Genomic DNA, 72,089 nt, shown 5'->3' on the forward strand with positions numbered 1-72,089 from the left:
AATTTGGGGGCCAAAAAAGGACTGGACTAGTAAAAAATCCATCTTGCTGAGCCCTGGGTTTCCAATGTGGATTTATTAGTCCGCCAAGCCTGTTAGATGGCCTCAGATTCCAGAGATATCATCGGTATGCAGAGGCGAAACTTGAAATCCTTGGCCGCAATGCAAAATCTGTAATGGGGCCCTTACATACCATGTGCAATGTATAATACTGGTGTTTTCTTATACTGTAGACAAGCCATTGGGCTCCCTTAGGCTCCTGGGCCCGCTAGTGATTGCTACCTCTGCACCCCCTATAGCTACGCCCTTGTAAGTATGTGCTCCCAAATATCTAGTGCCTGTGAGCAGCTTTTGAGTTCCAGGAAAAACATATTGGCCCCTTGAGAGCCCTTCATCCATGTTGAGAAGCTGTAAACACGCTGAAGCCTTGGGCCAAGGTTCTTGGTGTACCCGGTCAGTCATGGTCGATCAAGTGAGTCTTCTCCATGGAACAATGTACCTCACATGAGTCACTTTCTCATTCATCGTCCACCACTGTGCAAAAAGTGATGTCATCCAGGGTGCGCCCAGCGTACCATCAAGGTGATTGAATGTGAGCCAGCAGCAATAATGCCATCCCTTTGTATTACAGTTTATATTGTCTAAGGATCTTGGGAAACCAGCTCTGTGCTATATAATAATCCCCAATGGCCATTTATGAAGTGTAACTATTTAAGGGGCCCCTCCAAAACACCAGCAGGGGCGTAGCTATAGGGGATGTGGGGGTAGCAGTTACTATTGGGCCCTGGACCATGAGCAGGCCCCACTGCTACGTAATATATACCACTATTCTAAATGGCACACGATAGGTAGGGGTCTTAATACAGATTTTGAATTGAGATCCAGGAGATCCAAGTTACACCTCTGAACACAGGGCCCGCTATATGTTGAATATACCTGGATCATATTATGTGTTGGCTCCCCTTCCATGATGTAGTGCTATAGAGAGTACAAATAACTACACCATACAGTGCCTAACTAGAAGCGGCATCCAGGAGAGTTCCCAAATAACTGTGCCATACAACGGCCGTTAAAGCGGTATCTGCATCATAGACATTCATTATACAGTATATACACAGGCTATAGAATCATATATTATATGTATACCAAAAACATGGATGGAATATACAGTGGTGGCCAAAAGTATTGGCACCCCTGTAATTCTGTCAGATAATACTGCAAGCACAAACTCTTTGGTATTAATATCTTCATTTATTCTGCTTGCTATGAAAAAACACACTAAAGAGAATGAAAAAAAAAGTCAAATCATTGATCATTTTACACAAAACTCCAAAAATGGTCCGGACAGAAGTATTGGCCCCCTCAGCCTAATACTTGGTAGCACAACCTTTAGACAAAATAACTGCGAACAACCGCTTCCGGTAACCAGCAATGAGTTTCTTACAAGGCTCTGCTGGAATTTTAGACCATTCTTCGAGGTTCTTTATCCACCATCCGCACAATCTTGTGCTGAAATCTCTCCTCAATTTTTCTTTTGCGTCCACATCTAGGGAGGTTAGCCACAGTGCCATGGGCTTTAAACTTCTTGATGACACTGTGCACGGTCGACACAGGAACATTCAGGTCTTTGGAGATGGACTTGTAGCCTTGAGATTGCTCATGCTTCCTCACAATTTTGCTTCTCAAGTCCTCAGACAGTTCTTTGGTCTTCTTTCTTTTCTCCATGCTCAATGTGGTACACACAAGGACACAGGACAGAGGTGGAGTCAACTTTAATACATTTCAACTGGCTGCAAGTGTGATTTAGTTATTGCCACCACCTGTTAGGTGCCTCAGGTAAGTAACAGGTGCTGTTAATTACACAAATTAGAGAAGCATCACATGATTTTTCAAACAATGCCAATACTTTTGTCCACCCCCTTTTTTATGTTTGCTGTGGAATTATATCCAATTTGGCTTTTTGACAATTCTTTTTGTGGTTTTCCATTGAAGACAAATTAAATGAAGATAATATTACCAAAGAATTTGTGATTGCAATCATTTTCTGGAAGAAACTGAGTATTATCTGACAGAATTGCTGGGGTGCCAATACTTTTGGCCAACATTGTACAGTATGCCCTGGCCGACCAAAGAGGTTGCTTGCTCTTAGTGTTAAGCTTGCTGCTCTGAGGATGAGATTTGCAAACCACCTGAATTATTATGGCAACCACTGATGGGCAGACATTTTGTCATAGACGGTATCACTCCATTATAAATCAGAATAATATACCGTTAAGGATCTGTGGAAAGCTGGGTAACAATCCAGGAATAGAATACTTAGAAGGAAGAGAATATAATATAAAGTTTGGTCCCCATGGAGTAGGGTGGGGTATATTTGGGTGGGTGTATGTGGGGAGGTATGAGAACAATGAAGTGTAGAGGACAGTGTGACTGGAACATACTGGGACCAGTGTGTAACCTGCTGCGTTCAGACTGGGCCATGCTGTAATAGACTGTTATCTGGATACAGACTGAGACCAGCTCACCGAAAGCTTCAGACTTTGTCTGTCTGTGACACAATGTTATCACACACAATGTCACATTAGGTCATGCCACTGTCTATACACTGCTGGCTTTCATGTAAGAGGGTTGTAGGGGGAAGATGTGTGGACTGTAGTCAGTGACTATGCTCTGTATGCATCCTCAGTCTGTAGACCAAGTTCTCAAGCATTTCATCTGAATTTGAGACATTTGGGTACTTAGAGGTCAATGGACAAGCGGGATCAAACGTGATATGTATAGGGGTGCAGGTCTGAGTGACTATAGAGGGAGGAGAACAAAAATATTGACTAATATAGAGAAAAGTGGCTGCAAAAAAATCTGATAGATCTGCCCAATCCTTCAGCTCGAGGTCAGCAAGAAGCAGTAGTGGAACCCAAAAAGGGAAGCCGAGAGGATAAAGCCAAACCACCATGAGGTCCAGTGGACACCGCCAAAAGTTGGCTGAAATGATAGAACAAAAACCATAATACAACCAATGAGGTCTATGAGTGGTTGGCTGAGATCACAGAGCCAGACCAGCATGAGGTCCAGCAGTGGACACCACCAAAGGTAGAACAAGATAATAGACCCAATGACCATAGGGTCCAAGAGGTCCAGCACTGGATGTTGCCAAGGGTAAGCTAAGATTATACAACCAAGCCATGGTACAACCCATGATGTCCAGCTGTGGACTCCACCAAAAGTAGGCTGAGATTATAGATCCAATGACCATAGGGTCCAAGAGGTCCAGCACTGGACATTGCCAAGGGTAAGCTAAGATGATAGAACCAAGCCATGGTACAAGCCATGATATCCAGCAGTGGACTCCACCAAAAGTAGGCTGAGATGATAGAGCCAAACCATCATCGGGTCCATGAAGCCCAGCAGTGGACACCACCAAACGTAAGCTAAGATGATAGAACAAAACCACAATACAACCCATGATATCCAGCAGTGGACACCCCATCTAAAAGCCCACCATAGAGAGGCTCACTTGCTGCTTGCTGATATTGCTTATCACGTTGAAATTTATGGAGCTGAGCTGCAATACCACACACAACCTATGGGCAGGTGTGGCACTGTTTTCATTAGAAAACAGCCATATTTTTCTTTATGATGAAATTAAAAGGGGGCATACCCACAGGTCAATGGTAAGTCCTCATAACCATGATGCTTCTGCCTGACACTACATGGTGGTACCTCACTATATAATAATGGCGGTACATAACTCCTCTGTCACCAGTCAGTATGACCTTCTGTAAAGGATCTTGCTGTCCTGGATCAGGCTGCTCTCAGGTATAGTAAGACTAATGATTTATAAATGGTCTATTGTTCGCCACTTCTCCCATCAATACTGGAGGTAACACTGTTCTCCACAGTAAGGTACATAATAGTGCATTGTATGGGCAGAGAAAATACAGAGTAACCGCCACTGGCAGCTCATAAATGCAGGGCTGTCTACCCGAAGTGCCTGCAACGCAACATGTGCTATGTACATCACAGCTCTGGGCAGAATTGGGATCCGGCTGTGGGATCAGTCCATAAGATCTGCTGCAAGTGTCTGGGAAGAACCTCACAAGGTAAGTGCAAAGACATGAGATATTTATCTGCAGATCATTGACTGATTCAACTAAATCTGCAACACCTGTCTGACCAAATATGGATCCTGACCATGCATTAGACCTCTCATAGAGCATACATGGGATTGCTGGCTTAGGCTAGGGCTACACGGGGATTTTGGCTGTGCAACCAAAGATTACCTGTGACTCTATTACCATGAATGGATAACCTGAGGGTACTGCAACTTCTACTTGCAAAATTATCACTTCTGGGTTTTTATAGACTAGAAATCACACTGGTGACGGACCTGCCGGGTAACACAGTGATGTTTGGTCACACAATGGGAATCGCGGTCAGAGTTGCCGGATGGTGTCCCTGGAAAGCTCTGTAGTCTTCCATAGACTCCTTCATTCTAGTGAAGAAACCCAGGGTCAACTTTGACCTTAATGTAACTCACGCAATTGCACAGGGCCCCAGAGATAAGGGTGGTCTGTCTAGTGGAGGGTTGCATGGAAGACCCTTTTTTTTTTTTTCAATTTTACATCCTGAAGGAACTTCTGGATGTAATTTGCTGTAATTCCTGCAGACAAATCAGGGGCGGGCCCGTGCAGGAGGGAATTGCCTATTGGAATAATCCAATAAGTAACAGCCTATAGTCACTGTGTGAGGACAATGAAGGGAGCATTATATTGTTTGTGGGCCACTAAAGGGGGCATTATACTGTGTGTGGCCAGTAAAGGGGGCATTATGCTGTGTAGGGGTGCTGAGAGAGCATTATATTGTGAGCGCACCAGTAAAGGGGGCATTGTGCTGTGGCACTGAGAGGGCATTATACTGTGTGGGTGTCAGTAAACGGGGCATTATGCTTAGTAGGGGCACTGGGAGAGCATTATACTGTGTGGGCACCAGTAAAGGGGGCATTATACTGTGTGTGTGGCCAGTAAAGGGGGCATTATGCTGTGTAGGGGTGCTGAGAGAGCATTATATTTTGTGGGCACCAGTAAAGGGGGCGTTATGTTGTGGCACTGAGAGGGAATTATACTGTGTGGGTGTCAGTAAAGGGGGCATTATGCTGAGTAGGGGCACTGGGAGAGCATTATGTTGTGGCACTGAGAGGGCATAATACTGTGTGGGCACCAGTAAAGGGGGCATTATGTTGCAGCACTGAGCGGGCATTATACTGTATGGGCAACAGTAAAGGGGGCATTATGTTGTGGCAATGAGAGGGCATTATACTGTGTGGGTGTCAGTAAAAGGGGCATTATGCTGACTAGGGGCACTGAGAGAACATTATATTGTGTGGGACAGTAAAGGGCATTAATAGGAGCAGAAATATAACTTTGTGGCCACAAAGCGATGAAGCCATGCAAAGATAACCATCTTTTTATTTGGACCTGACAGAGTCCCTTAAAGGAGGACACCTCACCACCTCCACCGACTCCACCTCATTGCATCCTTCAATAAATGCTGTTCACTGATCCTGGCACAGTTGGAATTTTTCCTCTAGCCCGCCCACCATTCCTCTAGCCCCCACCAGTCTCTCTACTGTCAGGTAGGCGGTCTCTGACTAACTGCTCCAGCTCAGGACCGCCCACCTAGCAGTTCTAATTAGTATATTGGGTGCTGAAACTAACCGAAATGATTGCTCGGAAACGGGTGGGGTTACAGAAAATCTTCTAACATGCCAGAATGAGTGGGTCAGCCCGTATTAAAGGATGCAAATAGTTAGAGTTGATGGAGTTGGTGATAGGGCCCCTTTAAGTGCGAACAATAAGACTAAACACTGAGATTTTTGGTGGATCCCCTCGAAATCCTCAGCGCTACTCCCATGAAAATTTCACGTCTATGGCCAAGTTTAGCCTTGCCAGATTTTCTTGGGCAACTTCCCTGCCATTCAGCTCTGTATAGGGGAGGGGAAGTGACGGCGGCGTTGGCGCCACTTGTCACTTGTTCAGACCCTGTTATTCATAACGTCTTGCCACGGGGTGTAAACTGTACTGTGAATTAGGGATGTATGTCTCTTTAACTCCGTCCCTTCCTTGCACGCACTCCTCTGCTTTATAGGGAACGACTCCAAGAGGCCCAAACCCCAGAAACCTCAGACAGACAACCCCGGCCAATGTAACTGTGACTGTAGTCCCAAGTCGCTGCTAAACGCAGGGGATGTCCTATAGAGAATCCAGATGCACATCTGCTCCTGACACTGCTTTCCTCTTTACCAGGAAAACGTTCCATAGAAATGATCGCACCGCTGGGATAGAGCGCATGTCTGAGACATCACATCTGAGACCTCACATCTGAGACATCCTGTACCTCCAGCCTCCACATTACAAGTTACAGCACAAAATAGGGGACCGTAAACCTGGGTGACACGACCTTTACATAGGACAGTTTTTAGGATTAGTCATCACATGTGATATTTCAGTGGTATAACCCACATGTATCCCACATTATCACGGTGGCTGGCAGGAGGACATGCTGAAGGAGGTCACTATGCTTTACAGTCAGAGGCAGTAATGATCTCAGACAATTGTATCTAGTCTAGACAATGCTCTGTGAGCTAAACACATCAGAGACACTAATCTGTTTGCTACAATGTATCAGTCTGGAGTCCGCAGAACATTGTCTAGACTGGATACAATGGTCTAGCTATGTACAGGGTGACTGCCCATTCACTGTCAGCAAGCAGAGATCTGGAAAATGGTGATGATCTGGAACAGAAATTATATAGAATGTTTCATTTACCTGTATATAATAATTTACAAGAATGAGGGTGTCTTATATCCCCACATGAATGGAGTAGCCGGTCATACACATGTGATAAAGAATAAAGTGGCAGCGATGTACCCAACCATTCAGGTAGGGGAAAAGGATAATAGATGCATGATAATTAGATAGATAGATAGATAGATAGATAGATAGATAGATAGGAGATAGATAGATAGAAAAATAGATACATGGTTAATAAATAGATAGATAGGTAGACAGATGAATGAATGAATGAATAGATTGATAGATAGATAAACACACTAGATGATAGATAGATAGATAGATAGATAGATAGATAGATAGATAGGAGATAGATAGATATATAGATAGATAGACAATGAAATAGAAAGGTAGATAAATTGACAATCAGATTGACGGATAGGTGATAGATAGATAGATAGATAGATAGATAGATAGATAGATAGATAGATAGGAGATAAATAGATAGATAGGAGATAGATAGATAGATAGATAGATAGATAGATAGATAGATAGATAGGAGATAAATAGATAGATAGGAGATGCATGGATAGATAGATAGATAGATAGATAGATAGATAGAAGATAAATAGATAGGAGATGCATGGATAGATAGATAGATAGATAGATAGATAGATAGATAGATAGATAGGAGATAGATAGATAGATAGATAGACAATGAAATAGAAAGGTAGATAAATTGACAATCAGATTGACGGATAGGTGATAGATAGATAGATAGATAGATAGATAGATAGATAGATAGATAGGAGATAAATAGATAGATAGGAGATAGATAGATAGATAGATAGATAGATAGATAGATAGGAGATAAATAGATAGATAGGAGATGCATGGATAGATAGATAGATAGATAGATAGATAGATAGATAGATAGATAGATAGATAGAAGATAAATAGATAGATAGGAGATGCATGGATAGATAGATAGATAGATAGATAGATAGATAGATAGATAGATAGGAGATAGATAGATAGATAGATAGACAATGAAATAGAAAGGTAGATAAATTGACAATCAGATTGACGGATAGGTGATAGATAGATAGATAGATAGATAGATAGGAGATAGATAGATAGATAGATAGATAGATAGATAGATAGATAGATAGGAGATAGATAGATAGATAGATAGATAGATAGATAGATGGATGGAGCTTTGACAGATAAAGTTATCCGTAGATGACATCATATCATGTGGGGTAATGTGGGAGCGGGGACAGAGGAGGGTTAAGGGTTTACGTTAGACATTGTGATAGGCTTGTCTGAAGAGATGCGTCTTTAGTTTGCGTTTGAAACTGTAGAAATTGGGAGTTAATCTGATTGTCTGGGGTAGAGCATTCCAGAGAAGTGGTGCAGCTCGGGAGAAGTCTTGTATACGAGCGTGGGAGGTTCTGATAATAGAGGATGTAAGTGTTAGGTCATTGAGTGAGCGGAGAGCACGGGTTGGGCGGTAGACAGAGATGAGGGAGGAAATGTATGGAGGTGCGGCATTATGGAGAGCCTTGTGGGGGAGGGGGATAACTTTATATTTTATTCTATAATGAATAGGCAGCCAATGTAGCGACTGGCACAGACCAGAGGCATTGCTGTAGCGTCTAGCCTGATAGATGAGCCTGGCCGCTGCATTCAGAATAGATTGTAGAGGGGAGAGTTTAGTGAGGGGAAGACCGATTAGTAAGGAGTTACAGTAGTCAAGGCGAGAATGAATCAGAGAGACAATAAGTGTCTTTAGTGTGTCTCTGGTAAGGAAAGGGCATATTCTGGAGATGTTTTTGAGGTGGAGGTGACATGAACGTGCGAGTGATTCAATATGAGGGGTGAAGGAAAGGTCTGCATCAAACATGACCCAGAGGCAGTGGGCCTGCTGCCTAGGAGTTATAGTAAGGCCTGAGACTGCAATGGATATATCAGGGACAGATCTATTAGATGGTGGAAACAGCAGTAGCTCAGTCTTGGAGAGATTTAGTTTCAGATAGAGTGAGGACATGATATTTGAGACAGCAGAGAGACAGTTGCTGGTGTTCTGTATGAGTACAGGGGTGATGTCACGGGAAGATGTGTATAATTGGGTGTCATCAGCATAAAGATGGTACCTGAAGCCAAATCTGGCGATGGTTTGTCCAATGGGGGCTGTGTAGAGAGAAAAGAGCAGGGGGCCTAGGACCGAGCCCTGAGGAACCCCAACAGCAAGGGAAAGAGGGGAGGAAACAGAGCCCGCAAATGATACACTGAAAGTGCGGTCTGAGAGATAAGAGGAGAACCAGGAGAGCGCAGTGTCATTGAGGCCAACTGAGCGGAGCATAGTGAGGAGGAGATGATGGTCAACAGTGAAGAATAGAAACCCAAGCGTAGATGTGAGCCTAGAGCTACCCTGTGCAGCACCGTTCCTCTGTTGTTCCTCCTAGAAGTATATGAATACATTGACCACAGGCCATTACATTCCCCTTGTCCTGTGCTGTGTCCTCACACCCTGTGCCCCTGTTAGTTCTGCCTGGACACTAGAGCACATAGGGGCACATGGCCGACTGCTAACACTCAATTGTCAATTTATTTAGAAATTTCTAGGAGGAATAACAGAGCCACGGCACATTGCAGAGTTCTGAGACGCAAGATCTGATAACACACTTGTATCTTACATAGAACTAAAACCTTCATTTTTCTAAATAGATTTTAATTGTCTTAAAGCTCTTTTAAAGGAGATGGTAAGATGACCCTGGGTCAGCATCTTATAGGCAGATCCTGACCCTTCAAGAACAAGGACACTTTTGTCTTCCTAGGACATTAGCTAGAGCGTATTTGATGTTCTCCTTGTTACTGATATCGCCCGGCCCGGGGGCACCGGCCCCTTATAGGTCATTTATTAAACGGGTCCTGGATTTTAGATCATTAACTCTGACTGTAATTGTGTTATGTGAATATATGAGTCTGAACACTTCCCTAACAAAATGAGTTTCCATTAGAGTATTTTGTGGCCATATATTAACACTGGTACACAACAATGGTGCAAGGACATAACAGGGTTTAAAGGGTGTGTAGACTTTTGCAACCCCTTTTCTATAGTCCCAGGGCATAGCAATTCAACTTTGCAAATAGTCTCCTATCATTTTGTGCAGTGTAGGCTACCATTATAGTAGGTAAGCCTTTAGCTGCCAGGGGCGGGGCTATATGTTTTATGCTAATGAGCGTATAAGTAATGAGTCCCATGTTGAAGCCACCCATGAGCAAGTTCACACTCAATGGACAAGAAGGTCACTGTGGTTCCCCCTTATCTTCCGGGCCCCTGTACATACACGATATCCACCCCCATTCTCCCCTTTTATCTCCACCGGATCCCATGCCGCAGCGACGTCTCCGTGCCCCGCACATAATGCGTCCTACCCACAAGCATTTGCATATTTAAACAAATAGTTTGGGGGAACAGTAAACAATTTCTTAGTTTGTACATTTTGTGGATTTCTGTGTGTTTTAAGAGTTATCCAACAAAATCTGGAAAGAAAACGCACCAAATAGAATTTTCTTTTTAATTGTTTGCAGGTTCCTATAATTATGGGCTCAACTGTAATTGAAATCAAATGCGGCCAACATTTCCAGAAGGGACACTTTTATAGTACAGTAAAGAGGCCTCAGAATGTTCTCCAGCCCTTGTTCTATACACATGAAATGTCAGCCGTGAGCGTCAGCCCAAAAACTAGGAGCCTCCAGAGGTTTCTGTTCTGAGATAGATAGATAGATAGATAGATAGGAGATAGATAGGAGATAGATAGATAAATAGATAGATAGATAGATAGATAGGAGATAGATAGATAGATAGATAGATAGATAGATAGATAGATAGATAGGAGATAGATAGATAGATAGATAGATAGATAGATAGATAGATAGGAGATAGATAGATAGATAGATAGATAGATAGATAGATGATAGATAGATAGATAGATAGATAGATAGATAGATAGATAGATAGGAGATAGATAGATAGGAGATAGATAGATAGATAGATAGATAGATAGATAGATAGATAGGAGATAGATAGATAGATGATAGATAGATAGATAGATAGATAGATAGATAGATAGATAGGAGATAGATAGATAGATAGATAGGAGATAGATAGATAGATAGATAGATAGATAGATAGATAGGAGATAGATAGATAGATAGATAGATAGATAGATAGATTGATAGGTAGGAGATAGAGAGATAGATAGATAGATAGATAGATAGATAGATGATAGATAGATAGATAGATAGATAGATAGGAGATAGATAGATAGATAGATAGATAGATAGATAGATAGATGGATAGATAGAAAGAAAGAAAGAAAGAAAGAAAGAAAGAAAGAAAGAAAGAAAGAAAGAAAGAAAGAAAGAAAGAAAGAAAGAATGAATTTAAAAATGTCCGAGTAGAGGGAAGAATACCACTGAACATTATTCCATGTGTGACATTTCAGCCCTCCATCAAGTGATCTTTCTCAACCAAGTTCCCTCGCTGGTACACTGAAACATCGCACATGGAGTAAAGTTCAAGTAGCTTTCTTCACACTAACTAGCACAGACATTATTTTCTGGAAAAAATGGGCTACATTCCAAAATTCTCAAAAAGAATTGATAGACTTTATTCCATGTCCAAAGTCCATCATTTCATGTAGAGAATTTTGGAGCGATGCCTGTTCATTCTTGTTTAGCTACAAAAGATTGTTTCTGCAGGCCCTTGGGATTTGTACCTGGGACTTCTACTTTCATTGATGTTAGATAGATAGATAGATAGATAGATAGATAGATAGATAGATAGATAGATATGGGATAGATAGATAGATAGATAGATAGATAGATAGATATGGGATAGATAGATAGATAGATAGATAGATAGATAGATAGATAGATAATAGATAGATAGATAGATAGATAATATATGATTGATTGATTGATTGATTGATAGATAGGTAGATAGATAGATAGGCAGATAGATAGATCGATAGGAGATAGATAGATAGATAGATAGATAGGAGATAGATAGATAGATAGATAGATTATAGATAGATAGATAGATAGATAGATAGATAGATTATAGATAGATAGATAGATAGATAGATAGACAGATAGGAGATAGATAGATAGATAGATAGATAGATAGATAGATAGATAGATAGATTATAGATAGATAGATAGATAGATAGATAGATAGATAGGAGATAGATAGATAGATAGATAGATAGATAGATAGGAGATAGATAGATAGATAGATAGATAGATAGATAGATAGATCTGCCAGCACTTCTGCTCTTTCTCATTGAGTATGTACTTTATGTATATTATTATGAGCGGTTTCTCATTACAGATTACCCCTCGATCCCTTACATAACAGACAGGTGTGACACTACGTAACCCTGGGTCCCATGGATAGTGACATTGGCTTTCCCGTAAATCGGGGATCTCCTCATTCCCACAATGGTGACGTGACACAGAGCAGGAGCGTGTGCTTTTCACAGGACTGATCTCCACAGGTGTCTCCTCCCTTCACAATGTTTAACCCGACTGCTCAATAAATACATGGCCTGTCCTCGTGACATGTCCCCTGCGATCAATAGATAGAGAGATGTGACATCTGCCTGGATCTATAACCGGTATTACCGGGCGGGAAAATCGATCTTTTTTACTTTTTGTTGGATTCATTTTGTACCAGTTACGGGGACATTCAGGAGGAGCAGGCAAGCACCTATAGAGTTAAATTCTGAAATTTTATATGCCTGTAGCTGCAACTAGAGGGTGCCAAGGAGTTTGCTGCAAACTGAATACTACTGTATGCAGTGAGCCCCTGAGCTCCCTCTAGTGGTGGCCGCAGGTAGGCAGAATGTTATATGTCGGTATAGGTCATAAAGGATTACAACCACTTAAAGTTGCAGTGCTCTTCTGGGGACGATCTTCACAAAGAAGATGGCCATATACATTTTATAGGCTGGAAATGAAAATCTATTTCAGGACAGCAGACAGGACAGGTCCACTATTGACCATCAGAAGCACCTGAACTTTTAGTGGATTGACACATTGCACTAAGGCCCTGATTACTGCATAAAGACGTCTTGTTTTGTTTGCGTTCCATTAATATTTAATAAGATGTAAGCAGCATATTTCTAATATTGATCTTGGCTGTAGATTCTGCTTCCTTACTGATAGGCTATCTCATAGTCGACTTCCCCGGGCTGACTTCAAGGTAGCAATATCTGGCACCATTTCTATCAGAGGGTGTAATACGCACATGTTTACGTAATATCAGGAAGTATTCTACACCTTCTGTAAGCTCATTACCCTTATAAGCATCTCAGATACCAGCGCAATACAGGGGCAGATATAGGAGCCCAAGGGAAACCGGTTATCGCTGGCCTTTAATGTGCATTACCTGCCGCCCAGTAACTGTGATAGGAAAGTACATGGGGAGAACATCGAACATGGAGATCACTAACATAATGCATCAGGGGGGAAATAACATTCAAATTCTTCTTATGGTGGGAGAGGCTTTCAACTGTGCTCAGTGTCACCCCCTAGTGTCTAATATACATGGTGTGACCTGTCACTAGGAATCGGGAAAGGGAACCGACATTTACTCTGCACCAGAGTATAACAATGAATGTATAATACTGCTCCTATGTACAAGAATATAACTACTATAATACTACTCCTATGTACAGGAATATAACTACTATAATACTGCTCCTATGTACAAGAATATAACTACTATAATACTGCCTCCTATGTACAAGAATATAACTACTATAATACTGCTCCTATGTACAAGAATATAACTACTATAATACTGCTCCTATGTACAAGAATATAACTACTATAATACTGCCCCTATGTACAAGAATATAACTACTATATTACTACTACTATGTACAAGAATATAACTACTATAATACTGCTCCTATGTACAAGAATATAACTAGTATAATACTGCTCCTATGTACAAGAATATAACTATAATACTGCTCCTATGTACAAGAATATAACTACTATAATACTACCTCCTATGTACAAGAATATAACTACTATAATACTGCCCCTATGTACAAGAATATAACTACTATAATACTACTCCTATGTACAAGAATATAACTACTATAATACTACTCCTATGTACAAGAATATAACTACTATAATACTACTCCTATGTACAAGAATATAACTACTATAATATTGCTCCTATGTACAAGAATATAACTACTATAATACTACTCCTATGTACAAGAATATAACTACTATAATACTGCTCCTATGTACAAGAATATAACTACTATAATACTACTCCTATGTACAAGAATATAATTACTATAATACTGCCCCTATGTACAAGAATATAACTAGTATAATACTGCTCCTATGTACAAGAATATAACTACTATAATACTACTCCTATGTACAAGAATATAACTACTATAATACTGCTCCTATGTACAAGAATATAACTACTATAATACTGCCCCTATGTACAAGAATATAACTACTATAATACTACCTCCTATGTACAAGAATATAACTACTATAATACCGCTCCTATGTACAAGAATATAACTACTATAATACTGCCCCCTATGTACAAGAATATAACTACTATAATCCTGCCCCCTATGTACAAGAATATAACTACTATAAGGCTGCCCCTGTGTTCAAAAATGTAACTCCTGTGCTGCCACGTACGGTGATATCAGAAGCACTTGGAGAATGTTCATATCTTCTTGTATTTACTCCTTACAGTCAGTAATCTTCTTGTAGAGTCTTACAAGGTATCAGGGTGTCTTAAAATGGTTGTTAACAAATAATGAGCAGACTATGGTGTACGGTGAAACTGCAGAAGTCAGACAAGTAGTAATGCCTGCAGGCTATTAGATCTGGTATTAGGCGGTAATACTCAGGCCAATATGTTTCTGTTTTAATAAAAGACAAGCAAAACACAAAATGGATTTTTAAGTGTTTTGGCCAATTTCCCAACTTGTAGCACAGTGAGACTTGTTCCCATGCTTCTGCTGAGAAACCAGACGTCAGGATCCTGCTGCATGAAACCCGGGGGCTCCTCTTCTAAACCTGGACTCATTGTACTGAGACAGACATGTTATTTGTCACACTTGTACAGAAATCTGCAAGTCCTTCCAAAAAACTGCACATTTTCAACTGCAGAGAGAAGTTTATTTTACTATAGGAACAGTCACACTATGGAAATGTATAATACATAATTTGTAGACTATTCTAATGCAGAATTGTAGTATGCTCCAGTTAGATACACTATTCTAAAGGCGTTTCAATCTATGGAAACATAAAATCCATAGTTTGTAGACTATTCTAATGTAGAATTGTAGTATGCTCCCATTGGATACACTATACTCTGTCCACTGGTTTCAGGACTTCATGGTCATCTACAGGAGGATCTCAGCACTTACAGTCCTATGAAAAAGTTTGGGCACCCCTATTAATCTTAATCATTTTTAGTTCTAAATATTTTGGTATTTGCAACAGCCATTTCAGTTTAATATATCTAATAACTGATGGACACAGTAATATTTCAGGATTGAAATGAGGTTTATTGTACTAACAGAAAATGTGCAATATGCATTGAACCAAAATTTGACTGGTGCAAAAGTATGGGCACCTCAACAGAAAAGTGACATTAATATTTAGTAGATCCTCCTTTTGCCTCTAGTCGCTCCCTGTAGCTTTTAATCAGTTCCTGGATCCTGGATGAAGGAATTTTGGACCATTCCTCTTTACAAAACAATTCAAGTTCAGTTAAGTTTGATGGTGGCCGAGCATGGACAGCCCGCTTCAAATCATCCCACAGATGTTCAATGATATTCAGGTCTGGGGACTGGGATGGCCATTCCAGAACATTGTAATTGTTCCTCTGCATGAATGCCTGAGTCGATTTGGAGCGGTGTTTTGGATCATTGTCTTGCTGAAATATCCATCCCCGACGTAACTTCAACTTCGTCACTGATTCTTGAACATTATTCTCAAGAATCTGCTGATACTGAGTGGAATCCATGCGACCCTCAACTCTAACAAGATTCCCGGTGCCGGCATTGGCCACAAAGCCCCAAAGCATGATGGAACCTCCACCAAATTTTACAGTGGGTAGCAAGTGTTTTTCTTGGAATGCTGTTTGTTTTTTTGGACGCCATGCATAACGCCTTTTTGTATGACCAAACAACTCAATCTTTGTTTCATCAGTCCACAGGACCTTCTTCCAAAATGAAGTTGGCTTGTCCAAATGTGCTTTTGCATAGCTCAGGCAACTCTGTTTGTGGTGTGCTTGCAGAAACGGCTTCTTTCTCATCACTCTCCCATACAGCTTCTCCTTGTGCAAAGTGCGCCATATTGTTGACCAATGCACAGTGACACCATCTGCAGCAAGACGATGCTGCAGCTCTTTGGAGGTGGTCTGTGGATTGTCCTTGACTGTTCTCACCATTCTTCTTCTCTGCCTTTCTGATATTTTTCTTGGCCTGCCACTTCTGGGCTTAACAAGAACTGTCCCTGTGGTCTTCCATTTCCTTACTATGTTCCTCACAGTGGAAACTGACAGGTTAAATCTCTGAGACAACTTTTTGTATCCTTCCCCTGAACAACTATGTTGAACAATGTTTGTGTTCAGATCATTTGAGAGCGGGCTGTCCATGTTCGGCGACCATCAAACTTAACTGAACTTGAACTGTTTTGTAAAGAGGAATGGTCCAAAATACCTTCATCCAGGATCCAGGAACTGATTAAAAGCTACAGGAAGCGACTAGAGGCTGTTATCTCTGCAAAAGGAGGATCTACTAAATATTAATGTCACTTTTCTGTTGAGGTGCCCATACTTTTGCACCGGTCAAATTTTGGTTTAATGCATATTGCACATTTTCTGTTAGTACAATAAACCTCATTTCAATCCTGAAATATTACTGTGTCCATCAGTTATTAGATATATCAAACTGAAATGGCTGTTGCAAACACCAAAATATTTAGAACTAAAAATGATTAAGATTAATAGGGGTGCCCAAACTTTTTCATAGGACTGTACCTATGGGAACACCACCATTTGTTTTTCACAGGTACATAGTAGCTTTTACCAGTAGTCTATAAACATGTCTGTGTGTCTCACAAATGACTGTCATGAGCCTCCCCCTTCACTGTAGGATGTTATACTTAGCGCCCTCCAGGGGAAACATAGTATTACATCATACTTGCAACTTTTGAGAAGTAGCATCAAAGAAATTCCAAAGGGGCAACAAAAAGTGTCGCACATAGTTCACCATGCAAAATCTTTCCCTTATGTCCCACCCATTTATATAGGACAACCCCCCAACCACTGCTTTTAAATCACTAATAGTACATATGACTTCAGCACACACCAAAATGAATACAAGTCACATACTAGAGCCCTCATACCAGACCCCGTAATAGAGCTATAGACCCGAGACCACAACCCCCTTTGTGCAGACCGCAGACCAGCCCCTAATACCCCAGATCTCAGGCCCGACCCCCCATATATACAAACTCCAGATCAGTCCCCCCATTACAGATCCCATATCAGGCTTTGTAAAATACAGAACCCAGAGTTCACCCGTTTTATGCGGACCCCAGACCAGTCCTTTATACAGACCTTAGGCCAGACCCTTCCCATATATTCAGATTATAGAGCAGACCCCTTATTTACAGACCCCAAACTACATAGAGCCCAGACCCCTAGTTATTATTATTACTAGTAATATTACCCCTCCGTTTAGTGCCAGTGCTGATAGCGCCCCCTTGAGTACTGTGCGCCTCAGTGCCCCCAGGATCACAGAATGCCAGGATAAGTAGTACCCTATGCCAAATAAGTGCAGAGTGCATAGTTTGGCTTCAGCGTGTTATCTTCAGTGGCGCCTGGCAGTGGAGGGAAAGACAGGAACGGGAGAGGCAAGCACGTGTGGCACCCGGGAGACTGGCCAAATATATATTACATGCAGGTCCTTCACGGAAATTGGCTACCATAGAATATATAGACGGGCCTGCGGCACCACAACAAGGGCAACTCTATATACAAGTCTGGCTCAGGGAAGGGGGACAAGAGTAAGGACCCCATCTCTATGACATATAGAAGAGGAGGAATGGGGGCGCAAACCAGAGGTGGAATTTCAAGATATGGGTCCTCAAAGCAAAATGTGACGGTCCTTTTGACTGTTTCCCAGCCCGCACAGCTGTACATGGTGGTATTATTAAGGAATATGAAGGAGCTACTGTATATGGCGGCATTATGTGGTTTGTTATGGCGAGTATTATCGAGAAGCTTTATAACATCAGGGGTTAGAAGGTGGTAATATATGGATAGTATATGGCAATATTATGTTGGTTCTATATGGCGGTATGGCAGTATCATGTAGGCTGTATTAGCAGTATGATCTTGGCACTATATGCCTGTATAGTGTGGACTGTATATAGCAGTATGATTTTAGTAGTATTTGGTGGTATTATGTTGGCTGTATGATCATGGCGCTATAACATTGTATTATACAGTATGTGCTGTTTAAAGCAGTATAATCTTATATTATGTTGGGTGTATGAGGTAGCATGATCTTGACACTATATGGCAGTATTATGTGGGCTGTATATAGCTATGTGATGCTCACAATAAATGGCTATATTATGTAAACTGTATGTGGTAGTATGATCTTGCGACTATATGGCTGTATTATTTGGATTGTATAGGACAGTATGATCCTGGCACTATATGGCAGTATTATGTAGGCTGTATATGGCAGTGTGACCTTGGCACTATATGGTAGTATTATGCGGGCTGTATATGACAATAGGATGTTCACAATAAATGTTTATATTATGTCAACTGCATGTGGCAGTATAATCGTGGGTCTAAATGGCAGTATTATGTGAACTATATGGTAGCATGATTTTGTTACTATGTGTCTGTATTATATGGACTGTATGTGGCAGTATGATGTTGGCAGTATACAGTGCTATTGTGTGGGCTGTATATCGCAGTATGGTTTTGGCATTCTATGGGGGTATTGCGTGTGCTGTATATGGCAGTATTGTTTGACACAATATAGTGGTATTGTGCAGGATGAAATTACAAGAAACAAGGGGTTTGCTGGTTTCCCTGACTTATGTGATGGAAGATTCACTCAGTCATAAGGGCCTCCGGCCACGGTGTAACTGCAACTCCTGCAACTCCTTAAAGGGATACCCCTGCGTCTGGCCAGGTCTGGATTTGACATGCTATGGAATTGCCTTATCAGCAGTTTCCTGGTGCCTATTATAATGGTAGTAATAATGGGGATATCCTGCAGGCGATTCGTCCACAGCAGACCCATTCATAGAAGAAAAGCTCCTGTAACTGGCCCTGGTGTCCTGCTGGTATCGCCTGCAGGGCCGCAGCGGGGTACAGGAATGCAGTGCATTATTAAGAATCACCTCAAGGGGAGAGATCCTGACAACACCGGGCAACGTCTTATAGGACAACTCCCCGATATGCGGTATAACGGGGCGCCACATAGGAATCCTGCTCTTTTACAGGGCCGCAGGTTCATGTTTTTCATCAAAATTTGGAGAATTACATATTTTTTCCTTGTAATTTCAACATAAATCCCAGAGATTTAGGAAATCCGCCCGGATCAAATCTGTGCCGCTCCAGAACGCAAATGTTTCTGTCTGACCAAGAAATGTTTATGGCAGGAAGAAAAATGTTGTGTATGGGGATAAACAAGGCTGATCAGAGGAGAAGCGGGTCTGATTAGAGTCTGAACGTCACGTAAACATCGAATCTATCGGCTTCTATGACCGGAACGTCTTGACCAAGGCTTAACCCTGTGTGTGCTCTGGCCCCATCCTCATTGGCAGCCGCTGCCCCTCTATGGGATATCGTGCGCTCTGCTGCGGTGGGATTTGGAGATCTGCCACTAACACCCTTATTACAGGGGAATGAAACACTTCAGGCCGCAAAACCACTTCACAAGGCCAGACCAGAATGTAATATACCATTACCACTGTGGACTAAATCCCCGGATGTAACGTATTATACCGGGGGTATGGCTAGTAGCAGTGCGGTACACAGGGCAGGCCGGGTTTATGTATACACATATACATATGGGTTGCATATGACAGATTTATGTGTACGCTTATAGGTGGATTGTGTAAGGCAATACGATTTTGATACTATACGGTGGTATTATGTGGGCTGTATATGGCAGTATGATCCTGAGACTATATGGCGGCATTATCTGGGCTGTACATGACAATATTACCTTGATACTATATGGTGGTATTACGTAGGCTGTATGTAGCAGTGTGATTTGAGCACTACATGGCGGTGTTATGTATGTTTTATTTGCTTAGCTAGGCATAAATATAGCATCAGTGCATAACAAGGAAAATCTGACATTCAGGAGTCTAGGAAAGCTGAGTGGCGCACCTTGTGGAGGCTATTGACACTGCCATCCAGCTATGCCTGCGCAATAAATCTGAAAGGCAATGTATAAAGAAGCAGGCACAAGTCAATACCTGGCGTTCAGAAGCCTGGGAAAGCTGGGTGACAAATTCAATACAATACATGTTGTCATACAGATCTCTTCATCCACTAAACAGCACACTTGGTTTTGCAGCAATATGAGAGCAAAGAAATCTGGACAACCCTGTCAAGGGAATTGGAACCCAGCTTTCCCAGACTCCTGAACAAGAAACCAACTACTATTTATACAGTTAGTATGGGATGTATTCCTGTACAGCAAGGCAGAGGTCTGGAACGGCTCAGTGGTGACCCTGTTTATAATGTTATGGTTGTCATAGGAATTGTCATCCAGCTTTCCTAAAGTCCTGAACAGCAAACCTGCCTAGCTCTACATCAGTATACAAGCATAGGATGTATCGCTGCATGACAAGGCAGTCTTGGTTACCTCAGTGACGATAGTCTGATTGATGTTATGATTGTCATAGGAATTTACATTCAGCTTTCCCGAAGCCCTGATCAGATACTCTACCTAGTTATACAGCAATATACATGTGGAGGATATATCGCTACATAACAAGGCAGATTTGATCTTGAAGAGTCCTGGACACCTCAGTGTTGTTCCTCTCATTGTTGTTACGTTGTCAAATAAATTGTCACCCAGCTTTCTCAGAGCCCTGAACATTTAATCTAGCTGGTTATACAACTATATACTTGTGGTGGACAAATCACTGCATAACTACAGAGATTTCAAGGTAAAACTGGACATCCCTATGATTGATGTTCTGTTTGTCATAGGAATGTTCACTCAGCTTTTCCAGACTCCGGAACAGCAGATTTCTCTAGCTTTACTGCATTACATGAGTTGGCGCTGGGTCCCTGCATAACAGGGGAACATTTACTGTGCACGAGGAAACAGGACAACTCTATGGGGGGGGGGAGATTTAGGACTGGCCTTTTTGTATCCCTTGCGCTAGCAGAGGGTACGCTTCATTTATAACAAGGCACACGACTCCGCAGGCCGCACACCCTCCACCAGGCCGCACACCCTCTGTCAGGCCTCGCACCCTCCACCAGGCCGCACACCCTCTGTCAGGCCTCGCACCCTCTGTCAGGCCTCGCACCCTCCACCAGGCCGCACACCCTCCACTAGGCCGCACACCCTCTGTCAGGCCTCGCACCCTCCACCAGGCCGCACACCCTCTGTCAGGCCTCGCACCCTCCGCCAGGCCGCACACCCTCTGTCAGGCCTCGCACCCTCCGCCAGGTCGCACACCCTCTGTCAGGCCTCGCACCCTCCGCCAGGTCGCACACCCTCTGTCAGGCCTCGCACCCTCCGCCAGGCCGCACAACCTCTGCCAGGCTGGACACGCCATGCTTCTAGAATAAAATCTGCGCCAGTTCACACCTGGCATAGATTTCCAGCCTCATATATGTCAGTTTTTATTTGTTATATGGTGATTGAAAAAGCCAAAGCCTGTAGTTAAAGACGACTTAGAAATTAGACAGATTTTTATTGTAAATGAAACAGATTTGTATTATATTACTAATTTTTGGATTTTTGATGCCTTCAGAGATGAAGGGATGTGAAGATCCTGGATCCTTGAGGTCTGGGGCACCTGCTGAGATCTGGTCAGGAAGATTTTGGCTTTGTCGCCTCCTTGTATTGAGTCCATGCAGAAAAATAGAGAAAACCAAATTAGTACAATGAAAACTCATGATGGAGAGGTACAGGGGGGGTGGGGAGGGGGTCGGATCACGTACCTGGGCGCATAGAAGATGCAGAGGATGAAGTTGTGGAACATCTAGGTTAGGCGATCACTGGAGGTGGAGATCCAGGTTAGGAGATCACTGGAGCTGGAGATCCAGGTTAGGAGATCACTGGAGCTGGAGATCCAGGTTAGGAGATCATTGGAGCTGGAGATCCAGGTTAGGAGATCACTGGAGGTGGAGATCCAGGTTAGGAGATCACAGGAGCTGGAGATCCAGGTTAGGAGATCACTGGAGGTGGAGTTGTGGATGTTTTGAGGTGGCGCTCCAGTTGGTGGTGTGGAGGTTGGTGTTGCTGGGACTTAGCCAAATATGCTGCAGATTATGGTGGACAGGAGTGAACCTTCCCCTTTCGCCGCCCGAGGCGAACTACAGAAAGCCTCCCCCCCCGGAGGAGGGGGCGTGGCCGAGCGGATGGGGTGTGGCCGAGCGGAGGGGCGTGGCTTAGCGCCGTTCCCAGGCAGAGAGCAGGCACGGAGATGACCTGCTCTCTGCCTGAGCGTGAGGGGAGGCTGCTGGAGCAGCGCTGCTCCAGTGGCCTCCCCAAACCACCGCTCGGTGCTAAGCCAGTCCAGGACAGCTTGTCCTGGACTGGCTTAGGCAAGCAAAAATGCCGCCCTCCCTGAGGCCCTGGCATAGCGCCACCTGAAGCGCTCACTTCAGGTCGCCTCATGGGAGGTGCGGCGCTGATGGTGGAGATCAGGTACAGTGGATCAGTAGATGTGGCAACGGCAATGATGACTTCGATGTTACTTGTAATCCAGGATAACGGATCGCTGTTGTCAATAATCCAGTTGAGTAGAAAACTTCCGCTTGTTATTCCGGTGACGTGGCTGAAGGTGGTGGCTGTCCAAAGTAGGAGGCTGCAGCAGATGAGGCTCCATTTAATGATGTTGGTGATGTTGCTGCCCCAGCTGATCAGGTGCAGACTGGTGATGGTGATGTTATCTGGTATGATGTCACTGTAGGTGATGACTGCAGTCCAGAATGTTTTTTGGGTGATCCAGAAGAAAATAAAGGTGTTGGTGTCTAACTAGCTTAAACTGGGGCACCAGGAGAGGGACTTAAAGGGACTCTATCAGCAAAATTATGCTGTATGAGCCCCACATATGCGTAAATAGCCATTATAAAGGCTATTCAGGCACCGCTAATCTTATTTTACCCCCCCCCCCCCCCCGTTTTAAAATAAAACCATAAAAACATATACGTGAATTATACTTATCGTGCACGGTGGGCGGTGATGCATGGTCCGACGTCATCTTCTGGCACGCCATCCTCTTCTTTCAGCGACGCCCTCCGGTCCTGGCTCTTCCCCGGCTTCATCGTCCTCTTCTTCCGGCGATTCAGAGCCGATTGGTTGAAATCTGACGCATACGCACTGCCATTGAGAACAATGGCGCCGGAGCATGCGCAGTAGCTCCGGAGGGAGCGCTACTTGCGCACGTGCTGGATTTGAACCACCGGAAGAAGAGGACGATGAAGGAGCATACAAACTCCTTGCAGATGTTGTCCTTGGCAGGATTCAGTATTACCTTGTTACTATATGGTGGTAATATGTGGGCTGTATGCGGTGGTGTTATATAGACACTATATGGCATTATCATTTGGATTCAGTATGGCAGTGTTATTTAGAGGTTTTATTTGGACTCTGGCTGTACTGTATAGGAAACAAATGGCACGTTATGTAGCACAGTGTGGTTCTGTTATTTGGATACGGAAAAAGGTATTACTTAGGCCATGTATGGCAGTATTATTTCACACTAGATGGTAGTTTTATTTAGCTACAAAGTGTCAGTATTATTTCAGGAATGTGGTACACAGTGATGTTTTGAGGAAACTATATGGTGGTATTATCTGAATACAGTATGGCAGTATTATTTAGGCATTACATAGTGGTTTTATTTGAACACTGAATGGCAGTATTGTAGAGGAAATACATGGTGTATGTTATGTAGCACTATATGGTGTTATTATTTGGATACAGTAAAAAGGTTTTAGTTTGGCTTTGTATGGCAATATTACTTGTGCCTTGGATGGCAGTTTTATTTGGGAATAGAATGGCAGTATTATATCAGGCATATATATAGTGATGTGGTCACTATATGGTGGTATTATTTGAACACAGCATAGCAGTATTATATAGGCGATACATAGGGATATAGAGCTGTCTGGATAGTATAATATGGCATTGATTGGCAGCATTATTTGGGCACTGGATGGTATGTTTTTTTGGGCACAGAATGGCAATATTATTTCAGGATAACATATAGGGTTATGTTATATGGACACTATATGGTGGTATTGTATGCATACAGTATGGCGGTATTAGTTATGTATTATATTGGCGGTATTATTTGTTCACGGGAATTCTGCTGGCACTGGCTGGAAGTATTTTTATATTTGGCATAGTATGGCAGTATTTGGATATATACATTGTGCAAACTGTCCAACATGGAAAGTGAGGTGAAGTATCTACTTTTCTTGCATCCTTGAGTCCAGGATTTCCGAGTTTAGCTTCCGTTTTTTCTCCTATCTCGAACCCATCGCCTTCTCTTCGGCTTTACCGTATCATCACGTATACATACAATAGACCCTGTATGTCAGCGAAAAAGCCCGTGAAGATACACTCACCCTTCTAGTAAATAATACGGCACACGCTTTACTTCCCCTTTAAGCAGAACCCAACAAGATCGCAATATAATGATTTACTTGTCTTTTCTCCATCCAGTCCCACTCTCCCCGTAAAGTATTACACTCCCCCACCCCCTGTTCTAAAAAGTGACGCTACCATGTACTATAATCATTCCAAACACTATATACCTACAACAGAATTCAGTGTGTCATAAATTGCTATAAACCCCCTCCCCCGCAGAATAAAAAGACCCATTACAATCAGACGTATGGAAAGAACAACGACAAACCTATTACTCATATTAGCAAGAGCGTAGCGAGGGGAAGCCTGGACTCCGGCAACTGGACGCACCTATTGAAATGGAAGACTGCCCCCGGTGGTCAAACTGAGAATTACATATTAAAAAAAAAAAAAAAAAATTTGGAATTTCTATTCTTTCTGTATATATACTTTTAATGGTCGTTATGTAGTAGAAGTCACGGCTTTGCTAAATATGCAGTGTGCCGCCATATTGTGAAGCTCTCAGTCTGTCACTGTCACATGAGTGGACCCGGTCAATGTGTCCAACTATAGCAGCGCTCTCCTTTCCTGTAATACTCTGTGCAGCTTTGACCTTGCACATGCAACCCTGTCCTGATTTAGTCACTCCTTTCTAGGCTCTAATACTTTGTGCTGCTGTGGAGCTAGTCCGCATGAGTGGATAGGTCACTGCCTCCCACAGATTAGGGACACTCATCCTCTGCTGCTGTCATCATTCCTGTGATCTTATGAACAATACATTCCCGACTATAGAAATTTTACCAAACTTTCAGAACTTTATGATATAATTTAAAGAGATACACACCTACAAACATGACAAAGGGCGGGAGTGATGGGGGTCCCTGTGTTTGGACCCTCAAAAATAAATAGTATGACTGTTAAGGACACGTCCTTGAGGCGACAATGTATCATGTGAATAGGGCCCAGGTTATAGAAAGTCGTAAACCAGTCTCCAGACTAGTGATGGATGAGCCTGGAAGCTCGGAGGGGGGATTGTAATATATAAGGCGGCCATGACAATCTATATATCAATGCCCCCTTGGTAATAAAGAGGTATTGGGGGGTTGCTATCTGAGCATTTGTCTGATATATTCTGCACAGTAGTAGCAACTCTGCTGTCACCACCTGATGGGAGTTGTGTGACGTCTGCTATATATACAGTATATATATTTAGTGTGACTTTTTGCTTGGATTTAAAGGTGTACACGCCGCAGCTGTCTGTTGTTTTTAGGTCACCCCAATAAAGCGGCCAATCATTTTTGCTATTATTAGGATGTTGTTTTTGTCCCTTTTACAGCACGCTCCTGCTGTCCGCGCTCACACCTGTCGTCCTGGTCCTGACCGCTGCACAGGTCACACACAGCTTGTAACTTGTATTGTGTTGTGTAATATTGCAAGAGAAATTTGGGCGCAAGAAACAAAAAACAAAAAAAAAAGCAAATATTAAAAAAAAAAAAAAAAAAAAAGTTACGTAAAGCTATTGCATCTGTCTACAGCTGGATACAGGGATTGTGGTACATGTGGTCCATAACCTACAGCTCCCAACTTGGTGCAAGACTACAACACTCAGCGTCCAGTTGTGAGGATCCCCTTATTGGATTGGATTGACACTTTATGGTTGTTGCAAACTGGCATGAAAAATATTTTCCTGGGGATGATAATATATATATATATATATATATATATATATATATATATATATATATATATATATAAGGCTACGCAGGGCACACAGTAATACATAAACGCAGTTTTGGTTTCCGGCGTTTAATGGGTCACTGCAGTTTTTTCGGATGGTTCTTCACCATAGGCTTCTATATAGGAAAATTTTACAGAATAAAAAAATGCAGTGTCAAAAAAAGTGTCAAAAAGGCAGATGGACAAAAAAGAGACGGACTTAGCAGCATGCAAAGGGTTAAGCTCAAGCCTTGGTTTGTGGTAAGAAGGGGGGGGGGGGCTATAGAATGTTCTAGTGGCTGCAGTTACATTGTATCCAGGAGGCTGCAGTTACATTGTATCATCCTGATCACAACAAGTCTATGTGTGCACTGAGGAGGGGAGAGGTGACACTTCTGACACTGCAGGTGACATGTCTGCGGCTACTACTGACACCTTCTACTGCGCCTAACATAACATTATCCTAAGAGGCTTCTAGTAGAAGCTTAGAAGTCATGTAGATGTCTGCAACATACTGCCCATAGTATACAGCGAGGATGTGGTCATAGCTATTACTGCTACTATTGTTACTACTGCTTATAATAAAGATACTACTATTACTACGATTGTTACTGCTGGTCTTACTACTACCACATTTGTTAGTAATACTGCTATTACTACCTCTGCAATTACTACTGCTATTATCTACTACTACTACTAATAATACAGGTTACTATTATCACTACTAGTAATACTATTAATACTGTTACTACCATTACTAGTAATAACACTAATACTACTATTACTACTATATTATTAGCGTTATTACCACGACTACTGTTACTACTAATAAGAGTACTACTATTACTACTATTGTAATAAATCATATGACTGACGTGTATTACTGTTACTAGTACTACTAAGGATGATAAGAATAATATTACCACAAATAATGATATTACTATAGTAGTGATTATAATACAACTGCTGTTACACAATAAATGAATGGTTATTATATCACTATTACCATCACTGCTGCTGTTATTACTACTTTCAATACTATTGATACTAATAGTAATAATAATGCTATTAGTGCTAATGCCACTATTATTGCTTCTAGTACTGTTACTATAAATGCCCATTACTAATAATAATACTAGTACTACTATTACTACCAATTATATATATACTGCTAATTCTATTACTAATAATCTTGGTTGTAATAACACTACAACTATTACTGTTACTCCAGATAATACTATTACTAATACTCTTACTTCTGCCTCTATTACTACTAATACCAATAATAATGTTTATGTTACTATTCATAATACTACAGTTACCAATATTATTTTACTAATAATAATCATCATAATATTATAACTATCGCTATTACTCCTAATATTACTATTACTACCACTAGTAATGCTACTGCTAGTTTTTCTAATAATACTAGTACTATTAGTACTACCGATACTGCTATTACTACTAATAATACTAGTGCTATTACCGAAACTGCTATTACTAATACTAGTACTACTGCCAATACTGATACTACTACCAATAATATTAGTGCTATTACTACTATAATATTAGTGTTAATACTAATACTACTTCTATCACTACCAATACTGCTATTACTACTACTAATACTACTACTATTACTACCAATACTGCTGCTATTATTACTACTACCGATACTGCTAGTACTACTACTATAAATACTGATATTACTACCAATAATACTAGCATTACTACAAATACTACTTCTATTACTACTGATACTGATACTACTAATACTACTACTATTACTACTGATACTGGTAGTACTATTACTAATACTACTAATCCTATCTATAATGCTAGTACTACTACCATTACTATCATTGCTGCTAACTCTTCTAATAACTGTATAGTGCTAATAATATTGTTACTTCTATTACTAATAAGGATGATAATATTATAACTATAACTCCTGATACTACTATTGCTACCACTAATAATACTACAAATACTACTATGAAATACTAATATTATATGACTATTGACCCTATTATTATTATTATTATTACCCCGCTAGTATTATACTCTTATTATCACTTCTGTTGTTGTTACTCTTCAGAACGTTATCATTGCCAGGAGTATTATTATTATTATTATTATTATTATTATTATTATTATTATATATGATAGTGTACGGTCACTACAACTATAACTAAATCACCCCTGAAAGGGATTCACATTAAAGGCATATGCCAGTAGTATATACGTCTGCCATAAATCTGCTGTGTGTGAATATACTCTAATAAAAAGAATTGTTTATCTTGTGCTTGGGGATTGATCATTTACCGATAATACATGTCGTGTCATAGAACAAAGTCAGCTCTGCTACATACGTACATACACCGTAGCCTACATATGTAGTGCACACAAGCTGCTGTAACCCTTTCATTACAGGAGGGCTCTCAGGCACACAGTGGGTTAACAGGTGTCCACCTCCCCCCTCCCCTATGTCCCTCCTGCTAATCACAACACACCGCCAGATACTACACGTGGGAACCCAGTGAGAGGGAAAGTCACAGTCTCCTTTAAGAGTAATGGTCTTGTCCCCTTCCAGGGCAGAACCAATGAGGAGGCGGTGGGGGAGGAGACCGCTGCTCTCTACTTATTAAAGGGCTGGCAGGCAGAGCAGGAGATGGTACAGAGCAAGCAGCGCTGGATTTGGGTTGTGGCTTCTCCTTTGGAAATGTCTTTGCTCCTTCGCAGCCACTGAGCGGTATAAGTGGTCCTCAGCAGTGCTCACCACCACCACCAAGCCCGAGACCTCTCCTGCCAGCCTAGATTTAGGGGCACAGAGGCTGGATTGCATTGGACTGTAGCCACCTAGGGTCAGCGTGGGCTTGTGGCATCTCTGTGTGCCGTGGACTGTCAGTTCTTCTGGCTTAGGATCAGTTTGGCACACAGAATTTGGTGCAATCCCCACTGAAAAAAATTTGCCCTGATTTAGCCAAATCCAACCCGGCTCCCAGATGTTGAACATGAGCTCTGAGCAGGACCAGGCTCCTGATGCACCCTGCAGCCCTGCGGGCACCGCTAGCTCCATGTCCCATGTCTCCGACTCCGATTCGGACTCCCCGCTGTCCCCAGCCGGATCAGACTCCCACAGACCAGTGGGCATCAACAAAAATGACCCAGAGGGGCCCATGGATGAGCGATTCCCTGCGTGTATCCGGGAGGCAGTGTCCCAGGTGCTGAAAGGCTACGACTGGAGCTTGGTGCCCATGCCAGTCCGAGGATCCGGATCTCTCAAAGCCAAACCCCATGTCAAGAGACCTATGAACGCCTTTATGGTTTGGGCACAGGCGGCTAGAAGGAAGCTGGCGGACCAGTACCCACATCTACACAACGCAGAGCTCAGCAAAACCCTGGGCAAACTCTGGCGGTGAGTATTTCACTAATATTAAGATGGGCATTGATGTGGCCAAAATGGTCGTAAATTGTGGCGTATCCAATGAGTTGTGAGTGATGGCGAAGCAGTCGGCGATCAATCATGATCGATGGCGCGTAAAACTTGTCATGGTTTATCATGTCGGGGGGTAAATTGGCACCTCTATGCCCATTCTGTGCCATCTGTCACTATGTGAGAACATGTGGGTTCACGTCATAATACAACTACCTGTGCCAATCTCATACACTAGCCTGCTAGCAGACGCCATAGAGAGGCAGCAGAGCTGGGTTTGTTGCATGACTCGCTATTAGGATGAGGTTACTATAGACAGAGACACATCATGATATCACAATGAGTGGTAACAGAGTCAGCTCTGCTACATCTGGCAGACTAAACCCTGCTACATGGGACAGATATATGACAGATATTAGGTTTGTGGGTGCAGTCAACTCATTTTACCCCTTACAACTAACCTCTATGTGTTTATAGGGCACCTACCTATGGCGGCATTATTAGAGGGGTGGACCAGCGAATACAATATGTTTTTTGCAAGTGTGCTACTTGATATTAACCCCCTTCCATGTCCTATACAGGGGTGTTAGAGGGGTACAGGGGTATATATTGGTGTCTAGCGCCTGAAGAGGTGTCAGTCTATCCCGTACACTATACAGTGTTTGCAGGGAAGCTGCAGTGTAGCAGAGTTGTCAGCGCGCACTGAGTGGTAGTTGAGTAACATGATTAATGTCCCGGGGTCAGGTTTACATGGTAATTAACAGATGCTGAGTACTCCGCTCTACACCCCGCCGCTACCCCTGCCCCTTACTGGGTTGTAAAATGGCCCCAAAATATCACTTTCTACCAGCGATGGGATATGGGACAACCTAAAGGTGGTGGATAAGGAGCGGCTGCTGTAGAGTTAGTATATAGCCTATATCAGACCCCAATGAGCAGATGGCGGTATTACGATTTAACCCATGCACGACTAAAGTGTGTATATATACTGTATGTGTATGGCCGCACCAAGGAATTGTACTATATGGATACTATGGCCAGGCGTCTATCCCATAGGGTTACATAATAGTTGTGATTCCAGACATCTGCTATGGCTACAAGTCAGGATGAGTTGTCAATGGGACACCCGGGTCAACAGGTTGCATCTGTATGGCAGGGTCACTTGCTGCTGACATTATGGGTTGCAATCATTTGTTTGCCCCAAACCCAAATGGTTCTACCGAGCGGATCCTAGATCAACATAAGTTCTGGAATCTGGATGCTAAAATGCAACCATAGGACGACTGGCCCATGAAATGATATGACCCTATACAACCTATAAGATACAGGTACAGATACAGTAGAAGAGAGCGTCCGATCCATAAGAGTTTTGGATGTTTTGGGGTAAAAATAACACGACGGCTATTTTTGCAGGAGTTGTAGCGCCCTTGCTGTTTTTTGCTGCAGGTTCTCGGTGTAAGGCAATGACTGCTGTGGAGGAACTCGGGAATAAAAAAAAGATTTAACAAAAATTACAAAAAAATTGCACCAGTTTTTATAGTAGATTTGTAGCTCTGTAGCGTCCTAGTGTCTAGCACAGAGGCTTGTTGGAGCCCTCCTGACACCAAGACCTGGGGCAAATGCCCCCCCAGGCCAAAGCAGCTATGGCCATAGTTATATAGCAACTCCATGGCCACAATTCATACAAAGATTTTCCCAATAACAGGGTCTTACATGTCCAAATAGACCCCCCACTTCCATTCTTATGGACCGTCATATGCGATATATTGGATACAGACACTTCTATAGTGGATCTAGAAGGTCCCTTTAAATATCAGTTTCTTATTTGTTCATTCTGACCAATGAATTTGTATACCTTTAACCCTTTAAAGACATCCGCTCTATCCGATACATAGTCTTTCGTCTAGCTATAGTTGTCATACATGAATTATATGATGTTAATCTGATCCAGACTATTGGGTGTATATATGTATACATGAGTAGACTATGACTGATCCATATCAGATGTTAACCATGTCCCTGCCGAGGGGTGTATGATGTTAAAGCTTAGGGTTAGTGTCGGGATATTATTAGTGTTGTCCAATAAGTGGCAACTTGTTCATAAATTTAATTTTTACCCCCCTCCCCCAAAAAAAAAAAAAAAAAAAAAAAAATTGCAAGTAATAATAATATAGAATTATTAGTAGTATGACTAATAATAATAATAATAATAATAATATAATAGTAGCCAGAATAATATATAATATAATAAAAATATGTATTAATATATAATATAATATATTAATGTATAATATAAATATAATAATATAATAAAATATAATATAATAATGAATAATATATTAATATTCTAAATATTATATATATATATATATATATATATATATATAACAATCCAATAATTATTACAAGTATTAATGTGAATTAGAAGTAATAATATAGTGCTATTATATAAGTGATAATAGGAATCTTATAAATTATTATTATTATAATAGAAATATTAAGGCCATATTCACACATGGAGTATCTGCTGCAAAAATTTCCATGACCTCCTCCAAATGGGGTTTACAGAAAGCTCTCACTTTTCTGCAGAAACTGGCCCATTTAGATGCAGAAATTACTGCAACAAGTCTGCCGTGTATGAATGTAACCTAAGAGCAAGTGTAATCACACCTGCAGTTTTTGATGCAGTTTTCTGAGCCAAGAAATAAACCTAGAAGAAAGGCGACGTGTGGTGGAATAAGTCACGTCTTGTAAACCTCTCATTCCTTTTCAGTCCACTTTGGCTCAAAAAAACTACATAAAAAACTGCCATAAATACTGCATGTGTGATCACAGTCCTGTTTTCTTGCAGCGCAGTAAGGGTTAACCCCAGCAGAAAATAAATCAGCATTTCCTTACCTTCCTCCAAGGGATCCAAAATAAATATTTAGTGACTGTGCACATCATGTGATTACTGGAGTTATAGAAAATATTGTTTTTTCCATTTATTACGATTTTTATTGCGCCCTCGGTTAAGGAGGTAAATAACTGACCGCTCTGCCATCACGAGTTAACCCGTCTGGGCCTGGCTTAAAAAAAATTGAGCCTAGGCCGGGTAGTATGAGAATCGGATCCATCCAAGACACGTGTCCATATAGATTGGGTTTATAGTCTTGGAAAACCAAAAATATTTCAAAAATTTTAAACAAAAAAAAATTTCAGGTTTCACGAGAAATGATCAACGTTTGAGAAATATTACAGAATTTTTTAATTTATTTTTTTAAATTATTATGGCATATTTTAAATTTTTTTTGCTAAGTAAAAACATTTTTGACTTTGTAAAAAGTATCCAAAAAAAATAAAAAAATTGTCCCATGATGAAATGATGCTATTATTACATCCAAAGAAAATCAAATTTTTTAAAATTATATTTGTGACCTTTAGAATTTTTATGTTTTGGTCGTGTTCTTATGGTCTCAGTGGGAAAAACAGGATTATATTAGGAAAGAAAAAAAAAAAGAGTCTCCGAGAGACAAAAGCAAATGACTTGATCCCAAAGGCAAAACCACAAAATATTTTCCTGTCTGCTTTTAAGATGGAGCTTAACTGACTGAAGTTTCAGAACAAAAAAAGTTTTTAGCCATTTGAAGGAATTAGAAATTTATGTGAAACGAGCAAAAAAATTGATGGTCAAATTTTTGTTAAACTTTAATTTTTTAACTTTTTGAAAAAAAAATTTAAACCACTTTTCAAAAATTACTTTGACAACAAAAACTACTAACACAAGTTGCCTTTTCTGTTATATTTTTGACCAGTCTGATGGATTTTTTAGTGGTCGGAGACAAGGACATAAAAAAAGAGCTCAACTTTAAACAAAAATTTTCTTAACTCCATGAACTTTGGGCCCAGGTTTGACATAAGCTCTAAGTTTATTAGTAGTTGGTTGGTCAATGTTGTCGGCCTACGTAAGTGGTCCCTAATATGTGGGTCCCCCACTTGTAAAAAATATAACGCACATGTCCTCTGAGAGGCCCGCGTGTTATGTTTTTGGAGACCCACAGATTGGTAACCAATGGTCTATGTACAGGAACTTAGCAAGGCAAGGATTCGGATACATGCAAATGTTCTCCCCTTTACATGAACAATATATTTTTTGGGGTTCTCATTAATGGTCCTCCTATTCCTTCTTCCAACAGTTTACTGAGCGAGAACGAGAAACGGCCATTTGTAGAAGAGGCCGAGAGACTCAGAGTGCAACACAAGAAAGATCACCCCGATTATAAGTATCAACCACGTAGGAGGAAGAGTGTCAAAGCTGGACAAAGCGACTCCGATTCTGGCGCCGAACTGGGCCATCACCCTGGTTCTCAAATGTACAAATCAGACTCTGGCCTTGGAGGAATGGGAGATGGTCATCTTCATGGAGAACATGCAGGTAATGAGATTTCACCAGTCAGACAGAGAGCGTTAAGTTGATCATATGGTATTCCATTACTGGGAGCCTAATAAGTATTCAGTTCTCCTGCAGTGCCCCCACAGGAGAAATAAAGTATTACAGTTTCAGCATGTAATGCAGGAAAGTGCGATCCTCCAGGGCGAGTGACTCTTGTAGCCACTCTTCAGCCTCACTAAAAGATGAGAGTCCTGAATGTCAGACATCCCCAGTCTATTACCCTGAAATAAACTTTTTGACAATGGGGTTTTGGAACCATAGCATCTTTTTAAGTAAATTGACCAGAAGCTGTTGCACCCATAGATGGTGCAATACCGAGGTGTTCTTCTGTAGGTACATCTTACTAATCATGCAATAACTTTTTGGCTATTTTTGTAATCCTATGATCACTATGGGTACATTACAATGTTCATAGGATACATTTTTGGCCATTTTTGTAAGGCTGTTGTATCATTTATCTTATTGTTCAGTTTCTCTAGCTTTCAGCTGATTTCCAGTAAAAATGAGATAGTCGGTGCCAGCAGCTATTAGTTGTCTAGAATAGTTTTTGCTCAGCCGCAAGCCCAAGAGGCAAAACTTTCCAGAAACAAATTCTCTGGATGCCTGTAAGATTTCTTTGGACTTAGTTTGTACACATAAGATGGTGACTTGCCGGCTATGAAGATGTTTGTTGTGATCCAAATAATGATGTTTCTCCTTTGTTATCTTCTGCCACTAGGTCAAAACCATGGACCTCCCACTCCACCGACTACCCCCAAGACTGACCTACACCATGGTGGGAAGCAAGAGCTGAAACATGAAGGGCGGCGGTTAATGGACAATGGGCGTCAGAACATTGACTTCAGTAATGTGGACATTAACGAGTTGAGCAGTGAAGTCATCAACAACATCGAGACCTTTGATGTCCATGAATTTGACCAGTACTTGCCTCTTAATGGCCATGGAGCTCTTTCAGCTGACCATGGGCAGAATCCTACGGCTCCACCTTATGCTGCTCCCTATGCACACCCAGCCGGAAACCCACAAGCGCCTGTTTGGTCCCATAAAAGTCCTTCTAATTCAACCTCGTCATCTGAGTCTAGTCAACAAAGGCCTCACATTAAGACGGAGCAGCTGAGTCCCAGTCATTACAGTGACCAATCTCATGGATCCCCTACCCATTCTGACTACAACTCCTATAGTACCCAGGCTTGTGCCACCACTGTGTCCAGTTCCTCAATACCCAGTCCTTTTCCCAGTTCTCAGTGTGACTACACAGACCTCCCAAGCTCCAACTACTATAACCCCTACTCTAGTTACCCATCCAGTTTGTACCAGTATCCTTACTTCCATTCATCTCGGCGCCCTTATGCCACCCCTATCCTCAACAGCCTGTCCATTCCACCATCCCACAGTCCCAACTCCAACTGGGATCAGCCAGTCTACACAACCTTGACAAGGCCTTAAAGAGCTATGAACTTTTTGGACTGAGGACTAATATGCCATAGATATGTCTGGTTGTCATGAAGTCTTCCAAGACATGTGCACTATAGACAGAATGTACAGGTAGGAGGCGCTGTTCCAGTTGTTATATAAGTGCCTGCTGACAAAAAAATGAGATGATCTCTTTAAGAGCTAAGAGTTCTGTCTGACTTTTCCAGAGGATTTTTTTTTCTTCGAGAAACTTTTTGAATTTGACATACAATGAAGGATGGACCTCAGATTTCCACATGAAGACTGAGAATCTCTAGGCACAACTAGGAGGCATCTAAAGTTTTGATGTTTACCAGAACATGTGAGATAGACCAAGTGCTATGACCAATAACTGACTTCTAACTATTTGTTTTCAGTAAATGCTGGGGTAGAGGGCCAGTCTTTTGTCAACTTTACACAGTCCCAGTATTTCTCTGGATCTAATGCAATAGAATTACAGAAAACACCAGTAAAAAAAATTAAAAAAAATTCCAAATAGAATTTTTTTGGGGAAATTTTTGAAAACTTGCCCCATAGACCAAACATAGGGCAAAATAAAAAAAAATCTAATTTTTTTCTTTGGTCACTTCATTGTGTCTCAGGCTTGGACTACATATTGTCTATTTCAGTGAAAATTTTAAGCAAAATGTTTGGTTGTAATTAACTTTTTTTTTTTCAAATGTTCTTATAGTTTTTGAGATTTGTTAAATATATATATAAATATATTTATGTGCCATATATTTTAAGTGATTTAATGATTTTATTCATTGAACTGGGAGAAAAAAAAATTTGAGAGGGAAGAAAGAAAATTGGTAATTGTCAGTCTTTTTGGAAAAGGCTGAAACGGGGGTCCATTCAAATTTTTCGTTACGAATTTACTGTTGGATTTGTCGGACCAGCAAATGTATAATAGTTATAATAATAGGTGCTGGTTACGTAATATTTCAAGAAAAACCTATTTTTGGCAAATTTGGTAAATATTTATTAACACCAACAAATAAGAATTCTTCCGTTTCACGTAGATTACCAGGGACCAGAGTCTTCCCACCAAGCTAAGACACTAAAAACCTCTCCCATTATTTTATTTTATTTTTTTTTTTAACTTAGTTTATGACTAATATTTTTTTTGTTGCTATTTTATTGTTCCCTTTCATTGTATGCTGAGCATATAATAATTTCTATTTTATCGTAACTTGTGCCTTTTTTTAAAATATAAAAAAACTTTGTAAATTAAAAAAAAATCTAGAAATTATTTTTGTCCTACTTTTTTCTTACTTTTTTTCTAAAAAAAAAAAAAAAATTGTGTCTTCGGATCGAATTTTCATGTTTATGCATTTACGCGAAATTCTCTGTTTTCAGCAAATTTCTATTTTTCTGTTCGTGTGAACGAATCCATTCGTATGTACGTCGCTGATATTTTTGTTTTTCATTAAGCAAAGCTAACTTTTGTATATGCTTTCTTCGAGAAAATTAAAATGGCTTTTTATTAAAAAAAAAACAAACAAAAAAACAACGACTCGACTGTGTCCCTCTGTGTTGAGTACAACTATTCAAAAAGAAAAAAAAATAGGGGGGTAAATATTGTGGCAAAAAATTTGATTAGGGTACGCCATATTAAATTTTGTTTGGTCTGGGCCTGTGTTTTTTAAATATATGCAATTGTTGGAACAGATTAGCCCTGAATTATTTTTTTTTCGTGAAAATGTAACAAAAAAAATTCAAAAAATCTCCGATCCGTTTCTTGGGCTGATATTAATTTAAGAAAACAACCATGAAACCAAGACAGTCTGGGACCAGCCCAGTCTGAATCAAGTCTACATAAATGTGGAAAGTATTTGTCAGGTTGCTTTATTTACTGAAGATGTGGCTCAGAATACAGTGTAAAAATCTATTCACGCACTCTTCGTCTCCAGCTTATTTGCTTTGGGACTGAGATGTTTGAATTGTGATCTTAATATGGAAGATGGGTTTGCTTTGCTTAAGTACACATTCTGTATGGAAAGACATCATGCGGGTAATCCACATAAGTCTGAATAAAAATTAAAAAAATAAATAAAAAAGAAACAATTTAAATATGAAATAATCTAAAAAGTTGAGTAAAAAATTAAAATGTAAAAATTCTAAATTTGTATAAATTTGTGATATTGAAGGATTCCCTGGAAAAATAATTTAAATTAGATAAAATGTAAATTTTTTTTTTTTTTATAAAGTTGAACTTTTTAGTGTAAAATAATGGAGTGTTCCAAAAAATTTGCTACAGGGGACTCAATTTGGCAGTTTGATAACTCAATCTAGGGCTTGTATTACCAGAGATACAACCACTTGGGGAATATCATATGTAAGAAGATATCACTTTAGTTTTGCCGTGCAGTAGAATGACTGTGAAATTAATTTAGAATGTGCGATCGCTTCTTGGTTATTAGCGCGGATAAAAATTATGGAGTTGAAATCTATTTGGGGACTGTATCAAGATTTTTAACATTTTTAGTATTAGATCTAAAATTTCTAGTAATGATGGTTAATCCTAATTCCATTGTTATGAGGCAATTTTTTATGGCCTATAAAGGTAGAAAAAACTTAAAAAATAAGCAAAAATTTAAGGAACCTCCCATTTATCAGATATGTAATGACCCTTGGTTCTAGCCGGAATCCCACAATCTCAGCAAATATCCTTGTGAGTGGCTCGTGTCCTGCGCTTTCTCTATATACAGATGCCACTACGTATAGGCACGGTCACCGCAGGCAATGGCAGTAGCACCTCCAAAATTTATGACCCTACATCGCACACTCTCCGCATAGTATCCTCCATAGTCTCTCTGCTACGTAAAACATTGGGCCCAATTGATCCTCACTTGGACGCCAGTATACAAGCCATGGAAAGTCACAATTTTTGTTGCATGTGTATGTGTTTTTGGGTTAAAATATTCCCATTTTTGGTGACTTTTACCATTTTGCAATGGGCCCATCAGATTTACTGGCTTGAGTAATACCAGACATCTCTCCTGGTCCATGACTGTCATAGATTTACTTTCTGGCATTGGGGAGCCCTCTCTAGTGCACTAAAGGAGGAGCCTCCAGTTAAAAAAAATACCTGGTTATCTTGGGGTCTTAGGCCTTGTTGACATCTGCGTTGGTAATCCATTTGGGAAGGGGGTCCGCATGTGGACTACCGAACACATTGGCAAGCAGTGTGTAGTGAAGGCTCTCAAACCCCATAGATGATAATGGGGTCCATGTGCTTTCTGCACGGTCTCCGCATGGAACATGCAGACAGGAAAGTAGTTCACGTTCTACTTTCCTGTGCGCATGTTCCGTGCGGAGACCACATGGACCCCATTACATTCTAAGAGGTCCATGTGCTTTCACTGCACACCGCTTGCCAATGTGTTCGCTAGTCCATTTGAGGATGCCCCCGATTGGATTACCGACACAGATGTGAACGAGGCCTCAAATGGTCTGTATAGTTTTTTGGGCAGTTCTATGTTCACTGTTTGCACTGTGTGGCCATTAGTCAGACCTATGAGGGTCTGGTGGGTCATGTATAAAAAAAATCTGGGTATCAAGGGAGGTGATAATGGACCATACCACCTTACCTGAGGTATCAGATGGAGGGTCAGGGAAACATTTTTGCTCAGCGAGATACCGGCAGCATGTCACTCACCGCTGCGGCATTGACACAGTTTTTAGTCCATGTCTAAGTCTATGTGAGACCTGCAACCAAAACCCAACAAGCTAGGATTTTATGTAACTCTGCATGATGTCACTTGTCACAATGTGACATCATAGAGATACAGTTAAAGTATTGTGGGACTTTATGTTGCTGTCACATGTTGCACTAGCCTATATGTGTGCAATATTTCTTCCATATTTTCGCCTTCATATAACCTACTTGACAATAACACAAGTAATCTAGTAATTTCTGGAAAGGCGACTACATGTAGGCTTACAGTATGTAGCGAAAAATAACACGAAAGGTACAAAACCCAAACAGGACAAGTAATAGTACCGTTATATAGAGCGCGATTGTTGTGCAATGAAATGTTACCTAACGGAATATTCTGCTCGGGGTTTCCACAGGATGAAACCATTCTGATTCTGAAACTGATAAACTCTCCACATCTAGACCGGATCACAAAGCTGAGAGTTTGCTGCAATGTGTTAGTGTAGGCCATTCTCTGCCAGCTAAGGCTCAGTCCACATCTGTGTCAGACTCTGTTCACACACATAATCCTATGAACACAACATTCTACACTTTTCTGTGTTATTGGCCACCATTAGAAAAAAACCCCGCACAGAATACTATCATTCCTATTCTACAGTATAATATACATATGTCAGAGCTATACACCTGGTATAGTAGTTATATTCTTGTACATAGGAGCAGTATTATAGTAGTTATATTCTTGTACATAGGGGGCAGTATTATAGTAGTTATATTCTTGTACATAGGAGGCAGTATTATAGTAGTTATATTCTTGTACATAGGAGCAGTATTATAGTAGTTATATTCTTGTACATAGGAGCAGTATTATAGTAGTTATATTCTTGTACATAGGGGGCAGTATTATAGTAGTTATATTCTTGTACATAGGAGTAGTATTATAGTAGTTATATTCTTGTACATAGGAGCAGTATTATAGTAGTTATATTCTTGTACATAGGAGCAGTATTATAGTAGTTATATTCTTGTACATAGGAGGTAGTATTATAGTAGTTATATTCTTGTACATAGGAGCAGTATTATAGTAGTTATATTCTTGTACATAGGGGGCAGTATTATAGTAGTTATATTCTTGTACATAGGAGCAGTATTATAGTAGTTATATTCTTGTACATAGGGGGCAGTATTATAGTAGTTATATTCTTGTACATAGGAGCAGTATTATAGTAGTTATATTCTTGTACATAGGAGCAGTATTATAGTAGTTATATTCTTGTACATAGGGGGTAGTATTATAGTAGTTATATTCTTGTACATAGGAGCAGTATTATAGTAGTTATATTCTTGTACATAGGAGCAGTATTATAGTAGTTATATTCTTGTACATAGGAGTAGTATTATAGTAGTTATATTCTAGTACATAGGAGGTAGTATTATAGTAGTTATATTCTTGTACATAGGAGCAGTATTATAGTAGTTATATTCTTGTACATAGGGGGCAGTATTATAGTAGTTATATTCTTGTACATAGGAGCAGTATTATAGTAGTTATATTCTTGTACATAGGGGGCAGTATTATAGTAGTTATATTCTTGTACATAGGAGGCAGTATTATAGTAGTTATATTCTTGTACATAGGAGCAGTATTATAGTAGTTATATTCTTGTACATAGGAGCAGTATTATAGTAGTTATATTCTTGTACATAGGAGCAGTATTATAGTAGTTATATTCTTGTACATAGGGGGTAGTATTATAGTAGTTATATTCTTGTACATAGGAGCAGTATTATAGTAGTTATATTCTTGTACATAGGAGCAGTATTATAGTAGTTATATTCTTGTACATAGGAGCAGTATTATAGTAGTTATATTCTTGTACATAGGAGCAGTATTATAGTAGTTATATTCTTGTACATAGGGGGTAGTATTATAGTAGTTATATTCTTGTACATAGGAGCAGTATTATAGTAGTTATATTCTTGTACATAGGAGCAGTATTATAGTAGTTATATTCTTGTACATAGGAGTAGTATTATAGTAGTTATATTCTAGTACATAGGAGGTAGTATTATAGTAGTTATATTCTTGTACATAGGAGCAGTATTATAGTAGTTATATTCTTGTACATAGGGGGCAGTATTATAGTAGTTATATTCTTGTACATAGGAGCAGTATTATAGTAGTTATATTCTTGTACATAGGGGGCAGTATTATAGTAGTTATATTCTTGTACATAGGAGGCAGTATTATAGTAGTTATATTCTTGTACATAGGAGCAGTATTATAGTAGTTATATTCTTGTACATAGGAGCAGTATTATAGTAGTTATATTCTTGTACATAGGAGCAGTATTATAGTAGTTATATTCTTGTACATAGGGGGTAGTATTATAGTAGTTATATTCTTGTACATAGGAGCAGTATTATAGTAGTTATATTCTTGTACATAGGAGCAGTATTATAGTAGTTATATTCTTGTACATAGGAGTAGTATTATAGTAGTTATATTCTAGTACATAGGAGGTAGTATTATAGTAGTTATATTCTTGTACATAGGATCAGTATTATAGTAGTTATATTCTTCTACATAGGGGGCAGTATTATAGTAGTTATATTCTTGTACATAGGAGCAGTATTATAGTAGTTATATTCTTGCACATAGGAGCAGTATTATAGTAGTTATATTCTTGTACATAGGAGAAGTATTATAGTAGTTATATTCTTGCACATAGGAGCAGTATTATAGTAGTTATATTCTTGTACATAGGAGAAGTATTATAGTAGTTATATTCTTGTACATAGGAGGTAGTATTATAGTAGTTATATTCTTGTACATAGGAGTAGTATTATAGTAGTTATATTCTTGTACATAGGAGGTAGTATTATAGTAGTTATATTCTTGTACATAGGAGGTAGTATTATAGTAGTTATATTCTTGTACATAGGAGTAGTATTATAGTAGTTATACTCTTGTACATAGGGGACAGTATTATAGTAGTTATATTCTTGTACATAGGGGCAGTATTATAGTAGTTATATTCTTGTACATAGGATGTAATATTATAGTAGTTATATTATTGTACATAGGAGGTAGTATTATAGTAGTTATATTCTTGTACATAGGGGACAGTATTATAGTAGTTATATTCTTGTACATAGGGGCAGTATTATAGTAGTTATATTCTTGTACATAGGATGTAATATTATAGTAGTTATATTATTGTACATAGGAGGTAGTATTATAGTAGTTATATTCTTGTACATAGGAGGTAGTATTATAGTAGATATATTCTTGTAACATAGGAGTAGTATTATAGTAGTTATATTCTTGTACATAGGAGTAGTATTATAGTAGTTATATTCCTGTACATAGGAGCAGTATTATAGTAGTTATATTCTTGTACATAGGAGCAGTATTATAGTAGTTATATTCTTGTACATAGGGGGCAGTATTATAGTAGTTATACTCTTGTACAGAGGAGCAGTATTATAGTAGTTATATTCTTGTACATAGGAGCAGTATTATAGTAGTTATATTCTTGTACATAGGAGCAGTATTATAGTAGTTATATTCTTGTACATAGGATGTAATATTATAGTAGTTATATTATTGTACATAGGAGGTAGTATTATAGTAGTTATATTCTTGTACATAGGAGTAGTATATTAGTATAAGGTAATAGTATGACCTCATCACTAAAACAAACCGGAACCCCACAAATAACTTGTACAAACAGCCGGTGATTTTGTGTCCATAAAATTAAGACAAGCCTGATGCAGAGCTGGAATAAAAACTGGAGCACATAATGTTGCTACGTCGTTCCCTTGGGGTTCCGGACCAGGAAATGTATCTGAGTTTTCTGTCTTCATTCGTTCTGTGCGTTTTGTTGGCAATAATTTTTAAACAATTACAATGCAGCTGTAAATGATAACGCTGAGGGGACATCTGCAGGATGAATCGGCCAAATGTTATACAGGAACATACACATCTTGTCAGGGCTATAGTCTTTCCACTGGAGTTGGGGATTGCTTAGACATACATTCTGTTTTGGGGTTTTGGAAATATATATTTTGTAACTTTTTCGTGCTCTTCCTTGATCCCTATAACTCTTGGGTAAGTGCAAATTCTACTCATGAACAAGATCCAATACTCTAAATGATGCCTTGTCTGCACTTAGTTTAGGTCCTCCAAGGCCAAGGGAGCACACTGAAGATTGAAGGACCATAGGACAATCAAAGTTGGCCTTTAAACATGGTGCATGTCTTCAGAAACTTCTATGTTAACCCAACACTCTAAGGGCCCCTTACCATGAATGTGTCTATAGATGCCCACCAACCATCCTCTCAATTCCTGAATATCCTGGGAAACATCTTATCCAAGAGCTGAGGGAATATGATGGATTTTCCCATAGGACAATCAATTTTGACCCTCAGATCTAGTGCATGTCATCTGCAGCCTCCAAGGTATCTCTGCACTTACTCTCTGACCACTTATTTTGGATGTGCCAGGGGCCCAACTACCAGGTCAGCTGCGGCAATGGCTGCCACAGGGCCCAAGACATTAGGGGGCCCGGTGGCAGCCGCTACCGCTGCAGATTTTTTTTTTTTTTTTTAATAGGCCATTACCTGCTGGAGTAACTCTACCAGGTAATGGGCCCTATTTACTTACAGATCCTGGCTCTTGCTCATGGTTGCCGCTTGGTAAGTGAGGCCGCAGGCCCACAAACCCCACAAACATTATCATTATGCTCGGGGGTCTTTTCAGACCCCCAAGTTTAATGATTAGAGTCCCTGGGGAGGTGAGACAACATAAAAAACACTGTTACTTACCTCTCCTGGGCTCCGGCAGGCTTCGGGCCTACTTGATGACTTCACATGGGCTGGGGCTTGCGTCCTTATCCATTGTGACACAAGCTCCGACTCAAGTGACGCCTGGTCCATCAATGAAGATGGCTTACATCAGCGGGGAGTGCGCTGGATCCAGGGAGTGGTAAGTAACAGTGTTTTTTTTATCTTTATATCCTCCCCTGAGTCTCCAATTATTATAAAAATTGTTCATGGGTGGACCACAATGGAGTATATTACTGTGTACAGAATACTGTGGCCAGGGGACACTATGGGGCATAATAGGGGGGTCGGTTGGTCGGGTTCTTTGAAAGAGTCTGTCGTTCGGGGGATGGGTAGGGCAGTATTGGGGTCGATCGGAGGGGGGGGGCATGTCAAAAGTTCGCCACGTAGCCCCGCAATTCCTAGTTACACCACTGGGATGTGCTTATGGCTGTCCACCACTCATCCATGTGACACTGAAGATTTTAAGAACATTTCTAAACATGGACCTATTTCAGTACAAGAAATTTGCTCTTGGCAGGGGAATGAAGCAACTTCTAGTCCCATAACTTTTTCTGGCATAGGCAAAGGACCTTTCTTTCTCTAGTCAATGACATTTAGGTTTGGCATTTCCCCTAGTAGATATACCTATACCATGAAGCTTTATGGTAATACAAGGCCTTGAACATCTCCGACCCTGGTTTCCCACCCAATCTTCTCTCTTGGCAGATCATTGAGGTAAGATATAGAATAACATGTATAATATAGGTTGGTGCCCACTTTTCCTCGTCTTTGAACCTTCACATCTCCAAAGTAAGTTGATGGCACTTGTTGAACTCCATGGGACTCTACTACCTATTATAATCCTACTGGGTTCTCATGGAGTTTGGAGGTTTGGGGTCATGGCAATCTCTGAAGTCCATGGTGCTCAGTTAAGTTGGTCCCATCGTATTGAAATCTCAAATCTTAATGTCAAGGAGTGGACGTTGTACCAAAAGTGTTTGTTCTCTAAGTAGACGCTGGCCCACCACATGATCTGGTCTTCTCTATGGTATATGGTATGACCCATACTGACTGTTTCCCTAAGTATGGGGTTGCCCTTTAATGTTCTGACCTTGGCTGGGTACTCTGTCCTGCCAGGGGTTAAATGAGGGAATGATCTCAGCTTGGGCAGAGCAAATGCAAAATAGTTCAGTCTTCTGGGGACTGGCCAGGGAGCAGCAGAGGGGAGCTGCTGAATTTTAATGATTCATTATTGCGGGGAAAGGCTTTTTTTTGTCTGCCTTTATCCGGTGCACAATAAAAGAATTAATTGGACAGAAAATGGAAGAGCAGAGAACTGAGAAATCATTAAGGGGTCTGAATGGCTGATTGGATGCACATTGGTGGCTGAAATTCCAGCCCGTCTCTCCCTGTAGAATAAGAACAGACAGCAGTTTATATTTTGCATACGCTACTAGGAAGCCCCCTCACTGCTTCCTGTGGTCCCTGAACTCTCGTCGGTCTCTACCGTATACTGTTACTGAGAGACACGAGAAGCTTTCCCGATACAGTAACAGTAACTACCTGGAGTACAAAGAGTTAAAAAAACATCTTGTTGTAGATCCATAGTTATAAGCATAGGGAATATCATAGTGGTACATAGGGGGCAGTATTATAGTACTTATATTCTTGTACATAGGAGCAGTATTATAGTAGTTATATTCTTGTACATAGGGGCAGTATTATAGTAGTTATATTCTTGTACATAGGAGCAGTATTATAGTAGTTATATTCTTGTACATTGGAGCAGTATTATAGTAGTTATATTCTTGTACATAGGGGCAGTATTATAGTAGTTATATTCTTGTACATAGGAGGTAGTATTATAGTAGTTATATTCTTGTACATAGGGGGCAGTATTATAGTAGTTATATTCTTGTACATAGGGGGCAGTATTATAGTAGTTATATTCTTGTACATTGGAGCAGTATTATAGTAGTTATAGTCTTGTACATAGGAACAGTATTATAGTAGTTATATTCTTGTACATAGGGGCAGTATTATAGTAGTTATATTCTTGTACATAGGAGCAGTATTATAGTAGTTATAGTCTTGTACATAGGAACAGTATTATAGTAGTTATATTCTTGTACATAGGGGCAGTATTATAGTAGTTATATTCTTGTACATAGGAGGTAGTATTATAGTAGTTATATTCTTGTACATAGGGGGCAGTATTATAGTAGTTATATTCTTGTACATAGGGGGCAGTATTATAGTAGTTATATTCTTGTACATTGGAGCAGTATTATAGTAGTTATAGTCTTGTACATAGGAACAGTATTATAGTAGTTATATTCTTGTACATAGGAGCAGTATTATAGTAGTTATATTCTTGTACATAGTAGCAGTATTATAGTAGTTATATTCTTGTACATAGGAGCAGTATTATAGTAGTTATAGTCTTGTACATAGGAACAGTATTATAGTAGTTATATTCTTGTACATAGGAGTAGTATAATAGTAGTTATAGTCTTATACATAGGAGTAGTATTATAGTAGTTATATTCTTGTACATAGGAGCAGTATTATAGTAGTTATATTCTTGTACATAGTAGTAGTATTATAGTAGTTATATTCTTGTACATAGGAGTAGTATTATAGTAGTTATATTCTTGTACATAGGAGTAGTATTATAGTAGTTATATTCTTGTACATAGGGAGCAGTATTATAGTAGTTATATTCTTGTACATAGGAGTAGTATTATAGTAGTTATATTCTTGTACATAGGAGCAGTATTGTAGTAGTTATATTCTTGTACATAGGAGCAGTATTATAGTAGTTATATTCTTGTACATAGGAGTAGTATTATAGTAGTTATATTCTTGTACATGGGGCAGTATTATGGTAGTTATATTTTTGTGCATATGTTGCAGTATTATAGTTCTTATATTCTTGTACATATGGTGCAGTATTACAGTTAATGCTCTTATATATAGCTATAATATAGGTACATGTACAAGAATTTCTATTTACTATACAAGAGACTTTCTCGTTGATACACAGTCTTATTTCAATTCCCTCCCACTCACAACAGGAAACGTGAGAATATTATCCAGAATAAAAGTTACTTTAGGAAAAAACATGCAGGACCAGTGGGAATTTGTGCAGGAACTCCTCGGCTTGTTAGGTATTTGCTATCTGTGTAGTGAGATTGCTATCTGTGTAGTGAGATATTGTATGAGGGTAGAGTCAGGCATTGATGTCTATATGGTTAATGCGGGGTTAAGCAGTTGTCCCTCATGTAAGGCATCTACAACTCAATGCTTTATTACAGCATACACATATCATAGTGTGTGAATAGGTACTAAGCACACATTACATGTACGGTAGTAATAAAAAGCATATTTCCACACGCTCTGCCTCTGCTTGGCTGGTTGTGCTGGAGGTTTCTGAGAATTTCTCTTCCTGGAGCATCGGAGAAGGACATGTCGGTGATAAATGTATTCAGACAGTTTGGCAGGCTCCTACTCTCTCGCTGACTGCGGTTGCGCTCGGGTCAGTACATTAGTATTTCCAGCATCAGTAAGACCAGCAGGAAGAGGTTTGAATAACCTGTTCAGGGGTCCAATATTTAGTGTAGAAGCCACTTTACTTCTCGATTCAATCCCCCTGGGGCCGCTGTGTGCAGTATGAATAATGTAAGCTACTGTGCTCCATGGTGTCCTCCCATATGTGATCCTGAATCCTCATTATCTGGCATGCTGCAAAAGTATTCCTGATCATTCTGGTACGTGCAGTCCACTGCCAGGTTTGGTAACTAAAATGGGCCCCAGTGCGAATCTGTACTTGGGCTCCCAACTTACAATAATACTATGTCTATGGGGTGGAGGAGTCCTTGTGCCACCTTAGGCTCCATGACCTGGTGCAGTGGCTATCACCGCTATCTCCTACTCCGAATCTGTTTAACTTTGAGTTATGTAAAAGTTATATGATGACGCAACTTCAGAAATGTATTGAGTCCAGCAAAGCATGATATCCTGACTACAATAATATTAGTTATATCATAAGTTTTCCCAGACGTCCCCTGGTAATTCTGATCTTCAAAAGTACAAGAAGTGTTGCAATCGGGTGATAGATTTTCAGCTTTTTTCCCCAAGTTTTTAGCGTTTTCTTGTGTTTCTATGAGGACAGAGGAGTAGTAAAATGATATTTTAGAATATAGAGATTAAGGTATTTAGGACTTTAGGCAAGAGTTAAAGTGAAAAATTTAGTAGAACAACTGTTTATTGAGTTTGGAGTCTTGTAAAAGTTGCATGAAGACGCTCTTATCAATGAGATATGAGATAGATAGATAGATAGATAGGAGATAGATAGATAGATAGATAGATAGATAGATAGGAGATAGATAGATAGATAGATAGATAGATAATAGATAGGAGATAGATAGATAGATAGATAGATAGATAATAGATAGGAGATAGATAGATAGATAGATAGATAGATAGATAGATAGATAGGAGACAGATAGATAGATAGATAGCAGATAGATAGATAGATAGATAGATAGATAGATAGATAGGAGATAGATAGATAGATATGAGATAGATAGATAGATAGATAGATAGATAGATAGATAATTGATTGATAGATTGATAGATTGATAGATAGATAGATAGATAGATAGATAGATAGATAGATATGAGATAAATAGATAGATGTAGCTTTGTTTTCTTTATTTCCTAGACAATATTTAGACAAAGAACAGACAGATAAATGGATAGATATAAGATACATAGATAGATGGATAAATAGATAGCACATGTATGCTCATCCATATGAAAGTGGGCTGATGGTTTGGATTATTGCACACGGTTTCTTGACTTTGGAGTATTGTAAAAGTCGCATGATGACGCATTTATAGGCATGTAATGAGTTCAACAAGACATCAAGTCCTGACCTGGATGGAAATCCAGACGTAACATTAACCCAGCTTTACTAGAAATGGATTTCACAACTTTACAGGGGACTAACTTGTTTTTACGGTATTTTTTAGTTTAGGTTTTTTTCCCTATACGTCGGGTTAGAACAGCTTGTGTGAGAATCTTAGCGGCCCACTCAGAAGTGCTTGTGATAGACACAGGGGAAGTCTAAGCGAGTCACGAAATCTTACTGGTGATTCATTGCTTCAATCTGGAGAGTAGATAAAAGCGTGAATTAAAGACATAATCGCGGTGTGGCATTGCCCGCCATGTGCCAGTGCGATGCTGTCGGACCTCCGTAGCGAGCAGATTGGGAGCTGAGCGGGCGGCTGGTCCTTGCTGGGCGGGAAGCTGTTGTTATTCACACCATCAGATGGGCTGTTTGCATAGTCTGTGCCGACAATCCCTGGGTTCAGGCTCTGCTACTGTCATCTTCCAGGTGGTTTGGGGGCGGCTGCCTTCCTATTACACAGTGCACATGGTATGGAGCCTCCGCCATCGTTCTAGTCACTTGCTAGGGGAGATTTAGCATAGAAATATGTGCGCCACGAGGGGTGAGGGCTTTGGGAATTTCTCTGGCATAGACTTCAACCCACTCACTGGTTATCAGTAATTCCCTCATCTTAATCGGACGCTGCCAGGGATCTGTTCACATTCCCGCATGTCCTGCCGATGAAAGCTGCAGCCGCACAAGGCACTGGCAGATTTGTAGTGGAGATAACTGGCATGGGGACAGCTCACATGTGCCCGCCGAGCGTGTTTATCGCAGTCATATCGGAGGGGCTCCTTTAAGAATTTGACATTATTCGTGAGCCAAGGTAGATCTTCTGTGCTTGTGTGCCTATGACAACACTGCTGGTGCACTGGGCCTTATAGAAAGAAGTTAGAGTAAAATGTTGTTTTTACTTCTACGTTGCGCTATTCCCATTCTATGCTACCGTACAATTGCAGAAAAACTACCGCACCATCTCGGCTAAGGGGATGCCCAGCGAAGTCGATTCCAGCAGAACCGCAGTTATTTAAAGCAATATACAGGAACGAGACTAAGTCCTAAAATGACTAAGTAATATTAATAGCTGGAAGAAACAATCCAGACATGTAGGATACACAGGCGGCACTTATTTACATAGGCCAGGCAGAGTAGATCCCTCACTGGGACACAATGTCATAAGTAAACTCATAATATTGTAAGTAAATATATACATTCCACAATTTTGCACAAACTTACACTGAGGCTAGGGGGCACCAAACAGAGAAAGTGTCCCCAGGGCAAGGCACACCCTAAATAGGGGTACACAATCCATAATCCTAAACCTTAAAGATCACTCCTTATGTTTTGTGTCCACAGGTAAATCCATTTCCCCCTTTCCTTATAATGCACCAGTGTTAGTTCATCCTTGTGTTGATCACTAATGGCCACTATCGGATAGATCACATGATCACTATCACAGGAGTGGACACTATCGGATAGATCACATGATCACTATCACAGGAATAGACACTGTATCGGATAGATCACATGATCACTATCACAGGAATGGACACTATCGGATAGATCACATGATCTATGATGATGTCCTCCGGTCCCGTCCTCCTCCGGCGCTCGCGAACTGACATTGATAAAAAAAAATGTCCTGGGCGCCTGCGCAGTAGCATGCGGCTTCTACTATGGCTACTGCGCATGCGCCCAGGCCATTTTTTTTAATCAATGTCCGTTCGCGAGCGCCGGAGGAGGACGGGACTCGAGGACATCAGAGGAAGAGGAGGCGTGGATGAAGAAGACGGCGCACCCTGAATGTCCGCCCAGCGTGCATGATGCGTAAGTAGATCACATTCTTTTTTAGGGTTTTATTTTAAAATGGGGGGGGGGGGGGGGTAGTTTAATATAACATTTATGGTGCCTGAATAGCCTTTTTAAAGGCTATTCACGCATATGTGGGGCTCTATCAGCATGATTTAGCCGATAGAGCCCCTTTAATGTGTCCATGGTATATAGATAATATCATGTAAAATATGTGCCCCCCCAGGTAAATACAGTCCTATGAAAAAGTTTGGGCACCCCTATTAATCTTAATCATTTTTAGTTCTAAATATTTTGGTGTTTGCAGCAGCCATTTCAGTTTGATATATCTAATAACTGATGGACACAGTAATATTTCAGGATTGAAATGAGGTTTATTGTACTAACAGAAAATGCGCAATATGCATTAAACCAAAATTTGACCGGTGCAAAAGTATGGGCACCCTTATCATTTTATTGATTTGAATACTCCTAACTACTTTTTACTGACTTACTGAAGCACAAAATTGGTTTTGTAACCTCAGTGAGCTTTGAACTTCATAGCCAGGTGTATCCAATCATGAGAAAAGGTATTTAAGGTGGCCAATTGCAAGTTGTTCTACTATTTGAATCTCCTCTGAAGAGTGGCATCATGGGCTACTCAAAACAACTCTCAAATGATCTGAAAACAAAGATTGTTCAACATAGTTGTTCAGCGGAAGGATACAAAAAGCTGTCTCAGAGATTTAACCTGTCAGTTTCCACTGTGAGGAACATAGTAAGGAAATGGAAGACCACAGGGACAGTTCTTGTTAAGCCCAGAAGTGGCAGGCCAAGAAAAATATCAGAAAGGCAGAGAAGAAGAATGGTGAGAACAGTCAAGGACAATCCACAGACCACCTCCAAAGAGCTGCAGCATCATCTTGCTGCAGATGGTGTCACTGTGCATCGGTAACTATACAGCGCACTTTGCACAAGGAGAGGCTGTATGGGAGAGTGATGAGAAAGAAGCCGTTTCTGCACGTACGCCACAAATAGAGTTGCCTGAGGTATGAAAAAGCACATTTGGACAAGGAAGCTTCATTTTGGAAACAAAAATTGAGTTGTTTGGTTATAAAAAAAAGGCGTTATGCATGGCGTCCAAAAAGAAACAGCATTCCAAGAAAAACACTTGCTACCCACTGTAAAATTTGGTGGAGGTTCCATCATGCTTTGGGGCTGTGTGGCCAATGCCGGCACCGGGAATCTTGTTAAAGTTGAGGGTCGCATGGATTCCACTCAGTATCAGCAGATTCTTGAGAATAATGTTCAAGAATCAGTGACGAAGTTGAAGTTACGCCGGGGATGGATATTTCAGCAAGACAATGATCCAAAACACTGCTCCAAATCCTCAGGCATTCATGCAGAGGAACAATTACAATGTTCTGGAATGGCCATCCCAGTCCCCAGACCTGAATATCATTGAACATCTGTGGGATGATTTGAAGCGGGCTGTCCATGCTCGGCGACCATCAAACTTAACTGAACTTGAATTGTTTGTCCAAAATACCTTCATCCAGGATCCAGGAACTGATTAAAAGCTACAGGAAGCGACTAGAGGCTGTTATCTTTGCAAAAGGAGGATCTACTAAATATTAATGTCACTTTTCTGTTGAGGTGCCCATACTTTTGCACCGGTCAAATTTTGGTTTAATGCATATTGCGCATTTTCTGTTAGTACAATAAACCTCATTTCAATCCTGAAATATTACTGTGTCCATCAGTTATTAGATATATCAAACTGAAATGGCTGTTATAAACACCAAAATATTTAGAACTAAAAATGATTAAGATTAATAGGGGTGCCCAAACTTTTTCATAGGACTGTAGATGTTCTTGTATAATCATATTCAGCAGTTTATTCTTCCTCTGAGATGAGCTATGGCAGGATGGCGGCCGCCGGCGCAGCCTTATACATAGGACAATATAGTAATGTGAGAGATAAAGGAAGTATAAAGGATAGAACAAAGGCTTCCATATCAGAGGCTCGGGACACTGAATCGGGAAGCCGGGGAGTTTCCAGAATAAAGCAGAAAAAAACTGCAAGGAGTGCACTGTGCCTTAGTAATGCAGGGTGGGGAGTGCCGCCATGACAGGCCAGCTGACTCCTGTCTGACATATGGAGGGAGGCTCTGCCTGACAACTACTGTCTTAAATGGAGTGTCCTTCGTAGCTTTTATGAGGGTCATTTTTGTATGTCGCCCACTTGAGGATGGCGCGGGGAAGAGGTAAACAAGTAGTGCCCCCCAACAGCTGGTGGTTACTGTGGTGGATATTCAGCCCCATAAAGGCACAGAGCTTAGCGGTTGCAATCCTCAGCGGGGCACACAGCATCATGGTTGCAATTTGAACAGGCTCTATGGCCACTCAATAGCTGGCTGCAGCCGGTTGCAATGGGCTGGTGCACCTTGATTCTCAGTATCCAGCCCTATCAACTAGGCTACTATGTGTCTCCGTGTTTACAGACTACAAACAACCCCGGCGTAGTCTGATTGTGCAGCGATGTGTTATCCTACATCCTGATAAAGCATTGTCTATTTTATCAAGGAAAGAGTGAACAATGAACTACAAGATCAGACTACACTGGGTGTGTTTGTGGCCTGCACTCATGGCAACACATTGGTCTGTATAGGAGCTGCGTACACAAAACGGAAGGAGATTTTTAATCACCTATATATGAAAACCTGCTTCATTTTCATTGTTTTAGATACATTGGGGCAATAATAGAAGAATTGGTTGCAAAAGTGGACATGTCCTTTAAGTGGGGATTGGAGGTTGAGTATTCATCGAGTAGGGAATTGCTGGGTGAGCTATTCTTCAATTTTACAGAAATTTTAATTCAACGGAGGAGGTAACTTTTGCAACTTGACTACCCCCACCCCCCATTTTTCCAGTATTTTTGCGAAAACAATTAAAAAAAACCCCCTCGTGTTGACAACTGTGTACTGTAAAGGAGAGGTGTGAATGATTTACAGCAATTTATTTTGGTAACTTTCGCTGCGAGCAGATTGTTAGGCAACGAATTCTGTTTGACGTGCGTAATTGTGGACGCCCCGCTATGTGCAGAAATATGTGCCCCCCCCCCCCACTCCTTTATTTTCTCATTAGCATTTTGTCTGGGAGCAGTCTGCTTGATTTGCATCCCGCACAGAAAAACAAAATCTATACAATCTCACTTTTCAGTTTAACCTGTTCTTGGATTTACAAGAGTAAAATAAATAAATAAATAAATAAATAAAACATTTTTTAAAAAATATTTAGATTTAAATATAAAAAGATTTATTGTTTAAACCCTTTCATTGCTGGAATCAAGTGAAATGGGACAATTGACTTTTCCTCCTTCTACGATGGTGTATATCGGACGACTGGGAGGAAAAAAAAACAAATTACATTTTTTTATTTTTTTTATTTTTTTTTAGATTTTTTGAAATTTTTGGTTCTTTAGGACAATTTTGTTAAAAAAAATGTTATGTCCACATTTGACCCATTTGTATCTGGCTCATTATATGGAACTGTTTCCCCGATGGCCCTTTTTACCTGTTCTTTTAACCCTGTCATTGCTGGAATTGGGCGAGGGTGAATTCAGATTTTTCCTAATTTAGATCACGGACGTGAAAACTTTTGTTGACTTGACCTCAAAATTTAAGCTCATTTGTTTTATTGGTTCCACGACTCTGCGCCACTTTCCAGACGGCCCTTTTCGCCCGTCCGCAGCTGTGACCCCCGATGTGTCTACTAAAGGGTCAATTGCTCTTTTGGATTCAGGCTTTTTTTTTTTTCTTGCCTTTTCAGTTTTGGTGGACGCTTTATATAAATGTCCGTTTTGTGATTCCTAATAGGGTCCTGAAGAAGGAAAAAGAAGCGGGGGAGGGGCTGTTGTTTTACAACACAATCCATTATATAGGTGCCAACATTGCCACACCAAAGTGGCAGCTCCTGTAAGACAAAAGAACGTGCATGGGAGGGGGGGGGGGGGGTTAGACACAAGGGTACACAGGCAAAATGCTGAATTCCAGAGCGTCTCAGATCCAGACCAGAACATGATCTAAAATCTTGAATTTTTTTTGTTCTTTTTTTTTTATTGCTATATTATATTTAGATCCAGAGATTAGAGACCGCTACATTCCTAATAATTCTCACAGATGGGGATTCGCTACAGTGGGATCTATGCATCAGCAGCACAAATCTCTCTTTTGTCCGGTGAGTTTGGTTAAGGCTGTGTTCACATCTGCTGCAGTGCCTGCCTGGAAATTGGTGCAGCAAAAAGTTTCTTCTTCCTTTGTCGGATTCAGATTTAATATGACGGACCTCATTATAGTCAGTAGGGACCGTCGGACTCTGTGTGCTACCGATATAGTGCCATAACTCACAGAGCATTGTCTAGTCTACATACAGCTGTAACAAAACCTCAGAGGTGACTGCACATGTGTGGTCATGCTCCAGTCGTGTTGAGCATGCCCACTACTATAACTCCCATTCATTTCAATGAAAAGCAGGTAGACATGTAGCCATCGGTTTTGGCCCCTGTTCTCAGGACCAATAGTAAGGTACCTTCAGCCCACCAGATGAAATGATTGTAGGGGCCCATCCTCCAATTACCCCTAGGACATAGACCCTTCAAATTTGGGAGCCTTTTAATGGACCATTACTGTATAAGGTTTCCTGGATGTTTGGTGGGTTAAGGGAATAACACCACTGGGCCTGACGGGATCCTCTGGTACTCTAGTTGGACGTAGGGCACTTGCACCAGGCCCAATGGACAGCCCTGTATTTAGAGTATTCTCCTGATGGCCATTTGGGTGGTCAGGTTGATGTGTGATGGGCCATTATATTATTTGTGGCCACAATGACATTTGACTGTGTGATGGGTCATTGTAGGCATAACTAGAATCTTATGGGTCCCAGTGCAATCTTTTGTCCCCTACCTCATCCCTACAGCGAATTTTTGATAGCGATGGTTACGGATGCTAAGGAGTTTAATCCACTTTAGTGTGGTTCGGGTAATCCGTGGGTCTCTGTGGCTTATGGGCCAGATGGAAGCTGCAATCTCAATACTGATGCCGGTGCTTATGGGCCCCCTAAGATGCCTGGGCCTGGTGCGACTGTACTCTCTGCACCCCCTCAAATTACACCACTGACTGGGGCCACTAAGGAGGCATTACACTATGTGGGTGCCACTGAAGGGGGCATTTTATTTTGGGCCTGTCAGTTATGTCTAAGTGGTGGGTATTGGCTTGCACTTATGAAACCTTTGCATTGAGACCACCATTGTGTTAAAACAGCCCTGATGGGTCCCAATGATCCAACCATCATTGTTTTTAAGGAATTATCCAGAATCAGCACCTCGCCAGTGCACAGATTACGACTCATATTGCATCTCAGTTCTATTGCAGTGGATGGGGCTGAGCTGCAATACTGTACACTGCCTGTAGACAGGTGTGGCAGTGTTTCAAGTGTCTCTAATTGTGGGAAAGTCATGTTCAAAGACAGTACTGAAAATTGGGAGAGAATCTGCAGCTTGACAATCACTTATGCCTGAAGTTGCAGTACTGGCCCCTGTTGGTACACCTGCTGGCAGTAGGTATGACCTTCACCCTCCTGATAAGGCCTCATTAAAACAAGTCCTATAATCCTGGCTGCTGCCCCTTTAATACCCTGAGAAGGAAGGAACTGGGACAGGATCAAAATTCACTTCTTATGCAGATCTCAAGATAACGTCCCACCCCAGCACTTGCCGCACTCAGGGGGCGTCACTCACAGGGTCAGTCCCCGTCATATCCGAATTCCAGAATTTCAAGTTAATTTGATCACTTCTGCCAAGTTTCTACAGATTCTATTGATATGTTTATTTTTCGTAATATCTGTTCCAGGGAAAGTTGGGTACTAATCTAATATGGTTGCATAATAGCCCCCATAAAGATGATTAAAAAGCTTTCTATACATATGACATATTGATAAATGCCTTACAGTTTTATGAAGGTGCAGTTACGAAGATTTGCTATTCAGGATTCTCGGAAAGCTAGGTGACTAACCACCCCACTGCAAGTGCTTTAATGACAATTTTTTTTCACTCAGCTTTCCCAGTCTCCTAATGTTTCAGAAAAAGCTAGGTGCCCAGAAAATATGGCCATCATGACAATATACACCCTACTTTGCCAAATTCCTGAAAAACAATCCTCATTCGTGATAAATAAATTCATGATAAATGTCCTTCAGGAGTTTAGGACAGCTAGGTGATAACCCATGAATATCATTTGCCTTTTCAACCAGCTTTCCCAGGCTGCTAGCGGGACAATCCGAATAGTTAGCTATCTCATCTCATCCATTTTGCCGCAGAACTATACAGATATGCCATTCAGGGACCCGGGAAAGCTGGGTGACAACCTCCAGGGTAACAGTAATCAGCTGTATTGGTTGTCAGAATGCACCCAGCTTTCCCTGAATGAGATATAGCTTAGAAATGTGAGATTAGAGTCTGCTGACCCGGTGCTTGTATTTTCGGAGAATTTTTTTTATTTTTTATTTTGGGGTGAATTCTCTTTTCATGTGCCCCCCCCCCTCCCCCAGTATTTCCGCAGAGTTGGATGATTTCATACAATCATGTGTCGGATTTTCTTTTATTTGCGATCCTGGCACCGCCGTTGCCCGCTTTGCCATCTTTCAGTCTGTTTTGTTCTGGTTGCCATGGAATCCTCAATTTTTGCCATTCAGAGAAGACTTTTCTAGGGCATTCAGGCTCAATGGGTTTGGCTGACTGGGCGAAAAAAACGGACAGCTGGATCCCGAAACTGCATCAGCGCTCGGAAATCTGGAATCTGGGCAAGTGTTTTAATTCCACATTTATTTTTCAGAATTTTTAAGGAAATTTTAATTTTTTTTTTTTATTCCAGTGAGTTTTCAGAAATCTGTAATGTAAACTGACTCCTTATAGCGCGGCCTTGATGTCAGTTTACAAAGGACGATCGACACGTTTTAGCGTCACGAATAATCGCGCAATTTGGAAGACTGACACATCGAGTGGCGGCAACCTCCGCCGCACCGTGTCCCCATACTGGAATCTACGCCACCTAATACCGCAAACTGGCGTCAATGATCTTAAGGCTATGGCCCCATGTAGTGAGCCGCAACCAAAAAGCGTTGCGGAAAAGACTGTGGCAGAAATGCATTGCGTTCTTTTCCGCAGCGTTTTTCACCGAATGCCCCTATTATACCTATACGGGCATTCGGTGAAAAACGAAGCATTTCCGTAAGTATAATGGACATGCTGCGATTTACAAAAATGCAAGCGTTTTTGTTATCGCAGCTTTTCCGTAGCTTATACGTATTGGCAATGTGTGGATGGGATTAGCCAGAATCCCATCCGCTTCACAGGTACAGTAAATTCTGCGGTTTTAACCACGGCGTTTCCACCGCAGCGTTTTCACAACATGGGACCTTAGCCTAAATGTAATGCAAAAACCTCAGTTGCGCCAAATGTCACCACCGGCAATGAACCCGAAGTTTGCCACTGGTTTCTGGTGAAAACCTAATAGTAAATACGTCCTAAAAAGTCTCCACAAGATGCGACAGCAACTATCAGGCTTTTAGTCGTGATGTAAACAAAGGCCTCAGTTATCTAAGCTGTCTAATAGTAAGACTGTCCTTGTTGCACATGGCAACCAATCAGAGCTCAGCTTTCATTTCTTTCACTGCTCTGGGAAGATGAGAGCTGAGCTCTGATTGGTTGATATGGGCAACAAGGACAGTCTTACTAATACATACCTCACAACCGTCCCGATTTCCGCGGGACAGTCACGATTTGGGTGACATGTCCCGCGGTCCCGGTTGAAGGAAGGTATGTCCCGATTTCAACTCAGATCTGCGTCCAGAGGACGCAGATCTGAGTTGAACACAAATGCGGCTGAAGCAAGGAGCTGACACAGGTCAGCTCCTCGCTGCGCGCCTCTCTCGCTGACACATATGTGGCTGAAGCGAGGAGCTGACCTGTGTCAGCTCCTTCCTTCAGCCGCATATGTGTCAGCGAGAGAAGCGCGCAGGGAGCGGAGGAGAAGGTCAGTTTAATGTGGAGGTGGACGTGAAACTGGGGGCAGATGAAGGAGAGGACGGCATGACACTGGGGGCAGAGATGGAGAGGACGACATGACACTGGGGGCAGAGATGGGGGGACATGAATCTGGGGGCAGAGATGGAGGGGGGACATGAATCTAGGGGCAGAGATGGGGGGATGAATCTTGGGGCAGAGATGGAGGGGGACATGAATCTAGGGGCAGAGATGGGGGACATGAATCTGGGGGCAGAGATGGGGGGATGAATCTGGGGCAGAGATGGAGGGGGGACATGAATCTAGGGGCAGAGATGGGGGGACATGAATCTGGGGGCAGAGATGGGGGACATGAATCTGGGGCAGAGATGGGGGACATGAATCTGGGGCAGAGATGGAGGGGGGACATGAATCTGGGGGGACATGAATCTGGGGGCAGAGATGGAGGGACATGAATCTGGGGGCAGAGATGGAGGGGACATGAATCTGGGGGCAGGTGAAGGGTGTATATGAAACTGGGGGAGAGATAGAGGGGGGACATATAATTTACGGGTGACTGTAGGAGGATTATACTGTGTGCGGGCACAAGAAAAATTAACGAGTGGGCGGAGTCAACACAAAAGTGGGCGGGGCTAAATTTGCCGCGGCACGCAGAGCGCGCCACACATTTTGTCCCTCTTTCAGTTCTTCAAAAGTTGGGAGGTATGCTAATAGACAGCTTAGATACCTGAGGCCTTTGTTTACATCACGACTAAAAGCCTGATAGTCGCCGTCGCATCCTATAGAGACTTTTTAGGACGTATTTACTATTAGGTTTCCACCAGAAACCAGTGGCAAACTTCGGGTTCATTGCCAGTGGTGACATTTGGCGCAACTGAGGTTTTTGTATGACATTTAGGCTAAGGCTCCATGTGGTGGAAACGCCATGGTTAAAACCGCTGAATTTACGGATAATTGAGGCCTACTTGGGCCCATAGCCTCTTACTACCACAAGGGTGTTGCTTCAATCCTATGTGTGTTGCGCTACATTTAAGATCATTTACGCCAGTTTACTGGCTACAAGCTGCCATAGATTCCAGCCCAGGCCCACGGCCCATGTGTAAGAGCCGCCGCATTTCTGAAGAGGTGTGCGCTTCCTCATAAATGAGGCGCCTGTTCCATCGGCGCCGATCTTCGTAAATATCCCCCACTGACAAAGATAATTGAAGAAATACAAGGGCAAGATTTGTTACAATTTCGATGCCAGATTTCTGACGTAAAAAGTCGCAAACCTCGTTAAGGTGCCATTTGCAACAAAAATTTACAAAAAATCTATGAAAATATGAATTTGTACAGTCTATATACACACTAAAATAATACATCTTAGATCATTGTATTATATCTATATGGTATATCAATCACTTTGAGCTCACAAAATTCCTAAACCACAAGTGGGAATTAAAGTTTCATGCTTTGCAGTGACGTAAATGTCGCGGAATGGCAACATCGGAAACGCCATGGAAAAAAAAGTGCGTTTTATAGTCACAGCAATGTGGATGGGATTGTAGTGAATCCCATCCACACTATAGGTGCAGCGGACACGCCGAGATTTCCAAAACCGTTGCGGTTACGGAAATCTCAGCATGTCCATTATACCTACGGAAATGCCGTTGCTTTCCCTATAGAAAGTCACAGAATCACACTGTGGGAAAAAAAAACCCTGTGATGTGTTGCCGCCGCATATTTTTCTGAAGCGCTCAAAGATGACACTGATCACCCTTTTGGTTTTTTTAGAATTTTCACTATTTAATTGAATCTCAAATTTAATAAAAACAATATGCAACAAAATTTTTTAGTAAAAAAGAAAAAAAATTATGAAAAATCGCTATGATTTTTATGTGAAAAATACGTTAACATGGCCTCAATAAATTCCCATGATTGTCTTGCGCCCCTGTACCAGTGTGTACCCTGTAGACCTCTACGTGTTAAAGAAGCCATTGTGGAGACCCCCGCAGCTGTGGTCGGTGCAGACTAACCGCATTACTCGGGGCCTTTCTGGCAGACAAGGGGTTATTCTTATTAGGGATAGTGCCACAATGTCTGAACCTAAGAGTTGGCCCCTTCCAGCGGCATTATGGTTACATGTGCGGGGCCCGGCCCCATTTCACAAGTGTCCCTTATTCCGCCTGTTTAACAGGAAAAAACTCATTGGGTCTAATGACCCCGTAATTCACACTTTGGCGGTTACCTGCGCACTTTACAAGGCTGAGACCCGCTCCCCGGGTAATTCCAGCACATAATATCTCTTTTCATTATTGCCTTAGGTGTCAGAGCTGATTACAAGGCGCAGGGCTGTAGCCAGACGCGGCTCTGCTAATTCTCTCCAAGCCAACGGGGTCCAGAGCGAAGCTTGGAATAACAAGCGCGCTGCCATGATAGAAAGCAGAGAGGCTCAGATTTAAGATCTTACATGTCTGCAAAATAAACATGGCAGCCTGGCACCTCCAAATCTTATATCCTGCTGGGGAACAGGCCCCCGTCTTGTTAAAGGGCTGCTCCATCCTGTAGGTGCCGATTTGAAACATGTCCTGCTAAAAATAAAAAAAATATCAAAAATACAATTCCAGAAATTGTCATGTAATTGCTAAAGCCTCAAATTTAGTATATCAAAATGGCAGACTCCTGGGTGGCATGTCTGTGTTATAGTGCAGCTATACCACAGGGGGCAGTGTGAGGGCATGGGGAAGATTTGTTGTAGAAATTTCTATGACCATTCTTTACATCTAAATTGGGTTGTTGTTTATCTGTCTGTTATTACTAATCAATCTATCTAAATATCTATCTATCTATCTATCTATCTATCTATCTATCTCCTATCTATCTATCTATCTATCTATCTATCTATCTCCTATCTATCTATCTCCTATCTATCTATCTATCTATCTATCTATCTATCTCCTATCTATCTATCTATCTATCTATCTATCTCCTATCTATCTATCTATCTATCTATCTATCTATCTATCTATCTATCATATTTATCTATCATCTATCTATCTATCTATCTATCTATCTATCTATCTATCTATCTATCTATCTATCTATCTATCTATCATATTCATCTATCTATCTATCTATCTATCTATCTATCATCTATCTATCTATCTATCTATCTATCTATCTATCTATCTCCTATCTATCTATCTATCTATCTATCTATCTCCTATCTATCTATCTCCTATCTATCTATCTATCTATCTATCTATCTCCTATCTATCTATCTATCTATCTATCTATCTATCTATCTCCTATCTATCTATCTATCTATCTATCTATCTATCTATCTATCTATCATATTTATCTATCATCTATCTATCTATCTATCTATCTATCTATCTATCTATCTATCATATTCATCTATCTATCTATCTATCTATCTATCTATCTATCTATCTATCTATCTATCTATCTATCATCTATCTATCTATCTATCTATCTATCTATCTATCTATCTCCTATCTATCTATCTATCTATCTATCTATCTATCTATCTTCTATCTATCTATCTATCTATCTATCTATTCATTATCTATCTATCTATCTATCTATCTATCTACCTATCGTTTTATTTTTCTATCATGTGAGATGTGAGAACATCTGTAGATTCTAGAACTCTGTTTTTATTTCTAACAACTATGCTCATCTGCACACTAGGGACTTACAATCGCAGCTTTCCCTTTATTTAGGGTACATATTTCATAGGGGGCAGTAGTTCTCATACTGTACTTATATCAGGATATAGTGATTGTCTATTTAGAAACATCAGACTAGACTTTTTGGTTTAGAAATGACCCCATACTAGGTCTCTAGCCTTGGTGGCTCCCCCATACCAGCTTGAAGTTCATTACCAGTACACAGATTAGGGAATCGCTGTTTATGATCTTGGTAAATATCTGGACCAATGTCCTGCTGACGGAACAATACTGGGGGTACCACTAATGGTGGTCATATCTGTGACTAGCTGAGACTGTCTCTGCTGTATGAGACACTCGGTATATGGCGGTGATAATCAGCTGGAGGGTAATGTAAGCTCAGCACAGAATATGGAGATTCGGGTGTGGCGTGATGTCTTGACCTTACAGATATCATGGCTCAGGGTGTGGACAGAGAAGCCCGATCCTGGAATCTGTAATGGGTTCTCCTGCTGTGTGAGGCCGAGGAAGGGAGAAAAATAATAGAACAGATCTGTCTTATATAATATCTGACACTTGGAGAAGAGAACATCTGTCTACTTTCTATCTATCTCATATTATCTCTATCTATCTATCTATCTATCTATCTATCTATCCATCCCTCCCATATCTATCTATCTATCTATCTATCTATCTATCTATCTCCTATCTATCTATCTATCTATCTATCTATCTATCTATCTATCTATCTATCTCCTATCATCTATTTATCTCCTATCTATCTATCTATCTATCTATCTATCTATCTATCTATCTATCTCCTATCTATCTATCTATCTATCTATCTATCTATCTCCTATCTATCTATCTATCTATCTATCTCCCATCTATCTATCTATCTATCTATCTCCTATCTATCTATCTATCTATCTATCTATCTATCTATCTATCTATCTATCTAATATTTATCTATCTATCTCCTATCTATCTATCTATCTCCTATCTATCTATCTATCTATCTATCTATCTATCTATCTCCTATCTATCTATCTATCTATCTATCTATCTATCTATCTATCTATCTATCTATCTATCTATCTATCTCATATCTCTCCATCCATCCTTCTATCCATTCATCTACCCAATATTTTTCTCTATAAACACACATACTCACACATACAGTACCAACTTGGTGAGATTCTTAAGATACAGCCAGAAGCTCAATTATCTTAGTCATATCTGCTCCTCAGAAAGCTGGGTGGATATCAGTATGGACATCTGTACAGCTCCTACAGGTTTTGTCACCCATCTTTCTCATATTCCAGAATAGTGATTACCCAATTATTCAGTTATGAAGAGTTGAAGAGTATTTCACTGTACTTCGTCCTTGTGGTGTCTGGGAAAGCTGGGTGGAAACCAAAATGGCCACCATTACATCCCACACTCGCAATGAGCACCCAGTTTTCCCAGACTCCATAACAGTAATGACCTCGTTCTGTTATGTATTTGGGAGTGTATCATTTGCTATTCAGGAGCCTGGGAAAGCTGGGTGACAGCCTTCTCGCAATTTTAACTCACATAGGAATCAGATCCAAGCTCTGTAGGATATTTGAGTCTGTTCTTATTTTACGACCCCCGACTTTCCAATACATCAGGAGAAGGGGAAGTCAGACATCTAGGTGTCTTATATGGGAGGCCATAAAACCAGCCGTGGTGCGGCGAGAGCGCAGGAGCCGGGGGACCCTCTTTTCTTATTACTCCCAAACACTAAGACGTAGAGGAAAAGAGGATGATATTAACCCTTATTAAAAAATTCTCTCTGTCAACAAGCGAGGGGCAGCGGGCCTGAAATATGCCTGTGATTTTACAAAAATCCCAAACCAGATGTTTTGAGAAGTAATAAATGCTGAGGAGAAACGGGCGAGTAATTTCACAAAGGGGAGGAAACCATCGGCACAGCCGGGCTTTCCATTAAAATGACCTGTCCCAAGCATGTTCTTGTTAATGGGATGACCAGCTGTGATCCTCTGTAACAGGAGGCATAAAAATGTAGTGCTCTCAACATCTGCGCTCCGCTCACTTGTGCGGCCCGAAAAACTCACAGGAGGCCGCCTCAGTGACAAAGCGAGCGACGGCGAAGCTCCACCCTCCATAGTCAGAAAATGTCAAAATCATCCATCTCGGTCCTACAATTTTTATTATTTTTTTGCCATGTATAACCAATCTATTTTAGGTGGAAACCATCAGCAAGTTGCTGTTGATGGATCCTGTGATTGGGTTATTCTTCAACTGAGCCTGTCTGTAGTAGGTATTTAAGTGTTAAAGACTGAACCACTCGAGATAATTGGGAAACGCAAAATAGCGGTATAGTTTGGTGAACTTAAAGAGACCCCCCCCCCCTCATTTTTTAAAGAGAGTAGAACCAGCTTACCACCCCAGCCCTGCAGATAGATAGGTTAGGCTCGCTTGAATCAAATTGTGTTCCCCCTTGTGATTCGCTTCTTCTGTTACCAAGATATCGCTGTTTTTGTCAATATGTAAATTAGTTCTTAGGAGCAATGAGGGTGTGGTCATTGCTCCAAAGAGGTAATGGCCACACCATCATTGCTCCAAACAGGTAATGGCCACACCGTCATTGCTCCAAAGAGGTAACGGCCACACCGTCATTGCTCCAAAGAGGTAATGGCCACACCGTCATTGCTCCAAAGAGGTAATGGCCGCACCGTCATTGCTCCAAAGAGGTAATGGCCGCACCGTCATTGCTCCAAAGAGGTAATTGGCATATCAACTAAAACAGCAATGGAGGCAGCAAATCACAAGGGGAAAACACTGATTTAGGAGACCTTATCTATGTGCAGGAGTGGGGGTCATATGCTGGGGTCTAGTAACATTCCCTTTAAGTAGCAGAAGATCTGTAGGGCCGGACTGCTGCCTCAGGTCAACCTGTTTAATGAGACAACCAACCCATTTACAACATGCTACTATTATGCTTTAAAGTGGATCGGTCAATAGCAACATGTTGATGGTTTCCATTTAGAAGCAGGGTGAATGGTAGAGCCAGGGGTCATTCTCGGTGAGCCGTGCTGTGTATACAGTTCCCATGCACATTTATGGTCCTCCATGTTTACAGGCTACAAGCAAACCCTGTGTGTAGTCAGTCCCTTGTACAGCCCATAGATTAAGGCTAATCCTGCCCAGCATATGACTGTAGAACCAGACTACGACTACACTCTGTATTTGAGTTGCATACCCAAAATGATAGGAAATTTTTAATCTGGACTCTCTGCAATGGAAAAAAAACCCTAAAAACCCAATAAAAGAAAACAAATAATTAGTTGCTAAATAATAAAAAATAAATATCTAAATGAATACGTAAATAAATAATAAAAAATAAATAATAAAAAATAAATAAAAAATAACAGTGCTGAAAAGCAATAAAGTAATAAATAAATAATAAAAAATAATAATAATTGAATAAGTAAATAAATTATATAAAAGAAATCTAAATAAATAAAAAATAACTAAGTACTGAAAAGCAAAATAAAAAATAAAAAATAAATAAAAAAAAAAACAACAAAAATAATAGCAGCTGTCACTTGAGATTTTCACTGTCTGAGCGGAATTCCCGTAGTTATTGCAATTTTATATAAAATTTAATTTTTTTTAAATACTTTTGGATGATTCCTGATTATCTGAGCCTGAAGTAAGTGACCCCCGCTACATATTTATGTGGAATTTGCCGCCCGTACCCTTCTTGTTGTCCTGCCCTATCTGTACAGATCAGTGCTTCTCACATTATGGAGGGGAATAGTTTGGCTTCGCTTTCATTTATACAAGTTCTGGTTACAGATGAATTAAAACAACCGCGAAATCTTTTGTGGTCGGTGGTGTTCTGGCATCCTGGCGCCACACAGAAGTGGCCAGAAGAGGAATGCGCTTTGCTCGTTCCCCCTGTGAACGTATTGGAGATATACCTAATAATGATCTATTCCTCATCCTGAGGGAATATAATATTAAAGCTGCAGTAAAGACTGAAACAAACAAAGGCAGGACAGTAGAAGACAAGAATCAGGGGCAAGAATGTAACTGCATTGTTATAGGTCATTCAGGAGCTATGGGGTTGCCGCTATGGGCACAGTAATGGGTATCATTGTTGCCCATTTAGGCTTAAGTGTTTTTTGAGGAAATCTGTAGACCAAATATTAGTTTACAGTTTCAGTAATGAGTTCATTAATGAATAGCGGGCTCGTTGGCCTGACAATTGATGACTGGTTTTATAGTCAGGGATTTTCCAGATTAGTTTGAGGATGTAGACTGAAATAAAGGATTTTTTTCCTCACTTTCTGCTCTAGATTTACATAAACTTGGTTACTCATAATTCGGATAATGTAGGACATTGGAAGCTAAAGAGGAACTCGGACAAGAATGGTGACTCTTCTTAAAGGGAAATACAGTTGGTATGCCAGAGGTCAGCCATTCCAGGTGATAACATTGATAGAGACCAGGAACTTGGACCTCCAATGATTCCGAGACTAGACTTAAAGGGGTTATCCAAGACTATGATATTGAACTTCACTTCCTCTACTCAAGAAGCGACATCACGTCCTTTGGTCATATGGATGCAAGGTCATTCCCGAGAAGAAGAAATAGAGCTCAGTATCGTAGTCTTGGTAAGCCCTTTAAGTAGTTGTGATGTTTCACGCATGGACATCTGAATGGATATCTGATATCTACCAAGGGTACGAGGCTAGAGTGGTGGACATAGTATGTGGACTACTATGTGGGGTCCTTAGGCCCTTAGTTGTCCCCTAGAGGTTTAGGCAAAGAAAAGCAGGGTAGGAGGTGCCTATAACTCAATGAGCGTCTTCTAGTAGAGGACATCTACTTTTGTTTGCAATTCCATGGACAGACCATCAACTCTTGGACTGGTCACCCTTTGGTAGACCGGAAGTTTTACAGCTTCTTGTGAAGGAAAAATACAGAAAATAGTCATAGCATGCAGGAATATCCGAGGACACACAGGACATTGGATGCCAGGGAATGAGGTAATAAGCCACTGGACATCGAACTAAAGCTCCAAGATGTTCCACACCAGGGATTGGGCCAGTAGAATAGACTACTTCTCACCAGGATCTGGACACCATTGGAAATCTAGTGAAATAATTTACTAATAATTTACTAATTTACTAATAATAATTTACACCAAACCACTAGATACCATCTACTAGACTTCAAACCATTAGATACCACTGACTAGACACCAAACCACTAAACATAAGGGGCTATTAGAGTGCTGGAGATCTGGGACTGAGACCTAAACCACCGGTCAACAACCTGGAGCTCCAAGATACCATACACTACAGAAAGGGGCACAAGGTCATAGTCACTAGAAACTTGGGAAAACAGAGACTCTCTAAGCTACCAAATTACTAGACACCAGGGACAGGTGCAATAAACCGGGGGTCCCCAACCGCTTGTCCACGGACCAGTAGCGGGCCACGGGGCATGTTGCACCGGTCCGCGTACTGGCGACGAGGAGACCACTGCACTAAACCACATGTTACTAGAAACTGTACCCTATACTTGGAAAATGGTCACAAAAACTCTAGGTGCAATGAACCTCAAGACACCAGGACTGGTCAATAAGAACTGGAATGGACACTAGACTGGGAAAATGGGACACCAATACAATGGGAACCAGGCATTTGGGATGGGGGCAATAATCTAGGCCAAGACCGTAAGATAAGAAGACTCTTGAATCAATTTTGGCCTCCAATGATGGACCACAAGGACCTGTTTGGTACAAGTTGTAGATTAATTATATTACAGTATCCTTAAAGTTTTTACTGGTTTAGTAACAGGTGCGACACTTTATATCTCATTGCCCCCCTCTTGGTTCCGCCAATGAACCTACTGAGTGATATTGCATCTGCGTTCCTGGACCGAGTCCATCTTCTCGCTACATTCAGGATGGGGAATAATAAGGGTTTCTCTTTGTCTCCGTCCCCAGTCCTTCTTGAGCTCTGACATTGTCCCTGGCTGGGACTTTAAGCTCTGGGTTTACTTTTGTAATGTCAATGACAGCATTTCAGAGCAATGCCTGCGGAAGGTCTCGGAAGGAATTCTAGACTCCTCAGGCTGCCCGCTCACAGTCCTTGTTAAGCCATCATGTCTGTTTTTCTTTGAAAGGGAAATAAAGAAGTGATTTGGTCCCCAAAGGAGGACGTGAAGATTGGGTTTCTGCACAGGCATGCTGTTTTGGCCAGAATTTTTTGGGACTTGCATAGTGTCTGTGTTTTGTACCTGCACAGAGTAATATATGCAAATCTATTTTTGAAAGAGCTTTGACTGCTCCAGTGACCTGATAGTGAATAAGAAAAGGCCCAAACTAGAGGTTCACCAAGTACTGTGTTGTGTATAAAATGAATAGTGGGTCATTATCTATCTATCTATCTATCTATCTATCTATCTATCTATATCTATCCATCCATAGTATCTATCTATCTATCTATCTATCTATCTATCTATCTATCTATCTATCTATAATCTATCTATCTGTCTATCTATAATCTATCTATCTATCTATCTATCTATCTATCTCCTATCTATCTATCTATCTATCTATCTATCTATCTCCTATCTATCTATCTATCTATCTATCTATCTATCTATCTATCTCCTATCTATCTATCTATCTATCTATCTATCTATCTCCTATCTATCTATCTATCTATCTATCTATCTATCTATCTATCTACGCATTCATCGTTATCGTATCTATCCATTGGTTTCCATCTTTCACCTTTCTTTCTTTCTTTCTTTCTTTCTTTCTTTCTTTCTTTCTTTCTTTCTTTCTTTCTTTCTTTCTTTCTTTCTTTCTTTCTTTCTTTCTTTCTTTCTTTCTTTCTTTCTCTCCTGTATCACATTGTTTAAGGAAAATTAAACCTTTTCCATGGAAAGTCCACAGATATTCTCCAGTGCTCTGCTCCTCTGATCCAGGAGACCTACATGGGGTAAGTAAAATAACTGTATTAAATTGGATAGAAACTGGTGAAAATAGGATTAGAAAAGCTACGAAGCCAGAAGAACAGAACGAAAACTTCCCGAGGGTCAGAGAAAATTGTCGCAGTGATGATAGATGACGTTTTATGGCTTCTTATGAGAATCCCACCCTCAAAATAACAAATACAGATCAATTTAGGAGTCTCTTTCCTGGAGTTATCAGTCAGTGGAGATTGGGGGGTTTGGGTACTAAGCCTGGTATTTGGGGTACACACGCTGAGGTTGATTCCTCTTGATGTCTAGTTTTGGTTCCAGGCCTGTTCTCAAACACTGGCTGCCACCAGATAACAACAACTGCCCCATTAATTACTACCAGAGTACCCCCAAAAATAGGGCTAGCCAGAAAGACCCTTAAACACAGTAACAGAGAGTCCCCCCTACACAGTGTCAGGAAAAAAAAAGGTCACCATGGAGTACTGTATCCTGAAAGTCAGAGACCCCATACACAAAGCCCCCAGAAAAGTTTTGCAGCCATAGAGTGACCCATACTCAGTGCCAGAATACCCCTAACAGTGACCCCAGAGAACGTTCCCATGCACAACATCCGTAAATAGTGCACGTGACAATATCTACTCAGCAAAAAAGTGCCGCTATAGACAGTGCCCATTAGTAATGGAGAGTGCCCCTATAGACAGTGCCCCATAGATAGTAATGGAGAGTGCCCCTATAGACAATTACAATAAGGGCACAGTGACATCAACACAGTGTTCCTAAACTCAGTGCCAGGTACCTACTCACAGCCAGAGTGTCCACATTCCTTGTCTCAGTAAGAGAGTTCCCTTATATAAAGTGAGAGTAAGAGAGTGTCCCATAAATAATGATAGTAATAAAGTGTCCCCTATAAACAGTAAGTGCCAGTAAGTCTCTATATAGCAAACACATTGACAGAGGGCGCTCCCATATGCAGCTCCAGTAAGAGAGCGCCTCAACATTTAGTTGCAATGAGACAATGCCACATATACAGTGCCATATAGACTCTGTATTTCTGCAGTCATGGAGTGCTCCCATATACAGTGCCAGACAAACCTTATATTCCCTCAGCCATAGCCTACTTCTATATACAGTGCCAGCCAGACCTTATATTCCCTCAGCCATAGCCTGCTCCCATATACAGTGCCATCCAAGCCCTATATTCCCTCAGCCATAGCCTACTTCTATATACAGTGCCAGCCAGACCTTATATTCCCTCAGCCATAGCCTGCTCCCATATACAGTGCCATCCAAGCCCTATATTCCCTCAGCCATAGCCTGCTCCCATATACAGTGGCAGCAAGACCCTGTATTCCCTCAGCCATAGCCTGCTCCCATATACAGTGCCATTCAAACCCTATATTCCCTCAGCCATAGCCTGCTCCCATATACAGTGCCAGCCAGACCCTGTATTCCAACAGCCATAGTCTGCTCCCATATACAGTGCCAGCCAGACATTATATTCTCCCAGCCGTAGCATACTTCCATATACAGTGCCATTCAAACCCTATATTCCCTCAGCCATAGCCTGCTCCCATATACAGTACCATTCAAACCCTATATTCCCTCAGCCACAGCCTGCTCCCATATACAGTGCCAGCCAGACCCTGTATTCCCCCAGCTGTAGCATACTCCCATATACAGTGCCAGCTATAGAACACCCTCATAACCCCAAGTCCACCCCAGAACTTAGACTATGACCTCATGCTTGATGCTGCTAGATTTAGGGTTGTGCTTGTTCACCTTTATCCCTAGCCTTGCGGTTATACTTTTCACACCCATATAATGATCTATACTGTCTCTGGGTACAGTATGTACAATAATAACACTCACGAGGTGTTGACATAAGATGTGAGGGATGAGCTTATTAATGGATGTAGAAGTCGCTCAGCCGGTTCTTCCTGTAATAATGAGAGTCTATGGGAAAGTGCCTTGTAATAGCGAGGACAGCAGAGCGCCGATAGGTGGAAGACGAAGACGGTAGACATCGCCTCTGGCGGAAAGTATACCAGGAAACTTACAAGGAAACTCCCAAATCTTCTAACCAGGGAACCTTCTAATAAGATGTATAATGTTATTATCTGTATTACCCTAGACTAAGTAGTCAGGCATGATGTGGGTGCCTGCGCCATGGGGCAAAGTGAGCACCTTGCCTCAGCCATGGTGGGTACAGGCAGCCGGGTGGCTACAGACAGTGCGGCCTGAGCCTTACTATGAGCAGTGTTACAGGATTTTTGCTATGGTGTTTAGTCTGGCCATTGTGGCTGGTATTTTGTATGGCCAGTGGGGCTAGTGTTTAGTGGGTTTAGTGT

At 40.9% G+C, this 72,089-nt stretch overlaps 1 protein-coding gene across 1 annotated transcript; it reads left to right on the forward strand.

Moving 5' to 3' along the window:
- The first annotated feature begins 29,133 nt into the window (after positions 1 to 29,133).
- On the forward strand, positions 29,134 to 37,235 carry SOX8 (SRY-box transcription factor 8). The gene is made up of 3 exons (XM_075285564.1): positions 29,134 to 29,859; positions 34,053 to 34,291; positions 35,028 to 37,235. The coding sequence occupies exons 1-3, from the start codon at positions 29,447 to 29,449 to the stop codon at positions 35,753 to 35,755; spliced, it is 1,380 nt and encodes a 459-aa protein (XP_075141665.1). The 5' UTR covers positions 29,134 to 29,446; the 3' UTR covers positions 35,756 to 37,235.
- The last annotated feature ends 34,854 nt before the right edge of the window (positions 37,236 to 72,089 follow it).

This window comes from Leptodactylus fuscus, chromosome 8 (assembly GCF_031893055.1).
Source record: "Leptodactylus fuscus isolate aLepFus1 chromosome 8, aLepFus1.hap2, whole genome shotgun sequence".
Taxonomy (NCBI): Eukaryota; Metazoa; Chordata; class Amphibia; order Anura; family Leptodactylidae; genus Leptodactylus; species Leptodactylus fuscus.

Coding starts and splice junctions, on each gene's coding strand:
- SOX8 (XM_075285564.1), top strand. CDS start 29,447: ATGTTGAACATGAGCTCTGAGCAGGACCAGGCTCCTGATGCACCCTGC. Junction 29,860..34,052: donor ACCCTGGGCAAACTCTGGCG/GTGAGTATTTCA, acceptor TTCTTCCAACAG/TTTACTGAGCGAGAACGAGA. Junction 34,292..35,027: donor TCTTCATGGAGAACATGCAG/GTAATGAGATTT, acceptor TTCTGCCACTAG/GTCAAAACCATGGACCTCCC.